Source organism: Pempheris klunzingeri, chromosome 24 (assembly GCF_042242105.1).
Source record: "Pempheris klunzingeri isolate RE-2024b chromosome 24, fPemKlu1.hap1, whole genome shotgun sequence".
NCBI lineage: Eukaryota > Metazoa > Chordata > Actinopteri > Acropomatiformes > Pempheridae > Pempheris > Pempheris klunzingeri.
Genome location: NC_092035.1, coordinates 1,015,316 through 1,087,044, shown reverse-complemented (window position 1 = coordinate 1,087,044; position 71,729 = coordinate 1,015,316). Strand labels below are relative to the sequence as shown.

Here is a 71,729-nt window from a genome sequence, read left to right as displayed (position 1 = left end):
TGTACAGGATGGAGCTGCTGTGGAACTACTGTGCAGTACTGCAAAGTACAAGTACTACGGGACAAGTAAAAGTACTGCATTCATGACCTTCAAGTAAAAGTACTGCAGTGGTATCAGCTTCATGTAGTTAAACCTGCTCCCTGCAGTAACACTGTAGTGGGTACTGCAGTATCAGTAGTATCAGTACTAGTAGTACTTATAGTAGTGTCAGTAGTACTTGTAGTAGTATCAGTAGTACTTGTAGTAGTGTCAGTAGTATTTGTAGTAGTATCAGTAGTACTTGTAGTAGTGTCAGTAGTACTTGTAGTAGTGTCAATAGTACTTGTAGTAGTATCAGTAGTATTTGTAGTAGTATCAGTAGTACTTGTAGTAGTAATAGCAGTATTTGTAGTGTCAGTAGTACTTGTAGTAGTGTCAGTAGTACTTGTAGTAGTATCAGTAGTACTTGTAGTAGTAATAGCAGTATTTGTAGTGTCAGTAGTACTTGTAGTAGTATCAGTAGTACTTGTAGTACTGTCAGTACTTGTAGTACTGTCAGTAGTAACACTGTAGTAGGTACTGCAGTATCAGTAGTATCAGTACTAGTAGTACTTGTAGTAGTGTCAGTAGTACTTGTAGTAGTGTCAGTAGTATTTGTAGTAGTATCAGTAGTACTTGTAGTAGTGTCAGTAGTACTTGTAGTATCAGTAGTACTTGTAGTAGTAATAGCAGTATTTGTAGTGTCAGTAGTACTTGTAGTAGTATCAGTAGCACTTGTAGTAGTGTCGGTAGTACTTGTAGTAGTATCAGTAGTACTTGTAGTAGTATCAGTAGTATTTGTAGTAGTATCAGTAGTACTTGTAGTAGTAATAGCAGTATTTGTAGTGTCAGTAGTACTTGTAGTAGTATCAGTAGCACTTGTAGTAGTATCAGTAGCACTTGTAGTAGTGTCAGTAGTACTTGTAGTAGTATCAGTAGTGCTTGTAGTAGTAATAGCAGTATTTGTAGTGTCAGTAGTACTTGTAGTAGTATCAGTAGTACTTGTAGTAGTAATAGCAGTATTTATAGTGTCAGTAGTACTTGTAGTAGTGTCAGTAGTACTTGTAGTAGTATCAGTAGTACTTGTAGTACTGTCAGTACTTGTAGTACTGTCAGTAGTACTTGTAGTAGTATCAGTAGCACTTGTAGTAGTGTCAGTAGTACTTGTAGTAGTATCAGTAGTATTTGTAGTACTGTTAGTATTTGTAGTACTGTCAGTACTTGTAGTAGTGTCAGTAGTACTTGTAGTAGTATCAGTAGTATTTGTAGTACTGTTAGTATTTGTAGTACTGTCAGTACTTGTAGTACTGTCCGTAGTACTTGTAGTACTATCAGTAGTACTTGTAGTAGTATCAGTAGTATTTGTAGTACTGTCAGTACTTGTAGTATCAGTAGTACTTGTAGTAGTGTCAGTAGTACTTGTAGTAGTGTCAGTAGTACTTGTAGTACTTGTAGTAGTGTCAGTAGTACTTGTAGTAGTGTCAGTAGTACTTGTAGTGTCAGTAGTACTTGTAGTGTCAGTAGTACTTGTAGTAGTGTCAGTAGTACTTGTAGTGTCAGTAGTACTTGTAGTAGTGTCAGTAGTACTTGTAGTAGTGTCAGTAGTACTTGTAGTAGTGTCAGTAGTACTTGTAGTGTCAGTAGTACTTGTAGTAGTATCAGTAGTATTTGTAGTAGTATCAGTAGTACTTGTAGTAGTAATAGCAGTATTTGTAGTGTCAGTAGTACTTGTAGTAGTATCAGTAGCACTTGTAGTAGTATCAGTAGCACTTGTAGTAGTGTCAGTAGTACTTGTAGTAGTATCGGTAGTACTTGTAGTAGTATCAGTAGTACTTGTAGTAGTATCAGTAGCACTTGTAGTAGTGTCAGTAGTACTTGTAGTAGTATCAGTAGTACTTGTAGTAGTGTCAGTAGTACTTGTAGTAGTATCAGTAGTACTTGTAGTAGTGTCAGTAGTACTTGTAGTAGTGTCAGTAGTACTTGTAGTAGTATCAGTAGTGCTTGTAGTAGTAATAGCAGTATTTGTAGTGTCAGTAGTACTTGTAGTAGTATCAGTAGTACTTGTAGTAGTAATAGCAGTATTTATAGTGTCAGTAGTACTTGTAGTAGTGTCAGTAGTACTTGTAGTAGTATCAGTAGTACTTGTAGTACTGTCAGTACTTGTAGTACTGTCCGTAGTACTTGTAGTACTATCAGTAGTACTTGTAGTAGTATCAGTAGTATTTGTAGTACTGTCAGTACTTGTAGTATCAGTAGTACTTGTAGTAGTGTCAGTAGTACTTGTAGTAGTGTCAGTAGTACTTGTAGTACTTGTAGTAGTGTCAGTAGTACTTGTAGTAGTGTCAGTAGTACTTGTAGTGTCAGTAGTACTTGTAGTAGTGTCAGTAGTACTTGTAGTAGTGTCAGTAGTACTTGTAGTGTCAGTAGTACTTGTAGTAGTGTCAGTAGTACTTGTAGTAGTGTCAGTAGTACTTGTAGTAGTGTCAGTAGTACTTGTAGTGTCAGTAGTACTTGTAGTAGTGTCAGTAGTACTTGTAGTAGTGTCAGTAGTATTTGTAGTATCTGAACATTCTTCTATCACTCACTTCAGTCCTGGGGGGCCAACCTGGGGGGGCGGGGCCTCCAGAGGGTCCCCAAGTACACCTGAGGGGTGGTCACATGACAGTGGGGGGGGCAGTGCTGGATGCCCCCCCCACTGTCAGGCTTTCATAGTGTCTCTCAGCGGAGTGTGTGTGTGTGTGTGTGTGTGTGTGTGTCATCAGTATGCACACACTGTTGAAAATTAATTTCATTCCTAAAGGCGTGTGATTAGCGTGTGTTTCCCGCCCTGGCCTGAGTGGCGGGGGGGTCGGAGGTCGCCCCAGTGAGAGGGAACAGCTTCATTGTGCTCTGACTGGATCATAAATCATCTCCTGCTTCCTATAAATCAGGCAGATGGCGAGGAGCGAGCGGAGGCTCGTGGGAGCGGCCGCGGCCCCGGTGCATGATGGGAAGGGCCGGGCCGGAGGCTGGCAGAAGCGCGAGGTCACTTCCAGGCCGAAGACGTGAGGGGCGGCGGAGGCGGGCCGGAGGCCGGGCCCCTCCCCTCCCGGAGCGCCCGGTGAGATTCGGGCCCCCGTTTAGCAGGTCTGGTCCTCCTGCTTAGTATGGAGACAACTGCCCCCCCCACAGGCTGCTGAGACCTGTCAGGATGACACTAAACCTCCACCGGGGGGGGGGGGCTCACCGCCATTATTCATCATCATGATTATTTAACAGAGCAGACTTTAAACCCTCAGTCCAGAGAGTACTGCAGTACCTGGAGTACTACAGTACTACAGTACTACAGTACCTGTACTACAGTAATCAGTGTTAAAAACTGCAGAACTGTCCTTTAAACCTGAGCAGAGTGTAAACACTGAATAAATAAATAAAAGTAGAAACTGTAGTAAAATAAAAAGTGATTTTATTCTTTTATTCTTTTCTTTTAATGGTTCAACTTTAAATGTCCAGTCATCATTATTATTAGTTATTAGTAATCATCATTATTATTAGTTATTAGTAATCATCATTATTATTAGTTATTAGTAATCATCATTATTATTAGTTATTAGTAATCATCATTATTATTAGTTATTAGTAATCATCATTATTCCGATCAATGAGGAGGCCCGGGGCCCTTTACAGCTGCTAATCACAGCTCTGTGCTGTTACTACATTTCCCAGAATCCACCTGTGCAGCAGGACCGTCCCTCTATGAGGAGCTCTCTTCTTTTTCTCCTGGAACCATTTATGGTCATTTAAAGGGTCCACTTACTACAAGGTTCCAGAGCTTTCAGCTACAAGTCTTCCTCAGCTGAAATAAGTCAGGTCATAACAAAGCTTTGATCAATGAGATCAATGAATGATTAGAATGAGAGAAAAGTGGATTTTGTTTTAATGTTTGTTCATTAAAAAGGATTTAAAGGTGAAGTCTGAATAATTTCCCTCAATCAGGACAGGAGCTTTTATTTTGACACCAGTTCTTCCTCCTCGCCGCGTGGAGCCGCCTGTCGTGTGACGGCCGTGTCGGCGTGTCATGATGCCGTTTGGCGTGACAGCGGGGTGGGGGGGCAGCCAAGGGCGCTGGGAGCTTTTCAAGGTGGACCGTGGCTCTAACAAGCCCCCTGCCCCCCCCCCCCCCCCCCCCCCGGCCCTGCAGCCCAAACGCAGGCATTAATGCAAATTATGGTCTGATAATTTAATAAGTGCGGCGGCCTGATCTGTCCTTTTTATTACAATTATCATCAGGCAGGGGGTGCGTTCCATCATCGGAAAATAAACACCATCGATCATCCTTGTAATGATTAGCCGCTGACAGGCCGAGCCGCGCTCTGCATAAACGGGCTTTAATGTGGAGCTGGAGAGGAGAACGAGGGGGGGGGGTGTTTTTTTTGTTTTTGATGCTCTCTGCTAACTTTGGCTCCACGTTCAGGGTTATTAACCGAGCTGATAATCACAGCGAGGCCCCCTTTATGTCCAGGAGAGGCGGCGTGGGCCTCCGCCAGCCATTCCTTAAAGGATTACATCAGGGGGGGGGGGGGCTGAGTCACGCCAAGACAGGCAACCGGGGCCTGTTAAGTCTTTCCAGAAAAAGGCTGGAAGGTGCCAGAGCCGTAGACGGAGCTGGCACCTCGGCGTCGGGGCCTCCCTCGTAATTGCGGTGGAAAATGATGGTGCATTTCCCGCCCGGTGGAGCAGCCGGTGAGGAAAACAGCCCCCGCCACCACCACCACCCGTCCTCCTCAGGTTGATTTATAAACAGAGTAGTCTTGTAAACAGAAAATGTTCTGTTAAAACTACAGAAAAATGAAGGTAGTTCTGTTGAAACAACAGAAAAATGAATGTAGTTCTGTTAAAACGACAGAAAAATGACTGAAGTTCTGTAAAACGACAGAAAAATGAATGTAGTTCTGTTAAAACGGCAGAAAAATGACTGAGGTTCTGTAAAACGACAGAAAAATGAATGTAGTTCTGTTAAAACGACAGAAAAATGACTGAGGTTCTGTAAAACGACAGAAAAATGAATGTAGTTCTGTTAAAACCACAGAAAAATGAATGTAGTTCTGTTAAAACGACAGAAAAATGACTGAGGTTCTGTAAAACGACAGAAAAATGAATGTAGTTCTGTTAAAACGACAGAAAAATGAATGTAGTTCTGTTAAAACGACAGAAAAATGACTGAGGTTCTGTAAAACGACAGAAAAATGAATGTAGTTCTGTTAAAACGACAGAAAAATTAATGTAGTTCTGTTAAAACGACAGAAAAATGACTGAGGTTCTGTTAAAACGACAGAAAAATGAATGTAGTTCTGTTAAAACGACAGAAAAATTTATGTGGTTCTGTTAAAACGACAGAAAAATGAGTGAAGTTCTGTTAAAACAACAGAAAAATGAATGTAGTTCTGCTAAAATGAATTCCTCCTGAATGGACTCTCTGTTGCTCTAGAGCTCCTGAATCTTCATCTCTTGGGGATCAAACCTGTGACGTTGCGTTCAAGGACGAGTCTTTTTTAAAAAAAAAAAAAAAAGAACAATCAGGCCTCGGAGGCTGTTTGGCACGACGTGGGCTGGTTTTCACCACGGGGAGAAAAACATTAACAAACTTAAATCACGCTTGCATCAGGCGGCGCCTGTGTTCTCCTCCGTGTGAAGCCTGCAGCACACAACACACCTGAAGAACAACTTGCTCCGCTCTGATTACTGAAGCGTGAGCGGAGACGATCAGGTATTTATGATTCCTGGTTACAGCGAACACACCGTTCACACCTCTGTTTGCACAGGCTATGAAATAATAGCGCTCGCTGCCTCGTCTCTGCCAGCGATGGGGGAGGAAGAGGAGGAGGAGGAAGAGGAGGAGGGGAGTTAAAAATTGAGACACAAAAACTCTCCTTTGCACACAGAGCTGCTTTGTTCTCCACCTCTTTTTTTTTTTTTAGCTTTCTTGGCTTTGAAACAGCAGAGCAGAGACGACCCCCCCCCTCCAGGAGAGGAGAGAGTTTTCTTTCCTCCCTCAAAACCACCTTTTCTTTGTCGAGGCTTTTGCGGAGAAAAGTTGTTGACCCTTTTTTTGTGCCCGATCAAAGATGGCTGCAGCTAAAACCTCATTTTCTGGCTCATGGGACGTTTTTGAATTCTCCAAACAAGCAAACGTCTCAGTCGTGTTGTCAAATCCCAGAAAAATGAGCTGAAGTCAAAGTGAGGTACTTCCACTTATGATTTATACATATTCCCACTAGCGTCCTGTGCTAACGTCGCTTAGCGGCTAGCTAAACAGTTTTGATTCAGCGTTTATTGATCAGCTGGAGTATCTAAAGTCATTAAAGCCTTAAAGTAGCTGAACGTGTCGCTTCCTTCTGCTTCGTGGAGCTTCACGTCGACTCTCAGCTCGTTTGTCGTCTTCTGGTTTTCAGAGTAAAAAATCAGTTAAATCCGTCAGTGCACGAGCCAGATGTTTCTGTCAGGAGGTGGTGGAGACCAAAAATGGAGCCAAAAGAGAGAGAAAAGACGTAGAAGTGTAGCTGTTCAGTATGTTTTGATGCAGTGAAGTGAATATCGTGTATTTCTGTCATTTCACTTTGTTGTCGTTTTACATTTTTCCGCGCAGTAAGTTAAGTTAGTCAGAGAACTTTCTCACATTTAAAATCAAACTGATCAGGCGTGTTGTGTCTGAGTGTTCTGCATGTTTCTGTTTGTGGTTTTTGTCGGTTAAAGCCGAGTCCTGACACCTGACTGTGCTCATCTGAGCTACTACAGTGTAGAAAGCTCTGGCAGCGGGTCTGTTGAGGCCTGTTGAGGCCTGCAGAGTGTCGCAGAGCTGCTGCAGTATCACGCTGACGTCACATCAGGAAAAAGACACCAAACCCGTCTAATCAGAACCCGGCGGCCGTCGGCAGACTCCTGCTGGATGACACCTGGGCCGTCCCGGCATACGTTTAGTGCTGCCGCTCCTCGGAGGGGGAGGGCTGGGGGAGGCGAGGGCAGAGCGGTGGGAGGTTTTAATGAGGACCTCCATCCTCAAACCTCCAGAGAGAGGAGACCTGGAGGACCCGGCGAGCAGCGAGGTGGCGGCGCTGACCTCCCTCAGCTGCCTCCCCGAAACCCCGACACCCCCTTCGGCTGGGGAGCTTCATCTCGCCGCCTCGCTCCTCTTCCTCCTCTTCCTCCTCTTCCTCCCCTTCTGCTCCTGACTCAACTTTAGTTTCATACTTCCTGTTGAAGTGGACTGATGGAATAACTTAAATGCAGCAAACGTGTCCAGAGGTGGAAGAAAAACAGCCACCACATAAAGATTAATAAAGAAAAATAAATCTAAAAAATCCACTTTTAATAAAGCAGCTAAAGATTTGCTTTCAGATGTTACACATTTCTCTGTAAAATTCAATATGTGCGTCTTAACGAGCAGGAATCTGAATAAAAATGATAACAGCACAGCTTTGAATTAAAGAGTTTAATTAATTTCCTGGTTCTGAAAATGACTACAATCACCAAAAAGAGTTGAATCTGTCGATAGGAACATCGAGCGCTCGCAATAATGACACTTTTTGACGAACGCAGACGTGATTTCTGCAGATTAAAGGTTAAAATGAGGAAATGAGCCCAAAACAGGAAGCACAGATCCTCTAATGTGTTGATGAAGTAGTCAGTGTTGGATTCAAACCCTCCTGCTCCAAAGTGTCCTTGAACGAGACGCCAAAGGGGTGTGTGTGTGTGTGTGTGTGTGTGTGTGTGTGTGTGTGTGTGTGTGTGTGTGTGTGTGTGTGTGTGTGTGTGTGTGTGTGTGATTACATGTAAATGCCGGCGGTATCTGCATGAGATATCACCGATAATCACCGACGCCATCGTCTCTTCGAAGCTCTCTCTGACGTTGCTTGTTGTTTTTTCGTTTAATTTTTTGCCGTGATGAGCCTTTAATATCACAGAGTCCCTCAAACAGATGGTTGTTGTTGGAAAACAGATGTTATTTTGCACAAGAACATTTCATGAATATTGATGTTCTATTAGTTCATGACACCCAAGGCCCCCCCCCCCCGTCCCCCCCCAGCAGCACTGAGCGGACACCTTTAACTGAAGCCCAGCCTGAAGTCTTTAACGTCTGTTTTCTTTAACGTCTGTTTTCTTTAACGTCCGTTTTCTTTAACGTCTGTTTTCTTTAACGTGTTTTCTTTAACGTCCGTTTTCTTTAACGTCTGTTTTCTTTAACGTCCGTTTTCTTTAACGTCTGTTTTCTTTAACGTCTGTTTTCTTTAACGTGTTTTCTTTAACGTCCGTTTTCTTTAACGTCCGTTTCTTTAACGTGTTTTCTTTAACGTCTGTTTTCTTTAACGTCTGTTTTCTTTAACGTGTTTTCTTTAACGTGTTTTCTTTAACGTGTTTTCTTTAACGTCCGTTTTCTTTAACGTCCGTTTCTTTAACGTGTTTTCTTTAACGTCTGTTTTCTTTAACGTCTGTTTTCTTTAACGTGTTTTCTTTAACGTCCGTTTTCTTTAACGTCCGTTTCTTTAACGTGTTTTCTTTAACGTCTGTTTTCTTTAACGTCTGTTTTCTTTAACGTGTTTTCTTTAATGTCCGTTTTCTTTAACGTGTTTTCTTTAACGTCTGTTTTCTTTAACGTCCGTTTTCTCGTCTCCATAAATCTCCGTATTTGAGGGGCTGAAAATAGATTGTTTTTGCCACAGTTACTTCTCTGCGTGTACAGTTACTCCTCTTTGTGTACAGTTATTGCTCTGCGTGTACAGTTACTCCTCTGAGAGTACAGTTACTGCTGCGACGTGTACAGTTACTCCTCTTTGTGTACAGTTACTGCTGTGACGTGTACAGTTACTCCTCTGAGAGTACAGTTACTTTTCTGCGTGTAGTTACTCCTCTGAGTACAATTATTGCTCTTTGTGTACAGTTACTGCTATGACGTGTACAGTTACTCCTTTGTTTACAGTTACTGCTCTGCGTCTACAGTTCCTTCTCTGCGTCTACAGTTACTCCTCTGAGAGTACAGTTACTGCTGCGACTTGTACAGTTACTCCTCTTTGTGTACAGTTCCTTCTCTGCGTCTACAGTTACTTCTCTGCGTGTACAGTTACTCCTCTGAGAGTACAGTTACTGCTGCGACGTGTACAGTTACTCCTCTTTGTTTACAGTTACTGCTGCAACGTGTACAGTTACTCCTCTTTGTGTACAGTTACTGCTGTGACGTGTACAGTTACTCCTCTGCGTGTACAGTTACTCCTGAGAGTACAGTTACTTTTCTGCATTTAGTTACTTTTCTGTGTGTAGTTACTCCTCTGAGAGTACAGTTACTCCTGGGAGTACAGTTACTGCTCTGGGAGTACAGTTACTCCTCTGGGAGTACAGTTACTGCTCTGGGAGTACAGTTACTCCTCTGATAGTACAGTTACTCCTCTGGGAGTACAGTTACTGCTCTGGCAGTACAGTTACTCCTCTGGGAGTACAGTTACTCCTCTGATAGTACAGTTACTCCTCTGATAGTACAGTTACTGCTCTGGCAGTACAGTTACTGCTCTGGGAGTACAGTTACTCCTCTGATAGTACAGTTACTGCTCTGGGAGTACAGTTACTGCTCTGGGAGTACAGTTACTCCTCTGATAGTACAGTTACTCCTCTGATAGTACAGTCTCTCTCTCTCTCTTTGTGACCAGAAGCTTGAAGAAATTGATTTCTAGATTAAAACAAGTCTTCATCGTCGGGGGAGGAGGGAGGGGGGGGGGGGGGGGCTGGACTCTGGGGGGGGGGGGTATATTGGTCTAATAGGAATGAATGAGGCATCAGCGGCTGTGGAGCGTTATCCATCATCCCCTCTGACAGGGGGGGGCAGGAGGAGGGGGGGCGTCAGGCTGTCACATGTGTGATAATAACGCCGTAATGTGATGTGGTGTCATCGGTGGGGGGGGGGGGGTCAGAGCCCCGAGTCTCCTTCACGTCCGTCACGCTGTAACTGAGCTGCGGGCGCCACTTTCCATATCGTCATGGTGACCCTGGTGGTGCTGCGAGGCATGCTGGGCCTCGGAGTCTCTGGGGTGCGTCAGAGAAAAACACCTGACGACAAAAAAAACTCAAGGTACGCTTACTTGTGTTCTCTGAGGCTTTTGACCACATGTCAGGGTCTTCCTCCTCCGCATGTGGAGAGCGATGACTGACAACTGGAATATCTCCATGACAACAGACTCCATCCACTAGGGAAGACTGTTAGTGCAGTTGAAAGCACTGGAAAAACTCAAATAAGTAGATCTTGAGTTTAGGAGTGAAGTTTTGTTTTTGTTTCCAAGAATCGGAGCAAACTTTCACTCTGATTTATGAGATATTACATAAATTATAACAAGATGTTTACAGGCAAAAAGCAAGTAAGGTGACCTTTGAGTAAAGACTTTTGTGTGTGTGTTTTCCAGCCTTTTTTCTTACTGTTTTTCTGGTGCTTTCTGGAGCTTTTTATCTAAAGCTCCCATATTATGCTCATTTTAACCCTCTACTGCATCAATTATTATTCAAACATGAATTAAAAACGTTTAAAGTATTTTTGTTACTTACTTTTTATCACTTTTTTCTTTATTGCTTAAATACTGTGAACATCTAAAATTGTTTCTGAATGGAAATCACCAAAATATTTCCAAAATAACTCTAAAAATCTACTTTTATTGGAAACAAAACTAAACAAATCAAACATAATCCAGCATTTACACATTTAATCTGATATAATATGATCAATGCTGGAACTGTTAACAGAGGGTTAAAACTATTTATTTGGTTTAGTGCTCAATAAGGACGTTATTTCTGCCACAGTTTTCGCTCTCAGGAGCAAAAAAGAAGGCGGCCGGAGGTCACATGATCAACAAGATCCCTTTGTGACATCACAAATGGAGCCGAATGTAAACGGGGCGTCTCAAACACAGCGGGGTCACGCCTTCATGGTGTAAAGAGGTTAAAAAGTGAATATGTGACCTTTTTTAACTGTTCTGTGGGAGAGTAGTGTCCCTCAGCAGCACCCTTACAGATCATTTTCACCAGTTTTATCAGTTTTCATACCTTTCTCATGTAAAAAGTGCTAAGAACAGATCAAGTTTCATCAAATTTCACTGGATAAAAGTTTATTTAAGCTACATGAATCATGTTTTGCAGGAAGATAAAAGAACTCTGACGTATTAACACTTGTAGAGGCTCTCCTGGGTGCATCTCCTCCTGTTTTCTCAGTTCAGGGGCCCCAAGCTACAAAAGATCTCCACCTTAACAAGGCGTCTTTGATTCAGTCTGGCTGTTCGTTCTTTTAAGTAACCCCAGAGTCAGTTACGGCGAGCGTACGCTGAGAGCTTGTCGCTCATAAAGCAGCAGCCCTGAGCGATGGCGGGGAATGCAGCGCTCGCTGTAAAGCACATTCCTCCGAAGCCCTTTAAACCCCCAGCGGACGGACGGACGGACGGACCTGTGTAGTGTTACACCTCCGTCTGCTCCCCTCAAGCAGCTGCTGATTAAACTGACCCGTGAATTCTCATTTTTCCTGCTCTGCTCTGGATTCACTGATCTCTGCTTTATTTCTGTGTTTGCTGAGTTTAAACCACCTGCCGTTCATCCAGAGTTCTTCAGGAAACACCGACTGCAGCGTTGTGGTGGATTTCTGTGTGAACTGATGCTTTTATCAGATGATGACCCGGTCGTCCCCCCTCTGCTGCTCTTATCTGCTTCAACACTTCAGAATAACAACCTGCAGCGTGAATCAAGTCTGCAGAATAAAGCCAGAGACAGACGGCTCGTTTATTATAGAGCCAAACGTGTGATTCCTGATATGCAGCGTGTCCTGACCCCACAAAGCTTTCAGGGGGAAAAGACCCCAGAAATCCAATTCAGTGTGATAAGTTATTGCTGTAACCATAGCAACCTTCCCCAAACGGGAAGCAGGAAACAGGAAGCTGGAAACAGGAAACAGGAAATAGGAAACAGAAAGGAGGAAATAAGTTCACCATGTGGTGATTGATGTCATTGTGATGGGACGTTGATCACGAGCAGCTGTCAGCTCCTTGGTTTACATGTTGTTCTTCATTTTCCCTCTGTGCTAAAGCAACGTCTGAGTATTATTATTCATCCGACCTCTGACTTTACTGAACACCATCAGAGTTATTTTACTGTTTTTCCTGTCCGTCACCTCTACATTAGTGAAATCTGCTCTTTCTCACTGAGAATAACTGCATTTATTATCCACGACTGTATCGGCAGGGTGCTCTTCCTCGCTCTGTTATCTCCATCAATAAATGAAGGTGCAGCTAATTCATGATCTTTGCGAGCGCCGTCTCCACCTCTTGTTCAGGCCTGGTCGGATTTCACAGCCCGAGGCGTTTTTCTCTCCCACTTCACATCTCTGAGAGAATAAGGAATTCCACTGGCAAAAGCAATCACAAACTCCAGATCAAACGTATCCTCGGCTGAATTCCCTGACAGACTAAAATCATTTGTTCCTCTCAGCGCTGCGTCCCCCGAACCTCTCGCTGCTCTCAGCTGCTTTGTTTTATGTGGTTTCAGCAGCTGCGTCCTCTGGGCCGCTCTGTCAGAGCTAATATTGAAGTACACACAGGCTAACGGCAGCAGCAGGACGAGTCTCGCCTTTTCCCCTCCTGTTAGCGTCCTTTTTCATCAGCCTCCGAGTGAGGCTTTACAGTATGTCAGGCCTGCTCTCGCCGGCGAGGTAAGACGAGGTCAGGGGAAGTTATTTCAAAGCCGCCTTGAAAGAGGTCGAGCGGCGTCTTCAGAATGTGTGGCGCCTCAGTCTGACATTCAACAAGAAAGGTTTGAGCAAAGTGCGTCGTCGGCAAAGGGTTCAGGAGCGTGGCTTCAAAGACAAAAGTTTAGTTGTTGAATTATTGAAGCGATCAACACTCCTCCTCCTCCTCCTCCTCCAGGAGGCGATCAGGGGACTGATGAAGAATATTAGCTCAGTTACAGCACATGTTGGAGACCGACAGACCAGCCGGAGAGCTCGCTTCATGCTTTAGGCAGCGCTCGTCTCTCTTTCCCTAAACGCAGAATGAACTTCATGTTTGGATTTAAAGCAGTGAGGTGATTATTTTAAGAAATCGATTAACTGTTTGGTCTCTAAAACGATAAGAAATACTTCTCACAATCTCTTCAAATGTGAGGACAAACGAGGGAGCGTTAAAGTCCCAAACATCTCATATTGGAGACTGAACTTCTCTGATGCTGTTCTGGACTCAGAAACATCTGGATGAAAGACACACACACAGTATTTGTTTAAAAAAATCAATGTCAATATTGTATTTGTTAAAAATGTACAAATGATATTTACATGTAACCAGCACAGCACACTGGTGCGACAATATACAAAAGGAAAAAGTTGGATGTCCTCCTCAGATGTGCTCCGATGTCGGCACGGGTTCATTATTCAGTCACAAATCAAGTCTGTGGTGCCCGACGCCGAGATGTCACAGTTAATATCAGCAGCAATCAAACAGCTGCTCGCTGAGGACGGCGACTGTAAACTTGAAATGCTGCGATGATGGAGGAAAATAAAAAGGCGATTAAACAGTTTTCTCCTCGAGCGGAAATCGGCAACTCGATATAAAGTTCAGCTCCAGTAATTTACAGTGTAAAACAAGTCGGAGGCGATGCTGCATTTCAAACATGTGCGTCTCACATGATCACCTGGTTGCATTTCCACGTTTCAAATGTCATCATATGCAGAACATGCACATGTTTGGGCGGAGCCAGGCACTTAGTAAACTGGACTTACTGCAGACCTGCACAACTCAAACAGCTCTACCTCATATTTACTACCAAACAAAACAAAAATATGGCTTTCAAAAAGATAGAAAACTGCCATTTTAAATATGTAACAAGTCCGACTGTACAACATGACCAGAGTCGCACACTGCAGAGGCTTTTTGGCACACAATCACATCAATTCTGCATTGGTTCACTGTTTATTGTGCATCAGGAGCTCAAATGTTCTGCAGATACGTTTCTGTCAGAGGAAACAGTTTGTCACGCGGCTAAGACGTCAAGCTGAAGAACTTGCTCTCTTCCGCCAGAGCCGTCATCAACGAGCTCATGTCCCCGACGGCCATGTTCCCCGTCGCCACCGGCAACAAGGGCAACGTGACCGAGTTCCTGGGCGTCGTCAGGCGAGAGGAACTCTGGGAAAAGCTCTGGAGCAGGCCTGGACTCAGGGTTCCCGACATGAGGCTGGAGTGATCGCCGTCGTCCAGCATGCTGTCAAAGTCTATCTGCGCCTGCTCCAGTGCTGCGTTGGGCTCGAGTACTTGAATCTGTGCCGTGTAGTACATGGCGTCCTCAGAGCTGCTGGGTAATCTGGGGGCTACATCCGGGTTAGCTTGACTCGGGTGCCTTGTTTGCTGTGTCACCTTTGGCCCTGGGAGGTGCCTGTTCAGAGGTTTAGGTTCTGTTGGCTGCCTTGGCTGGAGGTGGATCTGGTTTCCCCTTTGCAAGGGATTCTGGGAAGCCACGCTACACTTGTGCTGATCTGAAATCACGGTTGATCCATCGCAGCCGTCAGTTTTAACCAAAACAAAGTGCATGTCAACAATGTCCACGTCGGCCGGCTCCTGTTTGCATGTGGGGCTCAGCTCGCTCCCACTGGCTGCTGTGGTCTTATTACAAGCTGGATACGTCCCGTTAGCGTTCGCATCGAAGGGGCCGAAGCCTTCGTGGAACCTGCACCGAGAGCTAACTGCTTCATCGAGATGTGACGACAGCTGGAATCTCTGCTGTTGGAAGCGGCTTGCTCCTGGTTCGTTATCCAGCTGTTTGGATCTCTGCTGTGACGTGTTAACGAGGTTTTGAATCATCTGCTGGCTGGAGCTGAGGCCAAAGTTGTGGTTTTGCTGGAGGACGGCCAGGTTCCCTCGGATCTGTGGTTTGGAGCAGTGCCGGCCGGCATCCAAAGGCCACAAAGAGACTTTGTTCCATGGAGGAAGCGAGTTGGTCTTACTGTCCCTTGGTGAAGATGGACACATCTGTCGTTGGTGCCCTGGACTGATGCTCGCCTGATTAGGCAGGTTTATGTCTGCGTGAACGACGGCCATCCTCCTCTGATAGTACAGCTGCTGCTGGAGACTGAAGTTTCCTTGGAGATCTTGTTGATCGGTTGATCCTATGTTCTCTGTGTTGGAGCGGAAGTCGGGCAGCATCAAGTCTTCCTCATGGGTGTCACCTGTGATCATCTCCATGGAGACGTCCTCCGAAATGCTGGGCGGTCGCAGGCTGTAAGGGTAGCGGTGGGGGCTGCCATCCGATCGCAGGCAGCCTTGCTGGGATAAATGCCGTCGATCTGCTGCAGGGGGCGGATGGGGCTGCACGGTAACCCCTCCACCCAGCGTGCCCATGCTGTTGTAGCGCTGCATTTGTGGCTGGCTGAGACGGTCTACGGCCACGCTTCTCACGGGGTCACTGGCTCGGCGGGGGATGTTGGACGGGACCTCATGGGGCATCAGGCTCCACGAGGTGTAGCTGCTGTACTGCCTGGAAGGCAGCACTTTGGTGGTCTTGGAGGGTTCCTGGGAGTCCCCGTACAGGGCTGTGTGTGTCTGCAAACACATTCGGTCCATGTGGGGAAGAGGCGTGGGCGGTGCACCTCCTGTGGCGGCGGCGTATTTTGCCTTGAGGTGGTAGTGCTGGGCTGGGGTCAGGCTCAGGTGGCTGGGTAAGCCCCCTCCTCCGCACCCTCCTGCCCCTCCACTGCTGGCCTGACTGGAGCGCCGTGAGATGTCGGCAGAGATGGGGTCGTAAGAGTCTGCAGAGCTGAGGATTCTGGGGCGGTTGGCGCCGAACTGCGAAGCCTGGCTTGAGCGCCGACTGGAGAAGCAAGGAGAGATGCCCGAGGAGCGGCGGCTGAGGGTGTAAACTGAGCTCAGGGTGCTGGAGGTGCTGTCCCGGCGCTGCGAGAGGTTTTCCAACAGAGTCGTTTTACCAGAGCTCAGATCACCCGAGCCGGAACCAGGGAAGGACACCACACCACCACCCATACTGGGACTCTCCAGGAGGGACCCTGTAAACAAACAGATGAAAATGTTCAGCTCTTTTTAGCTTCAAATCTAAGATGCCACCAGATTTAGCGACTAGTTGGAGGACAAAGTGGAACAACCAGCAGCTAAAGATATTTGGTGGAGACCAAACCTGTGCTGAAATAAACATTAGGAGCTTGTTGTGTAGCTAAATCTACTACTGCAGCTTGAACAAACTATTCTGCTCTCCCCTCTACTCACCGCCGGCTGGTATGGGTGGGAGCTTGGTGCCGAGGACCGGGGGTGTTGGGTTGCCGGCCCACCGACACGGGTCCCTCACCGTCTTCAGCTTCTCCTTCTTCAGATGCTCAAGGCGCTGGCTGGTGAAGAGCTGCTTCCGGAAGCGGGTACCCACCAGTGCGACCCCGCCGGTGGAGCCTTCACAGCCCAAGGACTCCACGAAGGGCAGGTCGTCCAGGGTGCTGAGGTCCCCCAGGCTTCCCCCGCTGTGCGCCGCCATTTCTACTCCACTGTCATTGTTGGTGGCACTGCCAAGTGGTGATGGTTCGCTGCTACATGATGACTGACCGCCAGGGCTGGACTGATACATCTGGACGGAGGGATGAAGGAGAGAAAGAGCATGAGAGGCAGAAAAGACGACTGTTTGTCCTAAAAAACAGTTTTTCTTAACAAAACCGAAGTGGAACAGCGGTTAACATGGCACAGAGAACAGTGAATCATCGACTCTTTTATCCTCCCCCAGCTTAATTGTAAATAATGAGTGTTTTTTGGGATGGGGGTGAAGAGGTGGGGGTGCACCACAGATTACAGACTGCGTTAGTCTGTCTGTGAATTGGAAATGGGCAGGATGAAAGGCTGCTGCAGCCCGAGCCAGAGCGCCAGGCCAATCATCACGTTTCTGAACTCTGAGGCCTTTTCAACATTTAGCTGAGTAAGAAGCTTCTTTCTTTTTACTCTAAGACGCACAATTTTAATGCATTTGCACAAACACATGTCCCTCTAACTAATAATATTACAGCTGCTTCGCCTCAGGACTCAGAGATACCAGCACCTCCTTCCTCGGGACAATAACTGTTACATGTATTTCTCTGGATACGCTAATATATTCGCTGCTAAAAAGCCGTCTTGATCTCAGCTTGATAGTTGGCTCTGTTTGCTCAGAGCGCTGAAGCCAGTTCCCAGTGTTTGCATATTAATCCTGGAGCGGCTTTCATCACGCTCAGGCTCTCTGATGGGTCTCTGCTGTCGGTTTAAGCTGCCTGTGTCAAGCAAAAGTGACGTACATGGTATCACAGATGACATGCAGCTGGGGAGGGACGGGGGGGTGGTTATAGGAAATAAAATCCTGCTGCAGCTGATGATGAAATGAGGACATGAGTTCAGACAGGAACAGTTTGAGTTCTGCATTTGAAGCTACATCTGATTTTTATCTTCAGCAAAGAGCGCTGGCTTCCTCAGATGAGGAAGATAAATAATCTTATTTATCTTCTGTTGAACACAAGAAAACCAAGACATGCCGGAGTCCATCCACTTTCATGCCGACTTTGTGCTCTTCCTCCCTCATTTTGGCAAAAAAAACTGTTTATTTCTGAGAGAAAAATGGCAAAAGATGTTGACAGACGATGGGGGGGTGACAGATGGCACAATAAGCCACAGGTGAGCTCACCTTAGCAGTGTCTGTCCGTAAGGAGAGTCAGAAAAGGGAGAGAAATGAAGACGGTCAAAGAAAGCAGGTCAGGATAAAGAGCTGATCTGATCGACGATGTAAAAGGTGGTTTAGTTTAGTTAGTTTGGTAATAAAGTTGTTTAACCCTCTGAGCTCTGCTTTTTATTTTAGATCCATTTACAAAGGAGCATGCTAACATGCTAACATGCTAACACCGTTTGTAACTATGGTAACCCTTTGAAAACAATCACACAACGAAGATATTTTTTAAAAAAAAGGTAATATTATGATTTATTGGCATCTAGTTCCCTGAGAATCAGCTTCACCGCTTTGCAGTTCCTGGTGTGTTTGGGCGATCTTACCACCGAGGTTTCCGTCTTGATGGACTTGACGTGCAGGTAGTCCTCCACACCTCTGGGGGAGCTGTTGTCTGACATCTTGTCCTCCCTCCTCTCCCTGTTGCCCGTTTCGTTCTCCCCGTTCTCCCTGGGCGCCGGCGGCCTCGGCGGCAGGTCGCTGCGCTGTTTCTTGGTGACGTGGGCCTCGGGGCCGTGCACCGTCTTCACGTGCTTCCTGAGAGAGCTGGGGTCTGTGTAGCGCTTCGTACAGCCGGGGATCTTACAAACGTAGGGTTTCTACAGAAGCAAAGAAATACAGATACTAAAAAAACCAAACATGGAAGTTTAGTCTGTGACGGCACCTTCAGTTATATCGCTCTCTGCAAACACACCAGACTCCATTCACAAAAACGGTCATTTTACCTTGAAGAACATGGGAGTCATGCCTTGATCCTTTGGTTTGTTGGTGTTATTGAGTGCTACACAAATAAGCTGCGTCTAAAGTTTAATTTTTTTTCTGTTGCTATTCTTTTTTAATCACACTTGCATTTATATAGATTTGAAAATGACAATATCTTAAAAATAAAAGAATTAGTTTAGACCTCTTCCAGGTCAAAGGTCAAAGGTCAAAGGTCAGTGTTGTGCGCATGACAAAACTTTGGCGCTCGTGCAGAGTAAGCTAGCGGGCGCAGCGGAGATGAAGGAGCTGAATGCGGTTTCTAACCCAAAAAACATGGCAGAAAAAAGAAAGAAAGCTCATCATTTTCACAGTGAATGGGAGGAAGAGTTCTTTGTTACTACTGTGAAAGAAAACTGCGTGTGTCTCATTTGCGGGGCGACGACAAAGCGGCACAATGTGGAGAGACACTTCACTACGGGTCACAGAGCTAGCATGCTAACTGCCATGCTAACTAGCATGCTAACTGCCATGCTAACTAGCATGCTAACTGCCATGCTAACTAGCATGCTAACTGCCCACCGGGAAGCTACGGGCAGAAACAGCCCGTGAGCTGAAGGCAGCTTTGGGTAAGCAGCAGTCTGTTTTCACCAGGCCGGAGGAAAAATCCCAACAAGCAGCCGAAGCCTCGTTTAGAGCTCCACATTTTCAAACAGATACCAGATGTTGTCAGGGGCAACATGGCGGTGTCATGGCAACGGTAAATAAAAATATTGATCTTTAATTGTGTTCAAAAGTGTGTTCATGAAATGTAAACAGATATAATTTTGTTAAAAATGCCGCAGATTTGTTCATCAGTTTAAAATGTGGTAAGATTTATTTAAAAATATGAAAGTTGATTTTTCTTAAACATTAAATAATTGATAACTTTTCCAAACATAGTTGATGATGTGTTTAAAGGCTCTTTGTCAGTGGGCAGTGAAAATGGAACATTTGTTCTATGAAATGTTGTAGAAGTGATCATCTGAAAATTTAAACAGTTGCTGAGATTAATAGAAATTAAATGTGTAATATTGATTTTATCTGTTTCCCACCTTGTTAAGTCATTGTTGATGATTATTGTGAGAAATCACTAACGTGATCAGTGTCTTCACATAGATGAGTATCATTAATCAATAATAATAATATATAACTAAAGGCAAACTGAGCTCATTTGTTATTTCAGAGGAGTGTGACAAACTGGTCGCCCTTCGTCTGACTCAGTACCATGAAGTAGCTCTCAGCTTCTAAAAGGTTGGTGACCCCTGCTCTAGTGGATCTGAACTTACCCTCTCAAATACCAAATTCACACAATAACACAAACAAACTGACCAATCGAGGCAGCGGCACACCAGCAACTGTTGTGTAAAATTAGTGCTTTTGTCAGTGAAGTCTGGTTACTTCCGGAGGAACGATGTAATGGCTTTTTCTGGTTAAACAAAAATTAGATTGCATGAGACTTGAGCTCTAATTGTTACTGTAAGTGTCTGATAACAAGGATTCTTACAGAGATAGACCTGGTTTAACCACAAACAGCCTTTATATCACTCTCTGCAAACACACCAGACTACATTCACAAAACAGGAATTTTACCCTGCAGAAAACAAGAGTTGCTGAGACTAGTTGCTGTGACTTTGGTGTTTTTAATACGTTAGTTCAGATCCAAACGAACCTTTTAAAAACACCAAAGTAACACAATAACACAAACAAACTAACTGACAGAGGCAGCAGTCGACCAACAACTCCTGTGTTATACGAGGTAAAATTAGTGTTTTTGTCAATGGAGTCTGGTGTCTTAATACACGCTACTATAAACAATGTAGATCGAACCAGGAGAGAGAAAATAAAAGGCTGAAAAAGCACAGACTGAATTAATGCCCCTATGAATTTTCCTACAAACAAATACTGAGTGAAGCATCAGAATATTTCGATGCAATAATCCCAGCAGAGAGGACGATGACCCCTCGGGCTTTTTTCTGGTGCTTATTTTCAACCGTGCTGGTTTTAAATCGGCTCAATGTGTTAATTTATTGCTGTATTGAATCAGCTGACTGCAGTGAAGCTTTCTGAAGCACTTTTCAGGTTTTCTTCTCTCCGTCTGCAGGTGGTCTCACGCTGCGGGGCTGGGGGGGCTGGCGGTGAGCATGATTCGCCCTAATGCATCGTGGGCCGTCGTGCTCATTATGTCTCCACCTCATTATTTACTCACAAACGTCTGTAGACAGACTGCAGAGCAACACACGAGCGTGGTCGTGCACACCTGCACGGAGGCAGACTGAATGTGGGCCACAGACGAAGCTGAGCTCCCCTCTGCAGCGCTTCACCTCCGCTGTCTGACAGCGTCTCTTATGGGGCTCTGTGAGAGTCACCTCGTTGGAGTGTGTCCGGTTCTGGTGCTTGGCTCGGTCCGAGGCGTTGGAGAAGGCCTTGTTGCATCCCTCGTGCTCGCAGACGTACGGTTTCTCACCGGTGTGCGAGCGCAGGTGGGTTTTGAGGTTCTCCAGGCGGGAGTAGGCCTTCGAGCAGCCCTCGAACTGCAGAGGAGAGCACGGGTTAGTCTGACAACTGACAGCTTAGTGTTCAAGTTATTATTTTCTAACTCCACCAGGATCTGAACTGTCAAAAACCAGCCTGGTATCACCGTCAGCCTCATCGGCTGCTTTACAGGGTAACTCCAGTATTTTTAAACCTGGACCCTGCTTTGTCTGAGGTTTGAAGCAACTGGTAGTAAAAGTGTTGGAACTGGTCCAGTAGATCACAGTAGGTCCACTAAAAGAGCTTGTTTGATCCACTGACGGGCTCTAGTTGTTATTCTAACTGTGTGACAGCTTTAGACCTGGAAGATCCTTTTGGTTTAACCACAAACAGCCGTTCTATCGCTCTCTGCACACACACCAGACTACATTCACTAAAACAGGGATTTTAGCTCACAGGACACAGGAGCTGCTGCTCTGCTGCTGCCTCCATCAGTTAGTATTTTTTGTTTTGTGTAACTTTGGAGTTAGTTTATCAATTTATAATTCAATGATGTAACTTAATTTAATTCAATAATTGATTTAATATTTATATACCACACTATTAGGTAGAGGAGGTAAAATCCCTGTTTTAGTGAATGTAGTCTGGTGTGTGTGCTGTTTGTGGTTAAACCAAAAGGATCTTCCAGGTCTCTCTCTGTAGGGATCCTTTCCATGATGCTGTCACACACTTAGAATAACACTCTGAGCCTGTCAGTGGATCAAACAAGCTCTTTTAGTGGACGTTAACTGGACTCTTCAGCTGTGATGTGAAAGAGTTCACATGCAGCAGCACAGGTGTTTTTAACCTCTCGGCCTCCAGGTGTTTTAACTCTTACTGATGTTTTCTCAAACAAAACCACAGAAGAAGCAGCTGCTGTGAGATTAATGTGCTTCTATAATCTGCAATGAGTAGAAGAAGAGAGAAATCTTCCATCCTGCCATCCCGGGGGTGTGTGTTTGTGTGTGTTTTACCTTCAGTATGTGCAACAAAACTACACGTGTGTGTGCAGAAACGTGCTGTTAATGTTTAGAGCATGTGAGCTACCGCCCTCGGGGGGCCCGCCGGGGGCCCGCCGGGGCCCTTGGGGGCGCCGAGGCCATCCGTTACCCACCGTGCACTTGTGTGGTTTCTCCCCCGTGTGTCGGCGCATGTGAACCACCAGCATGTACTGAGCTTTGAAGGGCTTCTGCTCCCGCGAACACTCGTCCCAGCGGCACACAAACTCCTTCTTCTCTCCGTGGATGTGGTCATTATTGATGTGCTGTGGGACACACACACACACACACACAGAGAGAAATGAGAGGTTTTCTGCAGAGGGTTGTCCACTAAGAGGCTCTCATGTTGCTCTCGGCAGGATTTTCCAGTAGAGATCCATCTTATCAGCATAACTCTCAGAGGAAGGCAGCAGCAGAGACGAGTGTTACGTCCTGCTAATTAGGACGGCTCACATCCCTCACATCCAAACATTCCCCTCAATGGAAAGATTGCTAGTGATTTTTGTTAATACTGATTTAAGTTTCTTAAAAAAATCGATTTTGTTTCAATTCACTGAAACATTGGGAAAAAAAGCCCCAAAAAATCTTCATCTGACGGCTTTTCTCGTCTTCTTTCTTTGTCTTTATGTCGTCACAAAGTGAGTTTCTGCATTTTCCTCTCTTTCAGTGTAAAACTTAAAGAGAAATAAATCCCATCAGGTGATTTCTGCATATAAGTGATTTTCTCTTTTTTAAAAAAGGCTTTTAATAGTTGTTTTTTTTAAAGTTGTTGTTTGGGAGTGTGAGATGTTCAAACACAGCTGGCGTTAGCTTAGCTTAGCATAAAGACTGGAAACGGGCTGTTGGCACTTCTCTGTGTCCACGAGCTCTTACACTGTAAAACACGTCACTGATGCTAATGAGCGCTAAGAGAGCAGCCGTGGTCACTTTCTCCGAGGTGGGGGTCTCTTTGTGAGGGGGGGGGCAAAGTTGTTCTGCGCTCGAACGTTCAGACTGAAAAGAGACGTTGGTGCTTTTAGTAGAACTTTTGCTTTAAGAACTGATGAGTTAACGTGTGTGTGTGTGCGTGTGTGTGTGTGTGTACAGGTGGTCACACACCTGAATGATGCTGCATGTGTTCACCTGCTTGTGCACATTTAGTTTTTTATCAGTGTTTCAGGCTCAGATCATCATTTTCACTGTCACACTCTCTCTCTCTCTCTCTCTTACGTGGACCAGCTGGTCTTGGGTGTCGTACTCCTTGCTGCAGCCCTCCCAGTGGCAGTTGGTCTCGTAGACGGCCTCGGGCTCCTGCTTGCACTCGTCCCGCTCGCCGTCGTCCTTCAGGTCCAACAGGCCGCCGCGGTGGTTCTGAAACACGCAGACAGGTTCTGAGTAAAAGGACCTGAAGGGAGTCCAGTTCTTCCTCGTTGGTACAGACGCTAAATCACAGATTAAAATCAGTCGGGTTTGTTTGACAACCTGGACCGCAAACACACACGTGGACTCAGGTTTCCCTCCTGATGAGGACTTAATAAGACTGAGCCTAACCTTAAACCTGATCCAGAGCAGGCACTGTCTGAACACGCCCCTCAGGAGAACATCCCAAATCAACGACTAACGACTTCCCAAATTATTCACACCCAAAAAAATAATCTTTTATTCCTGTGAAACTGTCTCTGTCTCCAAACTCTCCTTTCACGCCATCACTTAAATGTTTGGTCACTTTTCTAAATACGCCTCAACTTCCCCAGAACATCCTAAAAAGATTCTCTTTTTTAAAACCTCTGACTTTCTAAAATGTACCAACGACTCAAAAACGTCCTCTTTCCCAAATATTCACCCCTAAAAATGTTTCTCACGTTTCAAACTGTTCTATAAAAAGTCCAAACTTTCCCAAAGTGTCCTGACATTTAAAAACATCCTCGTTTTGGTGACTTTCCCTCCACGACATTCCTTTAAATGTCGGTTCAAAAGGTGCAAACGTGTGATTTTACTGACGCCTGAAAAATAAAAAAGTTCTAACTTCACTTTCGCTCTGACACAAATCACTTTTTTAAAAACCTCACTAAGATGCACGTGCAGACAGAAACTGACACACAGCTTGTCCCTCCCGGCTTCCCGTACACCTCCACACACACACACACACACACACACTCGCACTCTCTCTCACACACACACACAACGTGCTGACTGCAGCATGTTTGTCTCTGCCCCACGCACGCTATCTTCATCAATTCTGGTGGCCCCAAGACGACGGCGCCGCACCGTCCCCATGCATCAAAAGCAAACCTGCCTCGCTATCGGAGAGGAGCCGCAAATTTGTCAAAAGAAGAGAAAAAGGCTCCTCAGATGACAATAAAGCCCGGCCAATATTTCATGAAAATGAAGTGCCGTGGCACAGTTTACAGTGGCCAGGGAGTGGGGGGGGGGCGGAGGATGAGTGGAAGGGGGGGAGGCTGCAAACGAATGGATGCAAAGCTCTTATCATGTGGAGTTTTTCTTTATCCGAGACGCGCTTTACAAGGGGGTCACGGGGGGCCGCGGGAAGTCACGGCGTCAAGCGGAGCAGGAGGTCAGGAGGACAAGGGGGGGGTTGTTTTTTATTTTAAAAGATGATCGGGCTTCACAGAATGTTTTAAAGCACCAGAGCATCCTCGCTCTCCAACATGTGTCCTGACTAAATAATATCCTAAAAAGTCCAAAAGAAGTTCCCCTCTAACTGTTTCAGTGTCAAAATCCAATTGTTCTCAATAAAACCTCTTTGTTTCCTCAGCTATGATCTGAAGTTCCTTCCTGCACCAGACTTCATTTAAAAAAGGGACAATTTAACACTGTGGAGGTGGACGCCTCCTCTGTGAAATGACGGCAGCCCTCTGAGGTTTTATAAAAAGTTAAACAAACACGTCACTGTTGCTGTGAGAGCGTCCTGTAATTAAAAGCTCGCATGTTTGATCCTGAAATCATCCCGTCTGCAGTGAGACTCGGAGCCTCCTGTGGGCTCATTTGCTGGAAAATCTCTCGTCTGACAGTAAAAAGTGCGTCTTTGTGTTGTCGTACCGGTGAACAAGGAGACAGCGGCCTCAGTCCCTCTGCTTCGGTCTTCACCTTTGACCTCTTGGTGATCAGGGGGTCGACTGTGCTGCTGACCGCCGAGTCGCCGCTGAGCATCTAAGGATGGAATTAATTATTCACAAGTTAGAGGATTAAAAACACACTGAATGTCAGACAGTTTTATGGAAGTTTGAAGCTGCAGATATTAAAATGAAATGATCTAACAAAGCTGACATCGCTTTTCTATTCTCCAAACTTAAAATGAGGAGTTACAGCCCGGAAATCTTTTTTAAAAAATGCATATTTAAGTGAATATTTTGGCAATAACTGCATGTTCAAATGTGAAAACATTGTGTTTTTCTGCACCATTTTAATATCGGCAGCTCCAGACTTCCATACAAGGAACCAAATATGGTGAATTTACTGTCTGCTCTTCTTTATTTGACACAAACGGTCTGCTCTGACTTATTTCTGCTGAGATCCTCCACATAAATAAAGAGGTGTGAGTCCAGAAGGACAATTAAACCAAGCTGCATCACCAATTAAACCCAAATCACCCGTCAGATTACCCATCAGCCATCAGTGGACCCTTTTTCTAAAACTACTTATTAACCAAAACCCCGGCGAAGCCTTGATGTGCCCCCAGCCGACCTTTCACACACACCTTTAATTTCAGGCTGAGTCAGAAATGTTTGTGTTTGGAGGGTCTCCCCCTGAACCGCCTCCCCCACGGAGAGTTTACCTCCGAGGGGACGCCGCACGCACTGATTACACGAGGCCAGCGCCGCAAATCCAAACAGCGGTACACTGTCACCCAGCATAACTCTGACAGAACAAACTGTTCTCAGTGTAATTCCAGGTTTGGCTGAATAAAAGCTGGAGGGCAGAAGCATTAACCTGGAGATTAAGACCGCGGTGTCCCAGCATGCACTGTGTTTTCTATTCTTTAGACGTGATGAAGGTCAAACTACGATTAGTATAAAAGTTTGTTGTTGTTAAAAGTTAAAATCTTCTTCAGTCACAGTTTTAATGTGTGTGTTTCCACCTTGGACGGCAGGTCGCTGTTGTGGGCGGCGGCGGGCAGCGAGGACAGGCCGAGGCCCGGCTGGCGGGCGGAGAAGGCGGGCGGGGGCTGGATGAGGGGCGGCGTGTGGCCGAAGGCGCTGAGCCCCCGCTGCTGGGAGAGGAGCTGCTGGTAGGCCATGGGGTTGATGGGGTGAGGGAAGGGGAAGGACGGGCTGCAAGGAGCAAAGACAGGCTGAGGATCATCGGGTTCACAGTTCATTGCCGTTAAATGAGGAGATGGGAAGGAGGGAAGGATATAAGGGAGGGAAAGAAGGAGGTAGGGAAGGAAATGAGGAGCTAGGAAGGGAAATGGGGATGAAACTGGGAGGTAGGGAACAGAAAACTGGGATTTTATTGGAGGAGGAGGCAGCCAGAAAAGAATGGGGGAGGTTACAGGTAACGTGAAAGGAAACAGGAAGTGTTTGTCCCCGTGTGACTCACCTGAGCCCTCCGACCGACAGGTGCCCGTAGGAGCTGCTGGCTGCCGAGCTGGAGCGCGAGTTGTTGATGTAGGCGACCAGCGAGTTGGGCGACGTGCGGATCATCGTCTGGAGGTCGATGCTGGCGTCCGACAGCGGCGAGATGGACAGCGCCCTCTTCCTGCTCAGCCTGGGCGCCAGTCGGGGGCTGGAGAAGCGCGACACTGTGGGCACACAGGTGAGTCAGCAGGTGAGCCGGACACTTGGAGGGGTCATGTGGTCATTGATCTGGTGGTTTGATTTCTGATTGGGTTTATTAGACAGTTTAATTTAAAGGGAAACACCTTCAAATGAGCTAAAGGTGTAAAGATTCAACCACAGATCGGTTTTAACCATCGACTGGCGCCGCTCCAACCTTTGGGCGACAAACCTGAACGCTCACCTGTGATCTGTGGATGCTAATGCTAATGCTAGCGCTTTCGTCAGGTTAGACTTTTAACTGAAACATCTGTGGTCACCTTAAGGTCCTAACGTTAGTCTGAAGACTTCTTGGACTTTGAAGGATCTCAGATTGAGGATGTTTGAGTTCCTAAACACTCAGTCTGAAAGGAACGACTCCAAAAACCCAACGAGTCGCCCGAGTCGTTATTCCAGGATGGAAACTGACGAGCTCTGACAGCAGACGACTGATCCAAACTGAGCCCGGCGCAGGAAGTTATCGCCGATGAAATCCACCAAAATAAAAGTCTGCCAGCCGGAAATTTGTCCCAGTGAATTTGAACAGCTGGAGAAAGAGTCCTAAAACCTAAAAGCAAGCTAAAAACCCTGGAAAAGCAGCAAGAAACTCTTTTAACAACCTCTGAACCCTAAACACGAGCTAAAAACCCTAAAAAAGAGGCTCTAAACCCTAAAAATTATGCTCTAAACCCTAAACATGAGCTAAAAACCTTAAAAATGATGCTCTAAACCCTAAAAAAGAGGCTCTAAACCTTAAAGAGGCTCTAAACCCTAAAAAAGAGGCTCTAAACACAAGCTAGCAAAAAGCAGTGCAAAACTTCTAAATAAGCCTTTATAAATAACGTGAAGGGTTTAGGTTTAACAGACGATAAGTGTCTCATTTCTCAGGACGACGGCGTGTTCATCTTATTTTTCTTCTAAATACTTGATCTATTTTACATCTTTTGCCGTTAACATCCTCCGATTTCTACAGAGCGCCTAAACTATGTGAAGGCAGAATCTGTTTCGTGTTGTGGTAATAAAAACGTTTTTTTGGGGGGAAAAAAGGGAAAAGTGGTGCAGCACCCATTGACTTCCATGTATTAGCTGAATGTACTTTCTCCATCAAATGTTTTAATGGTCTAGTTGCATAAAATTGATCTGCTGTGGCAACAAATGGAGGCTTTACTGTAATAAGTGAATTAATAGTGGAGGTGATCGGACTGTAGACCGCTGACATCTCAATGATTCATGATTACAGCTGTAGTTTGACATGTGAGCTGCGTCAGAAGCTTTAAACTGTTGCAGTGGAGGTGAATAGAAGTACTTTAAATATGCAAATGTACTGATGCGTGTATATGATAGATAAATATTGATTTTCCCTTAAAATGGCTGCTTTTTCTCAGCTCAGCCGTCCCGGTCAGGCAGCCTGGATGTGCCTGAGAGGCGAACAGCAGGGGATAAAAAGCCCAACCTTCATTTTTAGCCCCCCCCCCCATTAACATTCAGACATAACTGATCTATCCTCCCACAATAATCCCCTGTAATGACTCCAGATAAACATCTCCCAGTCCGGCGTGTTAAATGAGGCCAATTTACGCAGAATTGATTTCCACCGTGAGGAAATGTTTATGCAGAACGATCGATCGATCGATGAGCTTCCTGTTTGCTCCTCCTGATCGATCACTTTCTGAAAACGTGGAATCTGGATGATGATGTGAAAAAGTCCACAGACGCTGGTTCCTCCGGGGACGTTTCAGCCTGGGGGGGGGGGGTATTACTAAAGACATTACTGTGAGGGGGGGGGCTGTCAGGAGACGCTAATTTAGACATTTAAGCAGCGAAAGTTGAGATGGTTGACGGCGATGTGGGGGGGGGCAGGTGTGGTTTTTGGCGGCGGATTCGTCTCCGTTACTTCCTCTCACCTCTGGGGAGACGTGTTTATTAATGTGCCACCTCCCTGATAAATGGACCAATGGAAAAGCCCCGCTCGACTCCCCCCTCCTCCCCCCTCCACTGTGATTTATATCAGCTGCTGTGTGTGTGTGTGTGTGTGTGTGTGTGTGTGACTGTGTGTGTGTGATTGTGTGTGTGTGACTGTTTGAAACCAGAAGGTTGCAGGTTCAAACGATGCCACAGCTGCTGGGAAACATTTGGGGAGGAGAAGAAGAAGAATAGGGAGAAGAATAAAGAGGAGAAGAAGAAATAGGGAGAAGGAGGAGGAGGAAAAGGAGAAGAAGAAGAATAGGGAGGAGGAGGAGGACAAGAAGACTAGGGAAAAGAAGAAGGTGAAGGACAAGAAGGAGAAGAAGAATAGGGAGAAGGAGGAGAAGAAGCGAGGCAACTTCAGGCGCTCAAATTAAATCCTGATTATTGTTTCTCTTCCTTCGTTCATGTCCTTTTTATTAATTGCACCACAGCACGTTCGGCCCGAGCACAGCTGGATCAACACTGGCTGAAATAAACCGACCAAAGTAAAACCAGGTGAGAGAGACAGAGCCCCCCCCCCCCCCTGTGTGAAATGTTCTCACTCTGTGCCACGGTGTCGGGCGCTGCGTTTGTCTCAGCGCCTGCTCAGCGTCGGCGGCGGCTGGAGGCCGAGTTATGACAGCTTTAGTGAGGCCGGCTGGACGGCCTCACTAAAGCTGGCAGCTCGCCGCCCGTTTGGCCGGAGACGCCACAACACAGCGGGCTCATTCATTCACGAGCAGCGAGGCCGAAGCTGCACGCGAGGCGTTCAGGGTCGGACAGACTTTTCCACTCAGCGGGAAGTCACCTGATACTTTCTGTGTTACAGGCCGAGGCGGTAACGTTGGCTTCTTCCTTCCAGAAGTTTCCTGATTCTAACTTTTCCAAAAATGCTGCGCAGTGTTTCAAATTTTCTGTCCTCCGAAAGTCTCATTTTGTAGCCGACATGGAGTTTCCTTTTTAACGTTTGCATCAGAAAGGTATATTATTATATTGTTATTATATATACAATGGTATATTCCAGCAGCACATCAGTATTTCCCTCAGGAGGAGGTGGAGGAGACCAAAAACGGAGCGAAAAGAGAGAGAATAGTGGACTTAACATTCATCAGGTGACACAAGAATGTAGTTTCTTGAAGTGGCTGTTTGCTGTAGTAACTTTAACAAGTTGGATTACTGCCATTTTATTCTCTAATGGGGGGGGCACCAGACGTCAGCCGCTCAGAGGGTTTTTAACACCATGACGACCAGAGGTTCATCTGGGATGGAGAAACACTCTGACTTTGACTTTAGCTGCTGTCTGTAGCTGCAGCACAACAAAGCAGGAAGTACATCCAAGAGACACATTTAAAGCAGCAGAAGAAGAAACGAGGCCTGTTTGATCCTGTTAGAGACACATTTAAAGCAGAAGAAGAAGAAACGCGGCCTGTTTGATCCTTTTAGAAACACATTTAAAGCAGCAGAAGAAGAAACGAGGCCTGTTTGATCCTGTTAGAAACACATTTAAAGCAGCAGAAGAAGAAACGCGGCCTGTTTGATCCTTTTAGAAACACATTTAAAGCAGCAGAAGAAGAAACGCGGCCTGTTTGATCCTGTTAGAGACACATTTAAAGCAGCAGAAGAAGAAACGTGGCCCGTTTGATCCTGCTAGAAGCTCCAACATCAGTTTAAGGACCAAACCAGCTGAACCTGAGCTGTAGAAACACTCTGAAACACCTCCGGTCTGGTTTCAGGGTGAATGAACCAGCATTTCTACGTCATCCTGCAGCAGCCAATCACATTCCACAGTTTTAAAACCTCGTGCCGTCGCTCAGTCTGTGGAGAACCTGGATTTAAATGCTTTAAATGTTCTTCCAGACATTTGCTGGATACTTTGCGTGTCAGAGCAGCAGGAGTGCAGCTGCCCTGCAGGAGCACACAGACGTCAGGCCGACACGACGTTAACGCTCTCTGGTGTTCGTCACCGGGAGATCCCCGCCGCCATCAGTCTCCCTCTCCGACACGGCGACCCTTTTAAGGCACCGAGCGAAGCGCCGGATCAAAGTAGGCATTTATTACGTTAAATGTACCTGATGTGCCCGGCGATGGCGTGCACTGGAAATGTCACAGAGGCACAATAAGTCCTGGGTGTTTATGGAAAAGTGCTGGCTCAGGGTCGGCGGGGAGGAATCCTGAGCGGCGAGCGGCGGATACCTGAAGGCCCTCGGCCGTTTGAAGCTGTTTGACATGAAAAATGTATACAAGCCTTTTTTATTTATACGCCTCTGCTGTGATCTTTGTTTCATCATCCACCTGGGCTCCGCGGCCTGATAGGAATTTCATTCTCCTTAATCAGCGTCAGAGCAGCTCGGCGGACAGAGCAGGGTGGGCCGCTGCCGGGGGGGGGGCTCCTCTGACTGTAGCACCAGGGTTCAAGCTGCCTGTTAGCTGGTTAAAAAGTGCAAAAGAGTCCTTTACTGATGCCCTGACATCCTGCCCCCCTCCCTCACTACTGCCCCCCCCAGAATAAACATGAGTCAGTTTCACTGATGTTCACGTTTCTGTTTTGTTTGGTCTGTTTCTGCACCTCGGCTTTCATGTTATCACATAATCAATCAGGTAATCAATCAGGTAATCAGTCACGTTATCTACATTATCAGTTTTTATGTTATTAGATGATCAGTCATGTTTTTTTAACGTTATCTACAGTGTCACAGTGTTTCCTGTCGTGATGGGAAATGCGTCCATAGTAGTTGCAGAAAACTTTCCCAAGTTGTTGTTGTTGTGGTGGTTGAGGTTGTTGTTATGGTTGTTGTGGTTGTTGTTGTGGTTGTTATGGTGGTTGTGGTGGTTGTTATGGTTGTTGTGGTTGTTGTTATGGTTGTTGTGGTTGTTGTTGTGGTTGTTATGGTGGTTGCTGTGGTGGTTGTTATGGTGGCTATGGTTGTTGTTATGGTGGCTGTGGTTGTTGTTATGGTTGTTATGGTGGTTGCTGTGGTTGTTGTTATGGTGGCTGTGGTTGTTGTTATGGTGGCCGTGGTTGTTGTTATGGTTGTTATGGTGGTTGCTGTGGTTGTTGTTATGGTGGCTGTGGTTGCTGTGGTGGTTGTTATGGTTGCTGTGGTTATGGTTGTTATGGTGGTTGCTGTGGTTGTTGTTATGGTGGCTGTGGTTGTTGTTATGGTTGTTATGGTGGTTGCTGTGGTTGTTGTTATGGTGGCTGTGGTTGTTGTTATGGTGGCTGTGGTTGTTGTTATGGTTGTTATGGTGGTTGCTGTGGTTGTTGTTATGGTGGCTGTGGTTGTTGTTATGGTGGCCGTGGTTGTTGTTATGGTTGTTATGGTGGTTGCTGTGGTTGTTGTTATGGTGGCTGTGGTTGCTGTGGTGGTTGTTATGGTTGCTGTGGTTATGGTTGTTATGGTGGTTGCTGTGGTTGTTGTTATGGTGGCTGTGGTTGTTGTTATGGTTGTTATGGTGGTTGCTGTGGTTGTTGTTATGGTGGCTGTGGTTGTTGTTATGGTGGCTGTGGTTGCTGTGGTGGTTGTTATGGTTGCTGTGGTTGTTGTTATGGTTGTTATGGTGGCTGTGGTTGTTGTGGTGGTTGCTGTGGTTGTTGTTATGGTTGTTATGGTGGCTGTGGTTGTTGTTATGGTTGTTATGGTGGCTGTGGTTGTTGTTATGGTGGCTGTGGTTGTTGTTATGGTTGTTATGGTGGCTGTGGTTGTTGTGGTGGTTGCTGTGGTTGTTGTTATGGTTGTTATGGTGGCTGTGGTTGTTGTGGTGGTTGCTGTGGTTGTTGTTATGGTTGTTATGGTGGCTGTGGCCTGCAGCAGTGAACTAATCCACGCTGTCACTTAGTGAAGTGATGAGTTGATCAGCAGAAAATGAAACATCTCTTCTATGACACTAAACTTCTGACTCTGTTTTTGGTCTCCACCGCTTCCTGAAAGAGGCTAAAAGTTACTCACCGTCGATGGGGGTGATGTAGTCGGACAGGTGGGCCCCCGCCGTGGCTCCGGCCCCCTGCATGAGCAGCTCGCCGTAGGGGCTCCGGTGGCTCGCCATCAGGTGGTAATACTCAGCCGGGCTGGCCCCGGGGGGAGGGGGGAGGCCGAACAGCCCGCGGTCTTTTAAATGCTCATGGGCCACTGTGGAGAATAGAGGGAGGGGGGAGTGGGGGGGGGGGGTGAATTCCTGCTCCGTCCTGCCTCACACTGAGGAGATCCATGAATGGGCCGAGGGGCCGGAGGGGCGGGGGGGTCACTCATGTGCAACAGTCCATGTAAATGCCCCCCCCCCAAAAAAAATCCTCCTCTAGGCCTCTGGTCTGTTTCAGTTTCTGTGTCAGGGTGTCTAAATACTCAGAGTATTCACTGTGTGCAGTATTTCGAGTATTCACTGTGTGCAGTATTCAGAGTATTCACTGTGTGCAGTATTTCGAGTATTCACTGTGTGCAGTATTCAGAGTATTCACTGTGTGCAGTATTTAGAGTATTGACTGTATGCAGTATTCAGAGTATTCACTGTGTGCAGTATTCAGAGTATTCACTGTGTGCAGTATTTCGAGTATTCACTGTGTGCAGTATTCAGAGTATTCACTGTGTGCAGTATTTAGAGTATTGACTGTATGCAGTATTCAGAGTATTCACTGTGTGCAGTATTCACTGTATGCAGTATTCAGAGTATTCACTGTGTGCAGTATTCAGAGTATTTAAAGTATTTAACAGTAAAATACTTGGACATGAGACATGACATCACTTTCTCTACCAAAGATGAAACTTGTCTCAGAGCTGCAGTACACACTACTAGCAGTAACAGTAGTAGTAGTTAGTAGTACTTTAGTTATAGTAACCCTGTACTTTGGTGACATGACTGAGAAGTCAGACGATCAGACAGTTTAACTGCATCAGTACTGTAGTAGTACTGCATCAGTACTGTAGTAGTACTGCAGTAGTACTGCAGTAAAAGCAGGCCCCTGGCAGCTCTCTGGGTGGTTCTGGTCCGGCTGCAGGACTTACAGTCGGCAGGGCTGAGTCCTCTGGCGGCGGAGATCATGGACAGGGTGGGGCTGCCGTGCACGGAGCGCAGGTAGTGCTCCACGTGAGGGTTGACGTACGGGTGAGGCGGGCTGAAGGGGGAGTCACCTGTTGCCCCGGCGGCAGGCGAGAGGCGGATCAGGGAGATATCGGAGATAACGGGGCTGCCGGCCAAACCTGCGGGGCTGGAAGAGAGGACAGGAAGAGCACATCTGATCTTATGTGGCTGCCTGGACACAAAATGGGTCAACTGCACCTGATCACAGTAGGTCCAAGTGTGTGACAGCATCATGGAAAGGATCCCTACAGAGAGAGACCTGGAAGATCCTTTTGGTTTAACCACAAACAGCACACACACCAGACTACATTCACTAAAACAGGGATTTTAGAGAACAGGACACAGGAGCTGCTGCTCTGCTGCTGCCTCCATCAGTCAGTGTGTTTGTGTGACTTTGGTGTTTTAAGGGGTTAGTTCAGATCTAAATATTTATGTGACACAATAACACAAACAAACTAAAAGATCAAGGCAGCAGTAGACCAGCAACTCCTCTGTAAAATTACTGTTTTTGTGAATGGAGTCTGGTGGCTTTTTAGGGAGCGACAGAACAGCTTCCAAAAGGATCTTCCAGGTCTCTCTCTGTAGGGATCCTTTCCATAATGCTGTCACACATCTACTGTGATCAGTTTTAATAAAACTATCAAATACATAATATTTTAAAATCTGATGACCCCACCTAAAAGCATAAGAGGTGTAAGATACACAGCAAATACAGAACCAATGAAGAGTTCACTTGACACATCAGATCCAAACCGACAACGTGTTCGTCCTCTAAATCCTCTCTGAGGCTTTCAGCTCCAAGCCCGTTGGTGCATTTCCTCAAACAGCTGCTCAGTGGTGGAAATGGTGCGTTGGTAGGGGACTATTTTCAGCGGCGGATGAATCACTGATGTGTTTTATCAGTATCAGGCTGTGATACTTTAAATACACGAAGCTCGCTCTGACACGACCACCGTAAGCCATCTGCAAACCCGATCCGGCTCTGAGAGTGAGATCACGTCTAACGCGGTTCTTCTATCGAGCCTCTGATCTGACGGGGGGGGTCACACCGGGGTCACGGGAGGGAGGAGGAGACGCTGCGTGACGGGCAGCGGCCTCTCCAGGTGACACCTGTATCCGCGGGGCGTTTGTGGGTGTCGTTTATCGGCGTGAGCTCATCCGGAGAGAAAGGAAGAGTCCGGGGTCGACCCGGGGACGCCGCTGAGGTCTGGAAGATGAGCCTGATAAAAGCAGGAAGCCGACACCTTTTTAAAGAGTCCCAACACATGAGTCAGAGTCTGAGACGCCACAAACTTCTCTGTGAAGGGAAAGTTTGCAGTCTGCAGGTTAGTTTAGGTGACTTAGGCGAAGCAGATGTGTTTATATACAGACACAAGGCAGCTCAGAGAGCTTTACAGGGACATAAAACACCATGAAAACATTAAAATAACATGTAAAAGACTATAAAACCAGTTAAAGCTTCAGGGAAGATGGCAAGGCTGCTTCACCTGGAGGATTTAAGAAGCGGAGTGATGAGCTCCACCTTCCTGGAGTCAGTGAGGAAGTCAGTCAGCCTGCTGAAGACAAATGAGTTCTTCTGCATCTTGTTTAAACTACAAAATAAAAGTCTCTTATTAAGGGAACGATACGCCGAATTTCCCATGAACCTCAAAGCATGCTGCTCCATCAGCTCCTCCTCTTCCTCAGCGTTCTCCTTCGTTGTTCTCTGGAGACGTAACGGCACCATCTCACCGTCCTCGGCGGCTCGTGAGCCAAAACCAAAACGAGATTCTTCCTTGGAAAATAGTTCTTGATAATTTGGGTGTAAAAGTCAACAGTGGAAACGGTTCTTCTTCTGTTTGCGTCGCCCGATGGGTGAGTTATCGACCTGACGTGTCAGGGCCGCATGCAAACAGGTGATTCAGGCCACGTCCACCTGCGGCGAAGGATTTCTACAACAAAGCCACACACAAACTTTATCCAGATAAAAACAGAAACGTGATAACTCGAGGTGGACGTCACCGTGTTATGAACACAACCGTAGAGAAACCACCAGCGGTGATTACAAGTGTTTCATGAAACTACTGAGCTCGATGAAGAAGATGGACGTCCTGCTCCGTGAACGCGCCGCCTCATTAAACATACATCTCACCCAACAAAGGCCTCGTTACCTCGCAGCCACGTTGCCGGATTGCCTCGCTCGTGATGCAATGTTTTTCTCTCCCTGTGTGCACACGATTAAGATCTGATTTTCCACCCAAAAACATAATCAGCCCCCCCGTGCGTCTGAATTATTGAGGCCGTGGTCGTGTTCCCGCCTGCAGGTGAGCTCTGGATCCACGTTTGTTTACTGTGATAACGAGCTCCAACAATCAGGCTGAAGCCTTCGCAGCGTATTAATATTTCTCTGTCTACCTGCAGCCCGTGAAGCTTTGTTTAAGCAAACGCCTGCTCGGTATAGGAGCGCTTAGGAGTAACAGACTCATGTAATATTCACATATTCAGAGAGCGTCTGGCCGACTGTTCTGGGCGTCAGCGTGGCGCTGGGTGAACACAATGCTCGGCCTGCAGAGCGTATCGTGGTTTGGCGCCGGGCAGCAGGCTGAGACGCCGGGGTGGGGGGGGGGCACGAATGTGGGGGGTTAATTTCCAACGGTGCGTTCACAGACACAACTTTAGTATCAGGTTTTGTCAGTTTGGGTTAAAACCAATTGATCAATATCACAACTGAGATCTGCTGTTTTGTTGCATTCACTGCGCTCACACTGTGTGGAAAAATGATTACAAAACATTAATTAAGCTCTGAGATTCTTTCACTTTCACCAGTTAAACTGTGAAATGACGCAGAGATTTTTGCCTGTTTTTGCTCCTTGTTTTAGTTTTGCAGCTCATTTCCAGTCTGTATAAAGAAGCGTCCTCTGATTGGTCGGTATCAGTCTGTGTAAAGAAGTGTCCTCTGATTGGTCGGTATCAGTCTGTAAAGAAGCGTCCTCTGATTGGTCGGTATCAGTCTATAAAGAAGCGTCCTCTGATTGGTCGGTATCAGTCTGTAAAGAAGCGTCCTCTGATTGGTCGGTATCAGTCTGTGTAAAGAAGCGTCCTCTGATTGGTCGGTATCAGTCTGTAAAGAAGAGTCCTCTGATTGGTCGGTATCAGTCTGTAAAGAAGCGTCCTCTGATTGGATGGTATCAGTCTATAAAGAAGCGTCCTCTGATTGGTCGGTATCAGTCTATAAAGAAGCGTCCTCTGATTGGTCGGTATCAGTCTGTAAAGAAGCGTCCTCTGATTGGTCGGTATCAGTCTGTGTAAAGAAGCGTCCTCTGATTGGTCGGTATCAGTCTGTAAAGAAGCGTCCTCTGATTGGTCGGTATCAGTCTGTGTAAAGAAGCGTCCTCTGATTGGTCGGTATCAGTCTGTAAAGAAGAGTCCTCTGATTGGTCGGTATCAGTCTGTAAAGAAGCGTCCTCTGATTGGTCGGTATCAGTCTATAAAGAAGCGTCCTCTGATTGGTCGGTATCAGTCTGTGTAAAGAAGCGTCCTCTGATTGGTCGGTATCAGTCTGTAAAGAAGCGTCCTCTGATTGGTCGGTATCAGTCTGTAAAGAAGCGTCCTCTGATTGGTCGGTATCAGTCTGTAAAGAAGCGTCCTCTGATTGGTCGGTATCAGTCTATAAAGAAGCGTCCTCTGATTGGTCGGTATCAGTCTATGTAAAGAAGCGTCCTCTGATTGGTCGGTATCAGTCTATAAAGAAGCGTCCTCTGATTGGTCGGTATCAGTCTGTAAAGAAGCGTCCTCTGATTGGTCGGTATCAGTCTGTAAAGAAGCGTCCTCTGATTGGTCGGTATCAGTCTGTAAAGAAGCGTCCTCTGATTGGTCGGTATCAGTCTATAAAGAAGCGTCCTCTGATTGGTCGGTATCAGTCTGTGTAAAGAAGCGTCCTCTGATTGGTCGGTATCAGTCTGTAAAGAAGCGTCCTCTGATTGGTCGGTATCAGTCTGTAAAGAAGCGTCCTCTGATTGGTCGGTATCAGTCTATAAAGAAGCGTCCTCTGATTGGTCGGTATCAGTCTATAAAGAAGCGTCCTCTGATTGGTCGGTATCAGTCTATAAAGAAGCGTCCTCTGATTGGTCGGTATCAGTCTGTAAAGAAGCGTCCTCTGATTGGTCGGTATCAGTCTGTATAAAGAAGCGTCCTCTGATTGGTCGGTATCAGTCTGTATAAAGAAGCGTCCTCTGATTGGTCGGTATCAGTCTGTATAAAGAAGCGTCCTCTGATTGGCCGGTATCAGTCTATAAAGAAGCGTCCTCTGATTGGTCGGTATCAGTCTGTATAAAGAAGCGTCCTCTGATTGGTCGGTATCAGTCTGTATAAAGAAGCATCCTCTGATTGGTCGGTATCAGTCTATAAAGAAGCGTCCTCTGATTGGTCGGTATCAGTCTATAAAGAAGCGTCCTCTGATTGGTCGGTATCAGTCTGTATAAAGAAGCATCCTCTGATTGGTCGGTATCAGTCTGTATAAAGAAGCGTCCTCTGATTGGTCGGTATCAGTCTGTATAAAGAAGCGTCCTCTGATTGGTCGGTATCAGTCTGTATAAAGAAGCGTCCTCTGATTGGTCGGTATCAGTCTATAAAGAAGCGTCCTCTGATTGGTCGGTATCAGTCTATAAAGAAGCGTCCTCTGATTGGTCGGTATCAGTCTGTGTAAAGAAGCGTCCTCTGATTGGTCGGTATCAGTCTATAAAGAAGCGTCCTCTGATTGGTCGGTATCAGTCTGTATAAAGAAGCGTCCTCTGATTGGTCGGTATCAGTCTGTATAAAGAAGCGTCCTCTGATTGGTCGGTATCAGTCTGTAAAGAAGCGTCCTCTGATTGGTCGGTATCAGTCTATAAAGAAGCGTCCTCTGATTGGTCGGTATCAGTCTGTATAAAGAAGCGTCCTCTGATTGGTCGGTATCAGTCTATAAAGAAGCGTCCTCTGATTGGTCGGTATCAGTCTGTGTAAAGAAGCGTCCTCTGATTGGTCGGTATCAGTCTGTATAAAGAAGCGTCCTCTGATTGGTCGGTATCAGTCTATAAAGAAGCGTCCTCTGATTGGTCGACACAGCAGGATGTTCATTTAATGAATCATGGTCCCATTTAGAGGGAAATACAGCAGAAATGTGACCTTGTGACCTCTGGACTAACCAATCAGATGTGGCTCATGCCTAAACCTAACCAATCAAACAGTCAGACATCACTTCTGGCTTCAAAACCAAGATGGCGACGGCCAACATGCTAAATTAGAGGCTTCAAAACGGTCTGTGGATAAAGAGCCACACGCTCCTCTAACAGCCGGTCCGAGCATGTGATCGTCCTCTCAGCAGCAGGGCCACGTCTCAAACACGTCTCAAACACGTCCACGTGTTTAGCGGAGAGCTTTAAGGGAAGTTAATCAGGCGCCACAGCCCCTCACACCTCCTGGCAGACATTACCTTACTCTGCTCCCTCCACTGCTGTTTACATTGGCTTTAATGGCTCCGGCTGACATGACATTAATACCATTAACGAGGTGAAGCACTTTAAAACACACAATGAGTCCCAAGTCACAAAAAAAAAAAAAAAATATATATATATATATATATATATATATATATATATATATATATATATATATATATATATATATATATATATATAAATATAAATAATATGGAGCCACTGAACCCTTCCAGAGCCTGAAGCTACAATCAGCTTCAAGCATCTAATAATCAGAATGAACTCTTTGTAAAGACTCTTGGCGTCACTTCACCTTCGTGTGGTGTTTCTCCCCTCTGGAGCTAAACAGGAACCTTTGGCTCCAGCGAATCTACAAAATAAACGTCTGAAGCCAAATCTCTGCCACATATCGATGGTATCATGATGTGCAGAACTTCACTCCAGTCAAACCTAGTTTTTTAACATGCAGAATCAGTATTTCAGCTCTTATCTTTGTTTATATTGTAAATAATGTTCCTAATTTCTCCTAATTTTTTAGATGAGATTCTCCTGTTAACATACTTCTTCATATTTCCACTGTTTTGTTCACATTTCTATATTTATATCGCACGTCTACTAGTTAATTATTTATTGTTTTATTGAGTATTTGTAGTGCTGCAGTACTGTGAGTCACCACTGGGGGAGCACTGGTGCTGAACTGAAGAGAGTGAAAGAAGAAGAAGAAAGTGTTGGCGCAGGCGTTTTCTTCTTCTGCTCGTGTTTTTCTGCACTTTTTTGCTTAAATAATCGTCACAAGAAGAAGAAGAAGAAAACGGCGAACGTGTTAATTAATTTCAATGGATCAAGATTTTCTCTGATTTGCAGATTTGGTCTGCAGATGATAACTTCTTAAAGTCCTTCTTAAAGCTTCCCTGACCTGACCTTTGGTACAGAGTTAGTTTATAATCATCTAAAACAGAAAACAGCTGCAAATCCTCACATTGGAGAAGCTGGAAAATTATTTTTGTCCAGCGACGAATGATTGAAAGTGGTTTAATGGTTCAGCAGAAGTTGTGTGTGTTAAATGTGGACGTCTGAAATGTGTTTCCTTTGGTTTACGCCTGCTGCACAAGTGTTAGTCTTTCTCTAGCTGAGTGTGTGTGTGTGTGTGTGTGCGCGCTGTGGCTTGCTTCTCGGCGACACCAGAGATGAATTACAGTGTGACAGTGAGTCTCGTCTCCGGTGTCGGGCTCAGGGAGCTCTCTGATTTAGATAAATCACGCCGTCCAGCGAGCGGCTGAATAAACTCCCACTGTAGGTTTATGAGTCTGCAGCGTGAAGCCTCAAACTTAACAGGCAACAACCCCCCCCACACCTTCTCAACATGCACCCCCCCCCAACCTCGAAACCCCCAAACGCCCTCCTCTTCATGCAGAGGAAGAAATGACCTAGATACAAACAAACAGATCAGGCTGCTGCAAATCAGCCTCCTTCAAAAAAGTCATTTTCTCAGCTCGGACGTGGATATTTCCTGGAGGAACTCAACAGTTTGAAGCATGTTTTTAATTGTTTGCAGTATGAAACACACATGCAGAGATGTGTGTGTGTGTGTGTGTGTGTGTGTGTGTGTGTTACTACGAGGTTCGCCAGCTGATCCTGGAGCGTAGCTCAGAATAATAAAGGGATCAGATCAGGTCCAGGTGATCTCAGAAATACGGAGAAGACGAACAGGATGAGCCCCCAGGTCCCTGGAGGCCTGCAGGGTTACCTGAGGGCCGCTCCTGCTAACACCTCGCCATGGCTAACAGCTCGTTATTTGGGACCAGGCTATTTCCAGGAACAAAAGCCGCTAACGGGGGTCGACTACACAGTGTTTAGTTCTGCCGGTAGTAACGCAGCACTAAAAAATCTGTGCCGTGGATCTCAAGGGCCGTGATAGGACACCAGATATCTGGTGTGGAGCGCCGGGGCTGCTGGGAACTCTGCGTCCTTCCTCTGAGCCGCCGCACATTTGACTTTTAAGTCCAACTTTCTAAACTGCGAGGCGTTGGGCATCGTTTGGCTGCTGGACTGGAGCAGGAAAGGGTTCTGTTCCACACTACCGAAGCTGTTTCTGTGTTTTCCTGCCTGTGTGTTTGTCTTGAGAACCAGCATTTAGTCACGTCCCTCCGTTCTTTGATTAAATACTTTTTGAACTCCTCTGAGCGACCAAACCTGCTCACCTCGGTGCGGTGTATTTCCTGGTGACATCGACACACAGATGTACTTTATTGATCCCGGTAAAAACTACAGCATGAACGTGAAGGGTAATCACTGCGCTCCATCAGTCTGAGAGAATCAGGCTCTGCACAGATCGTTGGTGATTCCCCTCCATCTTCCTCCTCCTCCTCCTCCCTCGCCTCACTGTCACTTGGCGGCGACGGCGAGGGAAGAAGAAGCGTCCTCGCCGAGCGGGAGAAGGGAGAAAAAAGAGGCTTCCCCGTGGCTGCTTTTTATGACAGGCTTGACAAAATAACCAGCCCTCTCATTACGGTATATGCAAACAATGATAAAGGGGACGGCGCAGAGATGTCATGTTAGACAATCACGGCGGGGACCTCTGACACGCTGCCACGGGCCGTAATAAAGTGCCGCGCCAGGCGACAAATGACACCGCACTTAATTTGCTGCGCAATGTTCCTGTAATTAGGTGAATTTGGCACAGGCAGGGGGGAGCGACAACTAGATCAAGGTCTTGATGAATTAGGGGTCCACTGTCAAGATCAAATCACATTAATCAAGGTGGCCGAGTCCGCGGACAGCCGGCCCCCCTCCCCTCCCCCGCCCTCCACTCTCCCAGCCGGCGTGATGAATAGCCCTGCTTCCGCCAGGCGCGAAGTATGCATCACCATCAAATCTGTGAATTTAAATGTAAGAGTACTATTTGGAGGCTTCTATTGACTTTTTTTGTCCCGGCGCCAGTTTTTCTTTTGTGATAAAGTAACTTTGAAGTCGTGCAGGAGCCTCGTTGTTCAGTTTCAAAGTGTGCCGCAGACTCACCAAGCAGCTGCTCTGTCTAAAAATCAAACGAACGTCTCTCCTCATCCACGTTTTTAACCCTCGTGTCTCTGATTTCGAAGCCTCTCAGCGACACACCAACTTCCCTTTAGCCAAAATCAAGGCAGATATTTGTGACAGCAGTCCAAGACGTCCCCCTGTGACGAGCTCTCGGCATCAAAATGTATTTCTAAAAGTCTCTCCAGGCTGATCTGAGCCCACTAAAGCGTCTGCAGCTTGGTTGGAGGTTTTGGGGGTAAAAACACATTAAAAAATGATTTAATGCTGTGAAGTTGAATTGTGTAGCTCTATTTCCCTCCACCCTGAGGTTCCCCCAGGAGAATAAATGGGGCAGCGGCTCTTATTGAGCCCTCGGCAGCCTGGAAGTCACCACCAGCGCCGCGGCAGGCTGCACGCCGACCTCTGACCTCTGGGAGTTTAATTACCGCGCTAGCTCGGGGGCAGCGCGGCCTGCACCACACAGATTAGCTCCACTACGAGCCATTAATGAATATAAAGAGGCTGGACGGGGGCGGGCCGCGGCGTGGCGTGGTGCCGGTGATGGATCCGGCCCTGCCGATCGCAGCTGATGGAGCGAGCTGCCACAGTTACTTCACCTCTTCACTCCTCCGGGAAGCTAAACAAGTACTTTTCCTCAAACACGGCTCCGGTTTCCTTTCAGCTACTTGAGTTTTTCGCTCTTGGTGCAGGTAAACGGGCCTGAAGCCTGAAATCAAAGCGCTATTAGTCACGTGATTAATTAGGAAATCACACAAGTGTGGTGGTCGCAGTGATGGAGACGTCGGCCATGTTTTCTAATCTACGTTTGTAGTTGAAGCTCTGTCAGAGTGACGTTCGAGGAGCTTCACCTGCAGACTGTTTAGTTTAGTTTAGTTTAGAGGCTTTTCTCATATTTCAAACCCCAAATCCGTCTCAAAACATCTTATTAGTGAAGAAAAAAGATGCAACAGCGTTCGGTTCCTTCCTGTCCAGCTCTTCCACGTCTCAGCCCTTTAAATGCCTTGCTCAGAGGAGCCTCGGCCGCTCAGGGAGGGGGTTTCGCTTCTCTCTCCTAACTTCAGACCGGATCTGACTCCTCACAGCGTTTGATCCCCGGACGGCTGCAGCCAAAGAGCGAAGCTCGCCCACATAATCAAACCGGATCGGAAACAAGGGCTGATTATTCACTTTGGAAGCCGGCGTGCCGTCGTCTGCTTGTGATGTTGGACTTGGCAGACGCTCGGCTAACATGAGAGGAAATAAAGACTTTCTCCACAAACATCTGGCCGCTTTGACTTGAAGCTTCTTCGTCGGACACGTTTGGAGAACATGAAGAAGAGAAGCCACTTACCCGTGCATGGCGTGCAGCGCGTGCGGCTCGTAGTGGTACCGTCCCTCGTGATGACGCATGTCGATGGGGATCGGCGTGTGGAAGGTGGGGAAGATGTGGTGGGGGGCTGCGGGACCAGAGAGAAGATGAGAGTTAGAAGAGGAAGCAGAGGAAGAGGAGGGCTGAAAAATAAAAAATAAAAAGAGCTTGCCTTTCAGAAAAGGAGGGATTTCAAAGGCGAAAGGCTCCAATAAAGCACCATGACTCTCAGAGCGAGCTGAACACTTTCCTGTAAAATATTGGCACTATCACACAAGAGAAGTGGAATAAATAAATAATCAAAGTCGTCCTAAGAAATCCTACATCTTGAACATAAAAGATCTCCAACCGGGCTTTTGACAAAGACCTGCAGCTAGAGGCTCTTTGAACTAGACGGGCTGACGGAGCGAGTGGAGGGAGGCTGCAGCCCGACTCAAACCAGCACTGACAGCGCTGGGAACAGCTTTCTTCTGCTCACACTCACACCCCCCCCCCACACACACCCACCACCACACTCCCACCCCCCCACCCCCGTCCAAACAGCCAGAGCCCTTAACTGACTTACCCTGAACACACACCCGCTCTCACACACTCCTGGGTTGCCTGTAAACATGCTGGGACTGGAGGAGACCATTCGACTCTGGTCTGCCTGCCTGCCTGTCTGTCTGCCTGCCTCCCTGTCTGTCTGTCTGGTGTGTGTTACAGTAAATCAGTGCTGCAGGGAGTTAAAAGTGCTACTTTAAGGTTTGGTGCACTGCAGGACAGGCTGAAAGTTCAAGGGTCAAGCTCTTAAATCTCTGGATCCTACATTTCCCACCATGCACCTGTGCACCAACATCACAAGTAAAGTGACCTTAAAGTGCGGAACGGGTTGATGTTGGTCGTGTTTGGCTTCATAAACGAGTCAAACGCTGAAAATCAAACTTGCTGCTGATTAATTCTACTGCTTTACTTTCTTACGTTGACTGGAGCGTCACAGGTTGTTTCTCTCCGCAATAACAAAAGTGTGAGACGGCGGCAGAAGTGCGAAGCAGAGCTGAGCGTGGCGAGGACACGTGTGCTTTTGTCTCAGTGGCAGTAAAACGACTTATTGGGAGGAGAAATTGTAATTAAAGCATCAACTCTGCAGACACGGAGTCCCGTCTGGGTGCACTGGACGTTCTGGGCTTCACCAGTCCTCTGATCACCACCGGTGGCCTTCTTCATATCTAACCTTTCCCATGATCCAGGACGTGTTTTAAAGAGCGCTCGGCCGACCTGCTTCCAATCACAGCGTCTGTCTGTGAGCACTTTGTGTGTTTCATCCCTTTAATGGCCCTTTTTATTCTTCATTACCGTCCCGCTCCCCCTCTGTGGATTCCTCTCCGATGTGGGAAGTTTACCCGAAACATCAGGGCTAATTAGCTGCTGCAATAACAGGAAACCACAGAAGATGTCGTGTCTTTATGTCGGCGGCGTGGAAACGGAGCCTGTTGGGCTCTTTAACTCACTTTATGGACTTTTGTTTCTTGTTAACATTTTTCTCAGGTTTTTATTTTGGAAAAGCTCCACTGGGGCATTACTTAACTCCCCCCTCTCTCTCTCTCTCTCTCTCCATACTCCATCATCTCCTCCCTCGCTCGCCCTCGGATCCTGGTAATTGCATCCTGGTGTGTCTCGTCTCCGAGCGGCCGGATCGGAGAAGACGGGAGAGAGGAGGGAGGGAGGAGGGAGGGAGGAGGGAGAGGTGAGCCAGCTGATCTCTGGACTGCATTAAGATTCTTCCTGTGTGACACACACACACACACACACACACACACACACACACACACAGGCTGCAGCAGGGTGACCTGGGACTTTGCGGCGGAGGGGTCACGGCCACGGATCATTATCTGCTTTCGGGGCCTCCCGGGGGCCTGAATGAGTCAGCATTCCTGGTCCATTCCTCTCACTCTGCGCCCTGACAGCCTGACAGACCGGCCCGCTCCCCCGGCGCCCTCAGAAATAGCCCTCGCCGCCCAGCGCCACCGCGGCCCGACGGGACGAGGCTGGAACGCTTCAGCTTCGCCCCGATGTTCTCGCCGTCTGAGGCGACCCCCCCGCTCTGTTTGTACTGTGTGGATTGTGGATGAACGGCTCAGGTCACGTCGAGCTGCGACGCCTTTAACTCTCGGCCAAACGTCTCCGCTCAGTGAAACACAAACACCCCAGAGGACATGAACAGTCTGAGGCATGAGGCCCACTTTTATCCTCCATGTTCTTCAGAATCTTCTTCTAACGTCGCGTTTCAGTCCTTTTCAGTTTAATTCCAGAGGAAATGAACTCTTTTCACACTGAAAACAGATGAAATGTTTCAGACAGCCGGCCCTCCTCCCTCGGTGTCTGCCGCCGTCCTGTGTGCTTAATCGATCTCCTCTGTCTCTATTTATTTCTACTTTTCTGTGACTTTCTTTAGTACAATCTGCTTCCCTCTTAAAGACTCTTCCTCCTCAATATTCATCATTTCACACCAAATGTTTCTAGAAGCTTCAGTGATGACGTGTCTCCTTTCCTGTTTTGAGTCTTTTATAAATCTACAAACTTTATTTTGATGGTTTTGTGTCCATGTGTTCACTGAATCAAAGAGGGAAACAGGCACAACGAAGGGGATGAAAAGAAGGAAGGAGGAAAGACACAAAGGCTGAAAATCAGGAAGAACTTTTTGGGCTAATTCAGTGAATGAGTGGACTTTTAAAAATGTCTGTTTGTGGGCTCAGCCTCCTCGGCAGTGTCCGGTGTGGACACATCGGAGCCGGAGGACGTCGCCCGGCCCGTCCTCGGTCCTCTGCGGCCCCGCCGTCCTGGCCGGGGGATTGACCGGGCAGGCTTATTCCATCACCCAGACAGCCCCATTGTTCTGCCGCCACGGGGAGAACAAAAGGCGAGCGCTCACGAGAGTCCAAGAGGCACATTCACCTGATTCGCTGGGCCGCCATCCCCCCTGGGCGCCAGGCAGCACCGCCGGGCCCTCGCTTAGGCTCCAGCCATCTATTAGTCTTTGCTTGATCGCATTTGTTTTAGTTCTGCAGCGGGACGGCCACAGGTTTGTCATAGTCAGGCCCCCCCTTCTGCCGCGTCACCTTAAAGTTTAGCCCCACCTGAATCCAACCTGAGGCTGTGAGCATCGTCCTGCTCGGAGCGTCGGGGTGCGGCACGACTCCTGGGGGGACACTTCCACAGCTTCTGAGGCTGTATGACAGTATCTTACATCCACATCTGGCCAGTCGTCATCAGCCGGTCTGGCCGTTCTACCAGATTCTCTGTGAGCTCGAAGGTCCGATGAAGCAGCAGATCATCTTCCCCGTTCAGTCCTCCATGAGGGGCAGTCTGGAGGTCCTGAAAACACAAACTGCTGCTCACAAAGTCTCCCGCTGCACTCGATCGTGATCTCCACAGTTGTTCTTGGCGTGAAGTGCATCACTTCCTGTGCAGCAGAGAAGAAGCAAACTTCAGCGCGCACAAACGAACCCAGATCAGTGTCCTGAGATCTGACCCACACAGACGGCAAACTTCTGACTAAACCTGCAGTCAGTCCTTCACACGGCAATACTGACATACAAATATAACGTGTCTCAGTGTGATGGGATGATTACGTGCTGTGATCGTCATGTTACATCACGTGGACGCTGGTTTTATCCCACGCAGGCAAGAAATTAGCATGAAGGCAACACGAGAGACAGAATCAGCAGCTCGTATCTGACGGGGGGGGAGAACCAACCGTCCCCACGACCACCAGAATCAGCTGATCCATTCATTCATCCGGGACAGTCAGTCCCTCCGTCACAAACACAAAGCTGAACTTTATTTGAACTTTTAACTAAGTTTCCTAAAACAGCAAACGTCTGGAGGACTTTAATCTGGGATCAGAACACATCCAGTATTATCTATGATGAAGTTAACCAGGAGCTTTTTCCTCTCTTTGCTGACCGTCCCTCCGTGTCTCCGTCCGTCCCGGCCGCTGTGCCGTGCGGTGGCCCCCGTGGCGACCCGCCGCGAGGGAGAGTTACTTATCAGCCTTCGACAGCCGGGCTCAGGCCGCGTGCTAATAACCTCCATGCATCAGCGGGCTGACGGCGAGCGCGCGGCGGCTGGCATTAACAGAGCGAGGCTGTGACGGGCCTCCGTGTTGTTAGCATGCTGTTTGTGCAATTTAGGTACTTAAAAGACTGCGAGGGTTCAAAGACTGATTGCACCGTCGAGTAATCACCCACCTCCAATGCATGGCTGATTTATCGCCCCCTCGCTTAATAGCACTGCTTAACACACAGGTTTGTCCAGATTAAGTAATTACCTTAAAGCAAAAGTTTATTATCTCCTCCGACGGGCCGGTGATAAAGGCCCGCTGTCGAGAGGAGCCACAGAAAGGGCTTGTAGCCGGTGAATGAGAGCGATAATTAAAATACAATGAATTAAATAGTCGCTTCTGGGGCTGTCACCGTGCTCCCCAGCTAACATCCATATTACCCCGCTGGCACCCTCGCTAGGGGGGCGCCTGGGATTATGCCTCGCCCCGGACTAGTCGAGCAGCTGAGTGGGAAATTACTCCAATGAGCCATCTGTAAATTAAACAAAGACCTAGTTCTTCCCTAAAGTGAGGCGGGAGGGTGAGGAGAGGGGGGAAGAGCCTGAGGAAGACTAGCACCTGAGCGCAGGCCAGTCAGTTTTCCACATTAGCTCGCTGAGGTTCTTGTTGTGATGCCTTAATGAGGTGGAGGCCTCAGCAGATACAGATGTTGGAGGAGGGAAACACAGGGGAATCTCTTGAGTGATGCGCCTCCTCTCCGCCGCCGTGATGAATGCGTCGCAGGTGGAAGCAGAAGACGTCTTTTCCTGCTTCACGCCGCTCACCTCAGCGCTCCCCCGATCCTCCCACAGGAGGCCCGGACCTCCAGCTCGATCTACCAAAATAGATGGAGGTCCGCGGTGTCGCGTCAGCACTCGGCAGCCTCCCGTGTCGATAAACGCTCGGCTGCACGCCTGACACGATCTGCTGAAGCAGGAGGGGCTCTATTTTCTGACCCAGCTGCTCCCCCGGCTCGGCTGTCCTAACCAGCTTTATTTCACCGTCGGCCGTGTTTGTTTGACATTTTGCTGCCGTGCAGGACGGAGAGCAGCACCCCCACCCCCCCGGCTGACTTCCTCCGGGGGCGGGGCGGGCCTCTTCAGCTCCAGTAAATGTTTTTTCACTGAGACATCTGAGGAAGCTTTGTTTCTCCTGTCCGACCCTGGTGGGACATCTGAATGAAGTCAGGAGCAGCAGGAGCAGCAGGAGCCTGATCAGTGGAGCCAACACACAGTTATATACACAACCGCTCCACAGAACCATCATGACTGTGATGAGGCTGTTGTGCAGGACGACCGCCGGCTGAATCTGAGCCGAGGTGCAGGAGGCAAAACGACGGCAGACTGATGAAAAGAGCTTCCCGCTGGCTGAGATCTCTGCAGTAAATCACTTTAATGGCTCAGACCTTCATCAGAGCGCACAGGAAGCAGGTAGAAATAACCACATCCAGTCCAAACACCTGTGTGCACCCCGACGGTAGAGCCGCCGCCTCCTGGGAATTGTAGTTTTTGAGCACTAGATGTGGCGCTGTGGCATACACATTGGAGCCATATTTGCAATAAATTACAAAAGCGGGGGAGAAAACCTGAACAGGAAGCATCTTTTACTACCAAAGAGTTTCAGAGAGGAAGAAACGCTGAACAGAGAGAATCCTTTTTCATCAGGCTGCTAAATAACATCAGACACTTTAACAATAGAGCTGAAACACACTTTTTAAAGACAAAAACTTGGTCCTGTGGTGGAAAAAGATCTTCTATTTATATGTTTCGTGACTGCTTCACCGCAGAGGCACAACTTCAGCTGCTGCCATGACAGGAAACAACCTCAGGAGAGGAGAAAGGGTTTATGGGAAGCAACTACAGCAGCACTTCATCTGCTGATCGTCTTCAGCTGGGGGGGAATTACTCACTGAGCTCCATCACTGTGGGGCTGAAATTACAAGATCTGGGCTCTGATTTGTTTTGACGTCGCTCACCGCTGAAACCCCCGCCCAGCCGGCGCGATGACACGTTACCAAAAGTGTCCCGTAAACAAGCCGCTCAGGAATTCATCTGAGTTCAGTCTTCAGCTTGTAATCGAGCACCGGAGCGCCTCGTAAACACAAACGAAGGCCGTGGGTGTGATTACAGCCTGTCAGACGTCCTCGCACCGCCGGCTGACCCTGAAGCGCTCCACGCCGCCCGGGTGCAGCGGGACGAAGTTAATCCAACTACAAACCAAATGAACTAACTCCTGCAATTCCCATAAAAGATCGAAGACGTGGAACCGAAGCAGGAAGAACAAATTAAACACGACATAACAGAGATGGAAGTTAAACTGTGTCTTTCTCTCACGCTTTTATAGAATAATAAAAGAGATAATTTGATGTTTTGACTCTTCAAACTGCTCTTTACTGGTTCTTTACTCGTCTCCGGTTTCAAGGTGGTTATCAGCACACCAGCATAAACTAACACACACCTACTGCAGATAAAACACTTTTAATATCTGCGATCATCAATAAAACAGCTCTGGCTGAATCCATCATGATTCAACAAGTACATAAATGAGCAATAATCTCCTCAGTGTCCACGAGTTTACAGACTTCATGGTCCACAGAGAAGAAAAGTGTGTTTGGCGTCACAGCTCAGAGTTAACGTGGAGGATTATTGATACGATGGGGTAACGTGAACAAAAACATGATTCAGTTCAGGCTGATTATAGTTGTAATTCGGCCTCCAGCCACCGGTGGCAGCACTGAGCGCTGCAGCTGAGCCGCCAGCAAATCCTGATTCACCATGGAGTAAATTTCAGTCGATATAAATCCCATTTTGTATCTTCCACCTGCCTGACGTGGTTTTTGCCGGACGGATTTTTCTGGGCTCCTGAGTGAGAAAACCGACTGAGCTCAGGCCTCTGGAATAACGATGAAGCTGCAGCCCAACAAGCACAAAGCTCCGTAGCGGACCGTCGGATCGATCTGGCTCTGGTCCTCGCCATCCTCCCCCTCCCAAGAGGGCCACCTCTGACCCCCGCAACTCAGCCGCTGAACAGAGACAGTCGGTGCCATGATGAAGTGCTCAGGAGGAAGAGGAGGAAGCCTTACACAACGAGAGCGCAGCTACAATTAAACGCTGACTCTCGTCTCGTCTCGGCCAATCAGAACAGGACAAAAGAAGAGAAATCAGGAAGTGAGCCGCGCCTCTTTTTTTCTTCCCAAAACTGATTTAAAATGAAAAAAAACAGTCCCTCCTGAAATAGAACAAAACATTAAATATGAAGCGGCGTCCAACTTTGTTCCCGCTGCAGAACGCTGACCAAAAAAAACCCCACTGTCCATGAAAGCATCATTACAGCGATTCATCTTAAAAGTCCTGTCTAATGAGTTTCCTGTGACTCACGTATCGACTTATTAAGAGAGAGACGGAACAAATGAGAGCAGCACTGATATGCAGATTTCCTGACCTTGTTTCAGTCCTAGCTTGGCCTGGTTTGGTGGCTAATTAGCTCGTGCAAACACCACCAATGGCTGCAAGACAAAGCACATCAGGACAACAATTAGTCTAAAAGAGCCATTAGCTTGCCGACCAAACGAGGCTCTGCAGGCAGCAACACGTCCTGCAGAGAGGAAGCACGCGGAGGAAGCGCCTTTCAGATTAAGAGTGGAAACATTCTCCGAGGTGGGATGTTCCAGAAAGACCGAAAGCACCGTTATTCTGTTTCTTCTTTTGTAAGACACACTTCTCTTCTTCACTGAATTATCTCACCCATTATTGCATGAAAACATAATTTTCCCCACAATGAATGTAGAGTTTTAATCTGTAAAGTAGCTTCTGGAGTAAAACGTCCACTAGATTTACTACGAGAGTCCTTAAACCCTCTGCTCTCTAAACGCTGCTGTTTCTTCTTCTGGTGATTTCATTTCTTGGAGGACCTTCTTCTTCTTCATGTCCCTAAAATGTGTCCAACCTCAGCTAAAAGGTTCCAGAAGTCACTGAAGCAGAATGAGTGAGAAAAGACTTCAGACTGGGAGAAACATGGAGAAAATCCAGGAATCAGACATGTTGTTCATCAGAGGAGACTAAAGAGAGACAGAGAACATGTTGATCCAGAACAACAGTGGATATAAAGATCTGTGACTTTCTGAGCGACGGAGATCTGATAGAACAGAAAGATTTCTCCAGAGCCTCCATTGGCACAGAGGATCTGGAGGTCAGAGGTCAACGGACCCCTTTGAAAATGGCTCTGCTAGTTTTTCCCTCCCCAACATGCAGCCTGACTCTGGAGCGTTATGTTGGTTTGGTTGACTTTGCAAAGTGTAAAAATGACAGAAGACAAATTTCCGGTCGTTCATAATGTTTTGTGAACATTTCCAGAACGTTCTTGTACTTTTTTTCGCACTAAAACATTTGGAGTCATCGTTATTTAAAGGTTATTATGCTGGTTTTACTGGTCCGGCCCCCTGGAGACTCCTAAAGACCGTTTAGCACCACCTCACCGCGTGCCGTCACGTCGTGTCGTCTCACTCATAATTTAATCTCGTCATCAACTTGCAACGTCAAGAAAGCAGTCTGAGCTTTCTGCTGCAGGAAGAATGAGTCTTCTGTCTGTTGCATGCTAACATGCTAACACGCTAACATGCGTCAGTTGAAGGTAAGCGGCAGGAACAGGAGAAACGAGCTTCTGTGTCTGCTCAGATCAGCACTGTCAGCTCGTGTGAATCCTCCATCACTGCCTTCGTCCCACTGACTGATCGGCTCGGGAGGGGACGCCGTTGATTAGGAAACGAGAGCTCGGCTGAGGGGGCTGTTGTCAGAGGGGAGGCCGAGCGTGAGCGGGGGCGGGAGGCCGCCCGCTGAGCTTCCATGTCGGGTCCTCGCCGTCGCTCGGTCTCGAGTTACGGGCGTGTTTCCTGCACGAGGCCCCGCAGACGGGCTGTCAGGCGTGATCGAGTTTCCCCGTCAGTAAGAAACGTGTCATTACACCCACGTCCCGACGCTTCACGGACATTATCCTGCTGCCTGCTGCTTTTTACACGCTGCAGGAGCTGTAAGTGGAAGCAGATTGATCCCTGAATGAGAACGTTTTGACCCAATCTGCCTACGAACAGCAGCAACAGCTCCTCTCTGGGCTTCCAAAGCTCCGAAGCAGCAGCCACGGAGCAGAGCTCTCTTCTTCCATCATCTGTCTGCAGCCTTTTGATGGTGTCATCCCTGAAAGCAGATCAATCACTGTCCGTCCGCCCCCTCTTCCACCAACGTTCAGGGACCATAAACACTGATGTCTGCGGAGAAGATGCTGGAGTCAGACTTCAGAGATACAACAGGCAGCTTTTGAAGAAATGAGCAAAAGACTCTTCTGCGTCACAAACGCCTCATTTTCTTTACTGGTTGTACAAGTTTATCCAACTGGTGAAACACTGATGAAACTACCAAAGACTCAAAGGTTCCTACGTGTTCAGGTTAAGCACCATTGCAGATGATTTCCATCACGATAATTAAGTGTTTTCATACCAAAAAAGCAACAAAAGGCAGATTTCATCCTGATACTGAGCAGCTTTCTGCCAAACTGGCTGTTAAAACTCATCTAAAAGTCTCATTAATGACCTTTACTGACACCTGAGAGGCTCGAAAAGGACGAACACTGAGGTTACATTTGATTTTAAGGGTGTGACGGTCGGCGCCGCGGCATTCAGAGGGTAGCTTTTTTTTCCCAGAAGCCTCTCTGGGTTCGTATTACTGATCTCGTCAGTCCAGACTCTTTCAATCTTTCACTCGTCATTCGGCGTCAAATTCAGTTTTCTGCAGAGTTGGTGGTCTGAAGGTGCGCTGGAGACACAAATTTAAGTCTGTCAGACATTAAAAAGTGCTTTTTGAATAATATGAGACCTTTAATATGAGAAAAACCTGTAATATGGGATCCCAGATCAGAGACGAGAGCTGATAATTAATGATAATCACCTGAACGACTGCTGAGAGTTCTGCCTTTTACCGCTCAGTGAGCACAGCAGGTCAAAAGGTGCCATATTCTGCTCATTTAGAGGTTAATACTTGTGTTTAAACCCTTAAAAAAAGTGCCTTTTAACCCTAAAAAAGTCCCTTAAAACCTTAAAAAAGGGACTCTTAACCCTTTTCAAGGCTTTCTGGACACGTATTTATGTTGTAAAGTGCATAAAAAGTTACTGAGATTAATCTTACTTAGACTAGACTGACTAATCTGAGTCCTGGTGGAGAAGCTACAGAAGAAAACTGCTGCTGTAACTAAAGATCATCTCTGCTGCTTTATTTAACACACTGATCCCCAGAACGGGTCACAAGTTAACTAAACACACACTCACACTCCACATGTGCAGCGTTTTCAGTCGGACTCGTGCAGATGTGTCTGCCCCCCCCCCTCACTGAGTCAACTGAGAGACTTTCTGACTGTTAGTCTGAGAGATTATCTGAGGATGAGATGAGCTCGTCATCTGTTCACACTAATTAAAAGCTGCTTAACTCATCTGGACACATTTGGACTCAAAACCAAGTGTGCATTTCACTTCCTGGTCCACAATACACACTGAAAGTAACCCTAAAAAAAGGAACTGAACTTTAAAAAGTAACTAAACCCTTAAAAGTGACTCTGAACCCTTAAAAAGTGAGGACTTCCAGTGATTAAGATAAAAGCTGTTATTTCTGACTGGCCCTGAACGCAGCGCAGAGAGGACGTCCAGTGACTAAAATAAAAGCCGTTTATTTAAAGTCATTTCTGAATGAATTCAGAATCAAAAAGTTGGGGGTGCAAAAACACCCTCATGGGGCGGGGGGCTCCTTTGCAGTCTGGTTGGAGGGACACCAGATAGAAACATGGGAAGCTGGGGGGGGGTCTGGTTTAATCCTCCTGGGCCGTAACTCTGCAGGAATGCGGCCTGTTGTTTTTGCCTCCTGTGTGTCTTCAGGACACTTTGTGGACTTCGGGGGGGCAAAGTTTGGGGGCCGGCAGATCTGGATTAAAAAGATGACACAGGGCTCCGTGTGTGTGTGTGTGTGTGTGTGTGTGTGTGGGGGGGGGGGGGGGGGGGGGCGCTGAGCCTTTAAAGGGGAGAAATGTGGCTCCTGCAGGATATCTAGGCCGTGTTTTTACTACTCTCCTTAATGACACTTCTCAGAGGCTGAACGCTGCTAACAAGCAGCTGTGTGTGTGTGTGTGTGTAAGTAAGAGTGTGTGTGTGTGTGTGTGTAAGTAAGAGTGTGTGTATGTAAGTGTGTGTAAGTAAGAGTGTGTGTGTGTGTGTGTGTATGTAAGAGTGTGTGTGTGTGTTTAGGGCTGATTTTTATCCACTCTATAAATAGACTAAATATAAGAAAAAAAAGCTTTCTGTTTTCACTTAGTGTGTCTAACCCCCCCCCAGTCAAACTTCAGATAAAAGGGCATCTTGGAAAGTCATCAAGCTAAATGTTTACAGAGTGTGTGTGTGTGTGTGTGTGTGGAGAGATGCCATTAGCCCAGATGATGTGTGTGTGCTCACATGTGAGTCCCTGATTACTGGGAAGCTGCAGCAGACTGAGGGGCCTCCTTCAGGGGCCTCTTTCGGGGTCCTCCTTCGGGGGCCTCCTTCAGGGGCCTCTTTCAGGGGCCTCCTTCGGGGTCCTTCTTCAGGGCCTCCTTCAGGGGCCTTCTTCAGGGGCCTCCTTCGGGGTCCTCCTTCAGGGCCTCCTTCAGGGGCCTTCTTCAGGGTCCTCTTTTGGGGTCCTCCTTCGGGGGCCTTCTTCAGGGCCTCCTTCAGGGGCCTCCTTCAGGGGCCTCCTTCGGGGTCCTCCTTCAGGGCCTCCTTCAGGGGCCTTCTTCAGGGTCCTCTTTTGGGGTCCTCCTTCGGGGGCCTTCTTCAGGGGCCTCCTTCAGGGGCCTCCTTCAGGGGCCCCACGCTGCTGCAAACATCTGATTCCTCCTCACGCACCAACACGTCAAAGCTGAGGAAACTTTACTTGGCAGAAAACCTGTGAGTCCAGAACCCATCGTCCAGAACCCTTCACCTCCGTTCAGTCTGGGGGGGGTTTGAGGCTCGTTAATCACTTAAGCAAATGCACAGGGGGGGGGCGGCAACGATCAACCTGCTGTCCACCTGCTGGCTGCAAAGCCCAGGGCATGATGGGAAACTGGCCTGATCAAAGAGCTAATTGGCTGCGACCACAAACGTTAATGTAGTCGAAACATTTAACGCTGGATTTTAATGTTGTGTGATGAAGGTTTGACGTGTTAAAGACATCCAGTGTGGTTAAATAACCAGGTAATAAAAATAAGAAACTAACCATGAGGTAAGGTAACTAAACCCTTACAGTGCCTCTGAACCCTTACAGTGCCTCTGAACCCTTACAGTGCCTCTGAACCCTTAAAGTGACTCTAAACCCTTACAGTGCCTCTGAACCCTTAAAGTGACTCTAAACCCTTACAGTGCCTCTGAACCCTTAAAGTGACTCTAAACCCTTACAGTGCCTCTGAACCCTTAAAGTGACTCTAAACCCTTACAGTGCCTCTGAACCCTTACAGTGCCTCTGAACCCTTAAAGTGACTCTAAACCCTTAAAGTCCCTCTGAACCCTTACAGTGCCTCTGAACCCTTACAGTGCCTCTGAACCCTTACAGTCCCTCTGAACCCTTACAGTGACTCTAATGCTAACACAGATCAGTCATGCTCAGACCGGTTAGTTAAGGATAACTAGTACTAGTACAGATCAATCAGACTGTCAAAAGGTTTAAATGTTTACAGGCCGTGTCCTCGGTGTGTTATGACGACATGGGGGGGGGGCGTTAAAGCCTCCCCAGGCAGGACCTGGCCCCCGCCCCACTTCCTCCTCCTCCTCCTCCTCAGGAAGATTAGTGGCCATCCTTTTGAAGCAGGAACTGGATGCTTTTGCTCGCATTTTTCTTTGCCAGCGGGCCTGACCCCCCCCCCCCCCGGCTGGGGGCCGCCGCCTCCAGCCACCATCAATTACTCACTGTCCACGGCCCCCACCTCACCGGCAGATAAAGCTGCCCGTCCTTATCGCTGAAACACTACGTACACCTCGTCTCCGTTCATCTAAGCGAGGGCCGTTTGTCCTGAGCTCTGGATTCACCCCCCGATCGAGTTAATCCCACCACTCAGGGCGGGGGCCCTTTAAACCCCCCCCACTGAAGCTCATTCACCTGCTTTCTCTACCTGAGGTTTTTCTTCTTCTTCTTTGAGCAGCAAAAACCAAATGTTGTGTTTTGGTGTCGTTAAGAGAAACTAGCTGCTGATTCAGTGAAAGATAAAGGGACTAAAGCTCCTCGGGGGTGTCTGAGTCGCCTCTTGAGGGCCCCCACCCAGCTGAGCATGGCGGCGATGGGGTGGGGGGGCGAGCACGACGCATCAATCTCCCTCCAGAAGGACCAAGTCACTCTCAGTAAGATGTATGTCAGCAGCCCCCGCTTCGTCAAAGCGCCCGGCAGTTCGCTGTGGCCTAGTTAGAGGAGACGGAAACAAAGCCTCCACCTCGTAGAGGCTGCTGGAGCTTTCTACCCTCACACATGGTCTTCCTCAGGAGCTGTGAGTTTTTTCTTCTGAGCACTTCAGGGACTCAACGTGAAGTTGAGCGTGGGTAAAATGAGCTCCTCGCTCTGGGCAGAGGAGCCGAGAGACGCTGCTGCAGGCGAAGAGCATTTGCTGCGGCCGAAAGCTCCAGAACAGCCACGTGTGTGTGTGTGTCTGAGCCGTAACGTTAAAGCCCAGAGGTCCTTAAAGTGCCACTTTGACACCTACAGTCCTACGACACCCCCACCTGCTGATGAAGAGCATGAGCGAAAGCTCCAGAACAGCTGTTAAACGGACCTTCTCTTCTCCAAATATTTCTGTTTAGTTTAATTTGGCTGAAACCTCTCACACCTCTGTGGCCCGACCGGGCAGCGAGGAGCCAATCAGGACGCAGCTTGGCAGTGATGTGCTTCCTGGAAGAGAAACGAATGGGTTTTGAAAAGGCAATAAGTCTAAATTTAACCAATCCAGCGGAAATCTGATTTGAACCGCGGCTCGCCGACACGTCTGCGGGCTCGTGTGTGAATAACCAGAGAGGTTTCAGCGTAATGCGGGCTGACTGTAATCCTCAGAGGCCCCCGCTCCACCACCTGACACACACATCAATAACGCCGGCTGGAGTCTTTGTCATTTTGCCGCATTTCTCACCGATCTTTCCCCCCTAAATACCTTCGGTTATTACCGACGGCTCTGAAATCATAACGGGCCCCGGGATGGCGTAAATCTGAGCGCGGCGGCGCGGCGAGCAGACAGATGCACGCTGTCAGAGAAAATACAAGCGCTCGTTTGAATCTATTAACCGGGCAGCGGAGAGTCAACGGGCTCGGGCGGCGCTGCCAGGGCCCGGGCCTGCGAAACGAGGTCCAGAAGTCGGCGTGCCAGAGTTTTATTTTATTCCAGAGGAGAGAATAAAAGGGTGGACGGGGCGGGAAGACGAGGGAGGGGGGCGGTCGGATCATCAAAAAGCAGCAGATAGCAGCACCTGGGTCCATCCTAATTGACTCGGAGCGCGGCGTATCCACTTTTTAAACAAAGTGACTCGCACTTGAGCTTCATTATATGCGCACCCCATTTCCATAGGCCTCTGGGAACGGGACCCGGGCCGCGCACATAAAATAAATGACCGCTCCATGATAAATGGTTCTATTAGCAATCCAGATTGTTAAACTGTGATATAACAGATCGGAGAGGGGCACGGGGGCCCATTCATTTTCCCCCCTTCTGCACACTTCCCCCGCTGCAAATAGCTTGTTTTTATGTGTAAATAACATATTAAAACTCAGCATTAGCCATGTCCTTTGATAGAGAGGAAATTGGTCTAAATAAATAACTCCAGACGGGAATATAAAACAGTGTGTGTGGGGGGGGGGGCTGGTGTGCAGCGGCTCAGAGGTGGGCATGACTTAGGTGACAGGAATCCTGCAGCCAACAGTAAACAACACCCCGACAGTAAAAGGCCCCCGAACAGCAGCAGTATATTAGAATCGTCCTCTTTTCCAGTTTGGGAAGAAGCGCTCAGGTTCAAGGACCTTGTCTCATCTGCCCCCCCCCCTCATGCTGCATATTCACTTATCAGGAGCCGGCAACAGGAATAATAATGCATATTACGGCGATAAGTAATTGCTCTGTCTGGCCGCGGTGGCAGACGGCTGTGGGTTTTAGCCGCGCCGGTATCTGATTGGTCGAAGGCGCTTGTTTATTTAAGATTAAAATACGGCGCTGATACGGGGGGGAAGAGTTATGGAGGGACTTTTTTATTTCAGGTGAGAGGAGATTAAAAAGTGAAAAGCTGATATTGGAAATAGCCCCAGTAAGTGCAGACGTGCAGGCGGAGGTGAAGGAGTCACGGAGGAAGAAGTGGGGGAAACACTTTCAGGCGACAAACTCCACGGATTCAGAAACATTCAGAAGGATTTCACTGAAATCTTTGAGGGAAAGAAGGAAAATTACAGCTTCTCTCTCAGATTTTCTTTCATTTCAGCGTCTGAATCTAGTTTTTCTTCGTTCGTCTTATCGTCCAGCCTCAGATTTCCTCCAGTGTTTCCACTAAAAATGAGCAGCAGCACCCGAGCGAAGACATCCTCCCAGTGTGTTCCATTCACGTTCATCCAGCCACATTAGCAGTGCATGAAAGGTGTTAAATATTTCAATGAGGGCGCTGGGGGGGCACAGTGGGGGGGCAGGGGGGGTCCTCACACGGGGAGATCTTGGGGGGAAAAAAAGAAAAAGTGACAGAGGGAGTGCCGTCTGAGCGGCCTTTTAGCCCTCCAGCCTTTTAGCCTTGGAGCTAACGGGTCTGCTCCTCCGACTGGACTTCCTGGACGGTTTCTCATTATCTCACTGATACCTGGAGCAGCAACGACCCCCCCGGAGGGTTCATCTCCACCTCAGTGCCCGTTTTTAGACATCGACTCACTCAAATCTCATTTCAGCGTCTGAGCAGCAGCAACACTAAAAGTCTGTTAACATATTAACATGATCTCTAAAGGCCGTTATCTCTCATGCGTCCGACAGGTGCAGCTGATTAATCAATAAACCGTTCTACACGTGGCTCTGAAGAAGCTCCGCCCTGATGGCCGTTAGCTTGCCAACCCCTTCGCCAAAAATGTGGTCATTTCATTTGTGGTTTTACGCTCGAACAGCCCGATCCTCGTCTCCACGAATCCAGCAGCAACGTTTCTTTTCCATTCGTTCTTGTATCTTAAGTCGTACGTCTACTACTAAAACACCAGAAAGCAGTGACTCCACCCCTCCATCACTCCACCCCTCGGCACAAACACATCTGTTTTCTGCTACTTACAATCCAAAACCCCCCAAAACTCACTTCACCATCACGACAGACCAAGAAAAGCTGCTAATTCTCCACCTGAGACTCTTTTCCAACCATCAACCACTAAACAGCTTCCACATTATTAATCATCACATTGTAAAAAGTTCTGGGTTCTTTAAACCTTTACAGTCGGGCTGATCAGGTCATCGTACCGAGCCTGGACGTTTCCAGCCAGAGACCGTGTGTGTGGTGGATGATGGAGAGCGCTCGCCTCAGCTTTGTTCAAATATTGAAGAAGGAAATGGAGCAGCGATGACGCCGGCTGTCCTACATAGACGTTCTCTTAAGAACAATCAGCGCTCGATTCCTCCCCCGCGGCAGGCCACCAGGTTCTTCGTTAAAGAGGAGCCGCGGCGCCAAATCACCGGCTGGGTTTGCAGTCGGTCACGTCGCCGTCCTCCCTTTTTACACCCCGGAGGTGTTTTAACGTCATTAAGCCGAGCGTTCATCACACTTTAAAACTAGTTTAAATGTGGGTCAGAGCGTCGTCAGGCGAGCTCCAGACCGTTTCTGTCACCAGCTAGAAGACTGGTCCGGACAAAACTGTCCAATCATTTCCCCAAAACATCCTTTCCAGTTTCCAGTGCAGCTGCTTTCACTGCTCATTCTGAAAGAGGAGTAAATGATGCTTCAGCAGCAGCAGAGGTGAAGGTGTCATTTAAAAACTCTCCTAACCTTTTTAAATCCTGTTTCTTCTTCTTTAGTTGCTTTATTTAACAGCCTGCTGTTTTAGTGGTAAAGTGTTTTACAGATGAAGCTATTAGTATTATAGTTTTCTCTGTTTTTACTATTTAGTAATTTAGTTTGGTCAAACAGATAAAACGTTGTGTCTGACGGTGCAGGCCTTGATCTTACCTTGAGAATAATTGATTATCAGTCACTAACATTAGCTTAACTGTAGCGTAGCTTACTTGGTCCGTCGATCACATGAGTTCAACATGGAAACATGAAGTGGTGACTTGTTTGCACCACTGATGCTAAAGACAGACTTGATCCTGACTGCAGAGTGTTTTTTAACAGAAAACCAACGCAGGATGTCAGAGGAGGTTGAGGTTTGTGGTTAAAGAGTAAAGATGAGAACCACACACCTGAACCGAGCCTCACCTCCCCCCCACACACACACTGCAGAGCTGCTGCCGTGTTCTTCAGCTTTGTTCCTCCTTTAGCACTTACTGAGTGTTTCTTTCTGATGGCAGGCCACCAAGTCCTTCATTAATGAGTAAAAATGTCACTAAATCACGCGTTTAATCTCCATTTCAAAGGCGGCCCATCACTCTGCATCTCTGTCAATCTGTGCGGCGGGCTGTCGTCCTCGGCTCCACCGGCCCCCGCCATTTTTTATTTGATTATTTAGCCTTTATACTCTGGAGGTAAGAACAAGGTCTTTCAGCCTCATTATGCCGCGCTTTCATCACACGTTGGCTGACATCTTTAAAACATGGATCCTCTCTTTGGGGCCGTCCCTCCCCCAGCGAGAGAGGATCGCTGCTACTCTTGATTTAGTTCAACAACACAAACACTCGTTCTCACCTGCCCCGACCCCCCCACCCCTCTCCTCTTGTCATGTTATCTATTCATCAGTGTTTATGGCCTCAAATGGTGCCACACTGCTCGCCGGGCCCCGGTGCAGGGCCGTCCGCATTAGTGATGCTCTTTTAAGAGCCGGACTGTTTAGGATTCCTATCAGACGTCTACTGTAAGTCACCTCTGACTGCTGCCGCCGCCTTATCAGGCCGGAGGAGAGCCACGAGCACCGGCTCCCAAGATGGCACTTTATCTTTGAAATGTATATTTCATCGCAGCGCTCGGCCCCTTTTGCCCCCCGGCTGAGCACCTGAGAGACCTGGGCTCCTCGCAGAGAGACCTGGGCTCCTCGCAGAGAGACCTGGGCTCCTCGCAGAGAGGCCTGACGGACCACCGGACGCAGCTTTAAAAAAAAAAGAAGTGCCGTTACCTCTCGTCTCTGAGGGTGAGGGCTTCTTCGGGAGGTCGGAGAACCCGCTCCCGTCCATTTTGTCTTTCTTCTCGGCAGCTCTCGACGTGGAAGTCTCCATCGCCGATGTCTCTGAAAGGAGAGGAAGCACAAGAGGGGCTGTTAATGCCGGGGGAGCGGAGGAAGTGGTCGTCTGGGGTGAGATGAGTGCTCTCAGGCCCCACTGGAGACGCTCCGACACCCCGGAGAGCTCAGGTGGTCGTCAGGAGGGCGATGTGAGGGCAGAGCACAAACACACATTTTAATGTCCGGAGGAAGCCAAAGCTTAAGTTCAGGCTCCGTACGGGCAGAAGATCAGCTTCAGTCTGAAGCTGCAGATAAAATTAGAAAGGCGTGATGTGAACGTGCATGTTAAATAAATCCTAGCTGCAGTTACCCCCCCCCCGGCTCTGCACACTCGGCCCTCTTCAGATTATCCTGCGGCACCGTGCAAACACGTCAAAGGATGTTTTCATGGACAACCCCCCCCCCTTTGTGCACCCCCTGCCACTCATGACTCAATCTGGCGGGGGTCAAAGGGGACGGGGGACGAGGGGGCTCACATGTCAGCAAAGTTTATTTAACTATTGACCTTCTGGCTGAACAATTAAAGCCCAAACGCTCCTTTAAAAACTGAAGAAGCTTTTCTCTCTTTGTGCCACTAAACCAGAGCAAACAGACTTTTCCTGCTTTCCACCATATTTTAATCTCGTCCTCATCCTTTTACGTTCTCTTAATCCAACCTTGATCTTTAATTTATCTAATATCTTCAGAGATTTACAGACCAAACAATGCATCTAATGATAAAAATAACATTTAACATATAAAACAGATCATTGTGCCACTTCTATTTTTAATATTAAATATAATATTTAATATCATTTAACTGATTTTATATCCGTTCTGATTAAATCTGATTATTAGTTAAAACATTTATTTAACGATAAATGCTGCCTGACTTTAAGGTGTTATAATAATTATAGAATAATTTTAATAATAATAATAAAAAGATGATTTTGAACGCAGGATTTTTTTACTTCCATCAGAGTATTTTTACACATTTGAAGGACTTGAACGCATCACGTGGCATCGCTCTTTAACGAAGCCGACCCCCTGACTGACGGCTCTGTCTGGTGAATCGGTGTAACAGGTGTGGGAGGCCGGGAGTGAGGCCTCATGGGAAGTCCCTCACCACACACATACACACACACACACACACACACTGGGGTGATATATGAGGCACATGATGGCGGTCTTTGATGCCTGCAGCCCTCTGATCTGTCCTCGCAAATCATTATTAGTCAGCCGTAACATTTGCTGTTCGCACATTTAGCAGCTCGTTTGCACTGCGGAGCATCTTCTCATACGAACCCCTCCAATCAAGCTAAAATTATCTTATTTTTTGTCAAGACGTTTGTGAAATTCTTTGATATGTGATGAAAAATGTAGAAATAAAAGATTCAGATCCATCTGGTGGGCCAATAAATATACAAACACAATATAAAGCAGTAATGAAAGATAAATAAATCTAGAAATAATAATATGAAATATAAGAACATAATTGGATATCACAGTTTTAATTCACTAACCTCTTGTGAAATAAAATCAACGTTAGCATTAGTCTTAAAAAGGTGTTTAATTAGCCTTTAATATAAATTATATTTTATTATTATATTATATTCCCAAAGCATGTTAGTTTGCGTTCTGTTTTTTGTGTCTTTATTTTCGTGTTGTAGTTTATTCTGATCTGAGAAAAGCTTTTTAAATTATCCATAAAAGTGTTAAAAGGTGAATTAGCTCGTTAGCTCGTCCTCCTGTGGCGCACAGGTGAGCACAGCGTCCCCGTTAGCTCTGCACGCTAACAAACTGTCTCCGGTTTATTTCTAATATCTTCCACAAAATGCTGCTCAGTGTATTTGACCATTAAAGACATTAAAACATTTGTATTAGCAAGAATTATTATTATTCTGTTCCTGATTAGTTTGCTCTATAAATATTGAACCCAAAGACGACGTCCTCAAACGTCCACAACTCAAAAATATTCAGTTTACCACGAAACATTTAAGAAGCTGAAAGAGGAGAATCTGGAGCAGCTAGTTAGCATCTTAGCATGCAGCTAGCTGCTGCTAGCTTTATAATATACTGCTAAAACACGTGCTAACATCAGATGTTATCTCGTTAGCTCAGTTAGCATTAGCGTAATTAACCGGCACAAAGGCTCCTCTACCAGCCGACGGAGCCCCCCCCCACTCTGGGGTTATTTAGAGGGACAACAGCCTCACATGTGACCTCCCCCCCCCTCCTCCACCTTTCCCTCCCCAGTCATTGTGTGAAGTCAATTGTTCTGTCACTTGGTCCTCCCCCTCCTCTTCTGCCCCCCCCCCCAGCAGCACAAACACTCCTTCAGTCACATCCAGTGTTTGAGGCCTTCTATCTAAATGTGGGGGCTCTTCATGCAGGAGTGTGTTTCACCCTAAGGGTCCCGACTCCCAGAACCACACGGCCTGCGGCAACGGGGTATTTCCTGCGTCGGGGGGGGACAAATGCCCCCGGCTGCGGCGTACGGCAGCACGGTCGGGCTCATCACGGAGAATCACCAGCCGCCGCTGTCGCCCTGAGTTATTAGAGCCGCTCTTGTCAGGCGAACAAATGAGCGTGTCTCCGCTCCAAAGGTCACGGCGCTCCGAGTAAAATCACAGAGCACGCAGTCAATTCCTCGGCGCCCCCCCCCCTCGGTGGGGCCACTTGCTGGAATTTATGGTTGGGCCCTGCACCTATTCTCCTTTGAATAATAGCTATCCCGTAAAAGAAGCCCAGGTCAGTGGCGAGTCTTAAATAGAATACAGCTCGGACCGGGGGGGGGTTGTTTATTGTGCGAGCGGCGGCGGCACAAATAGAGGCTAACAGTGACATTTGAATTTATACCGACTTCCCACACTTGTTCCTCTTAACTTCAAGAGAAGCAATGAGACCCAAAAATCCCCGACGTGGAGCTAAAAAGGGAGCGCAGGGGAGCAGCAGCGGTCCCGGGGGGGCCGGCGTGATGAAGCCTCTTGTTTGCTGCTTATTTTATTATTTGTTTCACCATTTGTCCTTCAGCTGATAACACAGACGCTCCAGAGTGACCGGCTCCTGTCCGCTGTCCTGCCGCCGACCCCCCAACCCCCCGGGGGCCGACATGTGACCGACTGGGGCTTCATGTGGTCTTCTCACTATTAAAGCATCAGAAACACATCAGCTGATGCTCCTGGAACAACCCCCCCCTTTAGATTTAAAGAGTTCGGTCTGATTTAACTGTAACCCCCCCCCCCACATGTGACCTCTGCTCCTCCTGTTGTTTCTGAGTCATCACTGAGTCCTCGTGTCTCCCCAGCTCCGTCCAAGCCACACACACACCTCAGACAGCAGACCTCCTCCGGCTGCTCAACACCTGCAGTAAGTGTGCACACACACACACACACACACACACACACACACACACACACACACACACACACACACACACACACACACACACACACACACACACGGGGACATGAGGCCCTGAGTGAAGCATCATGGGAAACTACAAGGTCTAACGTGACACAGGTAGAGTGTGTTTGGACATGGGGGGCTCATGTGGACTCCCTCAGACTAAAACACCTCAGTACAGTTTTCAGGTATTCTACTGCGCTACGCTCCAGTGGCCTCAGGCCTGCAGGGGCCGGGGGGGGCGGGGGGCACACCGTAAAAAAAAACGTGGGTGATGCTGAGCTACTCACTCACACACACTATCACACACTCTCACACTCACTCACTCACACACACTCTCACACACTCACACACACTCTCACACACACTCTCACACACACTCTCACACACTCACACACACTCTCACTCACACTCTCACACACACACACACACACACACTCTCACTCACACACACTCTCACACACTCACACACACTCTCACACACACTCTCACACACACTCTCACACACTCACACACACTCTCACTCACACTCTCACACACACACACACACACACACTCTCACTCACACACACTCTCACACACACACACACACACACACTCTCACTCTCACACACTCACACACACTCTCACACACACTCTCACACACACTCTCACACTCTCTCACACTCACACACACACTCTCTCACACACTCTCACACACTCTCACACTCTCTCACACTCACACACACTCTCACACACACTCTCACACACACTCTCACACTCTCTCACACTCACACACACACTCTCTCACACACTCTCACACACACTCTCACACTCTCTCACACTCACACACACTCTCACACACACTCTCACACACACTCTCACACTCTCTCACACTCACACACACACTCTCTCACACACTCTCACACACACTCTCACACTCTCACACACTCACACACACTCTCACACACACTCTCACACACACTCTCACACTCTCTCACACTCACACACACACTCTCTCACACACTCTCACACACACTCTCACTCACACACACTCTCTCACACACACACTCTCTCACACACTCTCACACACACTCTCACTCACACACACTCTCTCACACACACTCTCTCACACACTCTCACACACACTCTCACTCACACACACTCTCTCACACACACACTCTCTCACACACTCTCACACACACTCTCACTCACACACACTCTCTCACACACACTCTCTCACACACTCACACACACTCTCACACACACTCTCACACACACTCTCACACTCTCTCACACTCACACACACACTCTCTCACACACTCTCTCACACACTCTCACACACACTCTCACTCACACACACTCTCTCACACACACTCTCTCACACACTCTCACACACACTCTCACTCACACACACTCTCTCACACACACACTCTCACTCACACACACTCTCTCACACACACTCACACACACACACTCTCTCACACACACTCTCTCACACACTCTCACACACACTCTCACTCACACACACTCTCTCACACACACACTCTCACTCACACACACTCTCTCACACACACTCACACACTCTCTCACACACACTCACACACTCTCACACACTCTCACACACACTCTCTCACACACTCTCACACACTCTCACACTCTCTCACACTCACACACACTCTCACACACACTCTCTCACACACTCTCACACACTCTCACACTCTCTCACACTCTCACACACTCTCACACACACTCTCTCACACACTCTCACACACTCTCACACTCTCTCACACTCACACACACACTCTCTCACACACTCTCACACACACTCTCACTCACACACACTCTCTCACACACACACTCTCTCACACACTCTCACACACACACTCTCTCACACACTCTCACACACACTCTCACTCACACACACTCTCTCACACACACTCACACACTCTCTCACACACACTCACACACTCTCACACACTCTCACACACACTCACACACTCTCACACACACTCTCACTCACACACACTCTCTCACACACACTCACACACTCTCACACACTCTCACACACACTCTCTCACACACTCTCACACTCTCTCACACTCACACACACTCTCACACACACTCTCTCACACACTCTCACACTCTCTCACACTCACACACACACTCTCTCACACACTCTCACACACACTCTCACTCACACACACTCTCTCACACACACACTCTCTCACACACTCTCACACACACACTCTCTCACACACTCTCACACACACTCTCACTCACACACACTCTCTCACACACACTCACACACTCTCTCACACACACTCACACACTCTCACACACTCTCACACACACTCACACACTCTCACACACACTCTCACTCACACACACTCTCTCACACACACTCACACACTCTCACACACTCTCACACACACTCTCACTCACACACACTCTCTCACACACACTCACACACTCTCACACACACTCTCACACACGGTGGCGTTCCCGCCGTCCCTTCAGGAGTTCATTAACAGACGCATCAAAGGCTCTGAGGAGCTCAGAGGAGGGACCACGGGCCTTTGATTTCTGACGTGTCTCCGTCTGAGTGTGAGTGTGTGATGCATTAAAGGAGCTCTCTGAGGCCTCTGACCCTCGCAGGGAGCCGTACTGGCCCCCCAGTACTCGCCTGTTCAGGGGACATTAGAGCCTGAAAACACGGCGACCATCAGCACCGAGGTGGGGGGGGAGCACCTGTGCGGCCCGGCGGTGGGGGGGGGCACAGGAACGACATGACCATCAGTTAGACAAGCAGGAAGAAGATGTTTGAGTGTCTCTAAAGTCGGGACACAGACGGGGGGGGCAGGTTTTAGAGGATGTGGGGGGGGGGGGGGGGGGGGGGGGGGGCACAGAGCGTGACCTGTTGTTTAGTGGATAAGAGACCTTTAAGTGGTCACAGCGGGGGTGTCCCCCCCCCAATCCTCCCCGTCCTTCCTTCGCCACCATTCCTCTGCGTCCTTCACTCGTGTGGAAGTGACGGCGAGGGACGGATGAAAGTGACACCCCCATCGCAGGTTTGGGAAGCCCCCATGTCACCCTGAATAATGTGAAGGGCCCCATTATTTCCTCCTCTCCCCCCCCCCTCCCTCCTGCTCCCTGAACTCTTCATCCTGCACAAAAGCAAACGCACTAAACTTTTCTTCTGATGCAAATGAGCGCACCGACCGTTCAGCACCAAACCCCCCCCACCCCCCGAGGCCTCAGACGGCTCCTGGGGGGCTCCGACTCTGTCCGGTCTGGAGGTAAAAACTAAAAAAGAAAGGAGGAGAATCTGCCGGGGCCTTTTCCTGCAGCTTCAGGGGAAATAAAACGTCCTCACGCTGGAGCTCAACTTCTTTACAGAACAATGCAGCAGAACCACAGAACCCCCCCAGAACCACCCCCAGCCCCCCAGGGAGGGAGACGGGACGCAGCGCCGGCTGGAGGAGGCTCCTCTGCACCGGGAACACTTCTGGAAGATCAGGTTGCAAATTCCAGGAATTCCAGCACAAGCGTAAAAAACCTCAAATAACCCGGAGGAGGAATCATTCACACAGGAGGAGGAGAGGAGGAGGACATGAGGAGGACATGAGGAGGACATGAGGAGAGGTGGAGAGGGATGAAGAGGGATGAGGAGGAGAGGTGGAGAGCAGGAGGTTTTCCCTGAGAGGAGCTGCAGGAGAAGCTCACTTTGGGAGCAGAGCATGAATGAGGAGGTGACAGACAGATGACAGACAGCAGGAGCTCCATCACTCACCCCGGTGTGTCCTGCGCCTCCTCAGCCTCCTCTTCCTCCTCTTCCTCCTTCCCTCTCAGCTCAGCTCACACTCCCCCTCTCTCAGCGAGGAGGAAGAAGAAGGAGAAGAAGAAGGAGAAATCCCCCGCAGAAGCATGAAGTCCCATGAAGAGCAGCGGGCTTCGGGAGGCAGCGGTCCCGCGGAGGAGCGGAGCAGGAGGGGAGCAGGAGGGGAGCAGGAGGGGGGGCAGGAGGCTCCTCCGGCCGGCAGCAGCTGGAACAAAGTCCGGGTGACTTCTGGGGGAGAGGGGCAACTTTTCCTCCGCTGCTGCGGGATGCTGCGCAGCTCTGGACGCTCAGGATGCGCCTCCCCCCCCCTCCCCCTTTACTCCTCACCTCTCCTCCTCCTCCTGTGTGACCCCCCCCCCTAAACACACACACCCCCTCTCTGGTGCGTTCAGGGTGTCCGGTAACTACAACAGCCTTTCCTTTCAAATAAAGAAAAGTCTGTTCCGTTAACTTCCATCAACTTCTGCTTCAGTTAATATTAATATTATTATTGATTATCTATTGATTTAAGATTTCTGTTGGGTTTTTTTCTGCTTTCTGTAAAACATGAAACACTTTTTGTTCTTCAGTGAAACCAGAATAAACTGATGCAGTGTTAGCTTTGTTATTATCATTATAATAATTATTATTCTAAGTATTACTATTATTATCATCATCATTAGTATCATTATAATAATAATAATAATTATTATAAGTATTACTATTATATTTCTGTTATGAATTATATTATTATTATTATTATATTTCTATTATTATCATCATCATTAGTATCATTATAATTATACATTATACATATAAGTATTACTATTATATTTCTGTTATGAATTATATTATTATTATTATATTTCTATTATTATCATCATTATTATTATTACTAATAACTGGTTTTAGGGGAATAATAATAATTTATTATTATTATATTATATTATATAATAATTTATTATTATTATATTTCTATTATTATTATCATTATTATTATTATTCCCCTAAAACCAGAGTTTTATTTCTGTATTTCAGTTTTTCCTCGATAGATGAAATAATACTGATCCTTTTTCTTAATGCAGCTGTCTAAAACAGAATAGTGGGGTCAGACCTGATGACACGATGATGATGAGGAGGAGGAGGAGGAGGAGGAAGAGGCTCACAGGAGCCCCCCAGGTGATGAAGAGGAGCACTTTCTGGAGAAGAGTCCAGGTTTCCTGGGGGGGGTCACAGCAGGTGAGAGGAGCTCTAACTGAACATGAAGACATTTCAGCCCCCCAGCTTCAGCAGACGGCTCAGAGCTGACACCCCCTGGCCGTCTGCAGAGGTGCATGATGGGATCTGTGGGGGATGCTGACATCTAGCGGCAGGCTGGGGGGGCAGCATGCACGGCTCCAGGTGGGGGGGGGGGGCAGTCCTATCAGGACTGTGAAAGTAGCTTCAGAGAGTCTGAACAGGACTCAGAGCAGACGAAGAGGAGGAGGTTTAGGAGGAAGAAGAGGAGGAGGAGGTTTAGGAGGAGGAGGAGGTTTAGGAGAAAGAGGAGGAGGTTTAGGAGGAAGAGGAGGTTTAGGAGAAAGAAGAAGAGGAGGTTAAGGAGGAGGAGGAGGTTTAGGAGGAAGAAGAGGAGGTTTAGGAGGAAGAGGAGGAGGTTTAGGAGGAGGAGGAGGTTTAGGAGAAAGAAGAGGAGGAGGTTAAGGAGGAAGAGGAGGAGGTTTAGGAGGAGGAGGAGGTTTAGGAGAAAGAAGAAGAGGAGGTTAAGGAGGAGGAGGAGGTTTAGGAGGAAGAAGAGGAGGTTTAGGAGGAGGAGGAGGTTTAGGAGAAAGAAGAGGAGGAGGTTAAGGAGGAAGAGGAGGAGGTTTAGGAGGAGGAGGAGGTTTAGGAGAAAGAAGAAGAGGAGGTTAAGGAGGAGGAGGAGGTTTAGGAGGAAGAAGAGGAGGTTTAGGAGGAAGAGGAGGAGGTTTAGGAGAAAGAAGAGGAGGAGGTTAAGGAGGAAGAGGAGGAGGTTTAGGAGGAGGAGGAGGTTTAGGAGAAAGAAGAAGAGGAGGTTAAGGAGGAGGAGGAGGTTTAGGAGGAAGAAGAGGAGGTTTAGGAGGAAGAGGAGGAGGAGGTTAAGGAGGAAGAGGAGGAGGAGGTTTAGGAGGAAGAAGAGGAGGAGGTTTAGGAGGAGGACGATGGAAAGAGACAGAAACCCCAAACAGGAGCAGCAGAATGAAGTGAAATATGTTCAGTTTATGTCAAAAATGTGTTTGTTATATACGTATATATATATGTGTGTATATAAGTATATATGTATATATGTATGTGTATATAAAAGATAAAAATAAAATGAAAATAAAAAATATATAAAATAATAAAACAGAAAATCTACAAATTAAAGCACAAAATACAGAGAAAATGAAACAATAAAAACTAAATGAAACAAAATTAAGTATGTAAGTAAAGTAAGTACGTAGTGATAGTGAAGTA

The 71,729-nt window shown here is 47.5% G+C and overlaps 1 protein-coding gene across 1 annotated transcript; it reads right to left on the bottom strand.

Annotated features, from left to right (window-relative positions):
- Window positions 1-14,042: 14,042 nt before the first annotated feature.
- Window positions 14,043-62,069, bottom strand: LOC139223928 (zinc finger protein GLI2-like). Its single transcript, XM_070855933.1, has 13 exons — window positions 61,970-62,069; window positions 43,580-43,685; window positions 33,685-33,887; window positions 32,635-32,814; window positions 26,526-26,727; window positions 26,065-26,257; window positions 25,026-25,136; window positions 23,196-23,336; window positions 22,103-22,252; window positions 20,844-21,008; window positions 18,063-18,335; window positions 16,275-16,623; window positions 14,043-16,057 (listed from the first exon to the last, which is right to left on the bottom strand). The coding sequence occupies exons 1-13, from the start codon at window positions 62,067-62,069 to the stop codon at window positions 14,043-14,045; spliced, it is 4,188 nt and encodes a 1,395-aa protein (XP_070712034.1).
- Window positions 62,070-71,729: the final 9,660 nt, after the last annotated feature.

Bases quoted from the DNA above. Each gene is read 5' to 3' on its own strand.
- LOC139223928 (XM_070855933.1), bottom strand. From the start codon at position 62,069: ATGGAGACTTCCACGTCGAGAGCTGCCGAGAAGAAAGACAAAATGGAC. The intron at 43,686-61,969 runs GTAACGGCACTT...CTGGTCCCGCAG, and splicing joins CTCACCCTCAGAGACGAGAG to CCCCCCACCACATCTTCCCC. The intron at 23,337-25,025 runs GTACGACAACAC...TGCGTGTTTCAG, and splicing joins CGCTGTCTCCTTGTTCACCG to AACCACCGCGGCGGCCTGTT.